At 41.8% G+C, this 72089-nt stretch overlaps 2 protein-coding genes across 2 annotated transcripts; one reads left to right on the top strand and one right to left on the bottom strand.

Annotated features, from left to right (window-relative positions):
* Window positions 1-15056: 15056 nt before the first annotated feature.
* On the bottom strand, window positions 15057-68313 carry LOC147886106 (histone-lysine N-methyltransferase ASHH3-like). The gene is made up of 15 exons (XM_087395695.1): window positions 67255-68313; window positions 66609-66941; window positions 65077-65224; window positions 36186-36297; window positions 35685-35784; window positions 35476-35554; window positions 35116-35287; window positions 23158-23238; window positions 19263-19455; window positions 18160-18217; window positions 17968-18052; window positions 16235-16286; window positions 16071-16148; window positions 15888-15943; window positions 15057-15597 (listed from the first exon to the last, which is right to left on the bottom strand). The coding sequence occupies exons 1-15, from the start codon at window positions 67471-67473 to the stop codon at window positions 15582-15584; spliced, it is 1782 nt and encodes a 593-aa protein (XP_087251821.1). The 5' UTR covers window positions 67474-68313; the 3' UTR covers window positions 15057-15581.
* LOC147886107 (uncharacterized) lies at window positions 55402-56469 on the top strand. The gene has a single exon (XM_087395037.1). The coding sequence runs from the start codon at window positions 55408-55410 to the stop codon at window positions 56467-56469; it is 1062 nt and encodes a 353-aa protein (XP_087251163.1). The 5' UTR covers window positions 55402-55407.
* Window positions 68314-72089: the final 3776 nt, after the last annotated feature.

Genomic DNA, 72089 nt, shown 5'->3' with positions numbered 1-72089 from the left:
TGCCTATCTAGTGCTGGTTTCCACATGGGCTGTTGATGCTTATTCGACCCTTTTGGTCTTCCTAGTGACACCGACTTGTTGCTAGACCTATGGAGTTGCTACTGGGTTCCACGTTGGGGTGTTGGAGCTTTCCCTACTCAAGCCCACCACATCTTATTTGTTTACCACATCGAATGTGTAGAGGCCAAGACCAAAATAGGGTGGCTTCTTCTCTTCTCCCTTCTCTTCTTACTTCGTGCTCCCACTCCTAGCTAGGCTGAACTCCATGGCCCATACTAGGGGGTTAGATTCTAGCTTGGAGTCACCGTCAAGCTGATCTTACTCAGGAAGGACTTTAAGAGCTCCTCCCTAGCCATTTCTCACCTTTAGGTGAAGCTCTGCCAGGCTATTACTCCAGACTGGTTTTTTTATAGACAAAGAATCAAGCATAACTTTTCGAGGTTTGCTCAGATTACTTTGAAGTAAATAGCAATTTTGTTCCTTAGAAGCTAAACTAAAATTTTTTCTTTTGGGTCAAAGTCAAATTCTGTTTCGTTTGCATGATATCAGCGTCACAAATAGAGGGGTCCTGGCACTCTGTCATTTTTCAATGAGTGACAGAAAAGCAGAAAAGCAGCCTTCCTATGCCACAAGAGTAGCATCATCTTTGCCCAATACTAGGTAGAATGAATTCGTCCTCCTTCTTCAACAGTAGGTTCTCCCTCTCAAGAAGGAGAATAGTGAGCTAAAAGACAGGTTCTAGAAGCTAGAAGATAGAGTGAAACTGTTGAGCTCAAACTCAACAATCCTATCCCTAATGTAGTTTTAGATGAGAAGCTAGTCTCTACTCAGATGGAAGAGTTAACTGCACAAGAAGCTTATGGGACAGATTCAAGAGAATTTCAAAGGAGAGATAAAGAGCTCTTTAGGTACACAGGTCCAGAAGGAAGTAAAGGAGTAAGCTGAACGGTAGCTCAACTCAAAGAAACTAAGGATTGGAGGACTACCAGACAACTGGAATGTAGCAGAAGATAGTGGGAGGGAGACCTTCGAAAAACTCAGCAAATCTCTACCAGGAATTGATTGGAGAGATGTAGAATGACATTGGACTGATGACACGTGGCACATCTAGTTATGTCTACTTTGTCATGAGGTAAATAGAAGTGATTTATCACAGAAGAAAGGAGTACAAACTCTAGAATCTCAAAACAGTGTTTGAAAACTAGTGATCCCAAAGCTGGACAAGTGGACCTAGCAATGGAGTCCTTCTAATTCACCCCTTCCATTGCTTATCATTCACAACACCTATTCATTCTAGAAAGGGACAATCCACATTTCAAAAAACTCCTTTAGGACAAATATTATGAGTAACGGATGTATTTGGTCCACACATATCAGTCTGTAGCTTGGTCCCTTCTAGTCATTGGTGAGACATTTGGCATTGGCAGTAGTTCAAATGCTATGTAATCCTGGTAGATTTAAGGAAACTCATTGACTTTATCAATTTAGAATATTGAGGATAGTGCAACATGTAGTGAAGTATTTTTGCATGTTTTCAATAAACAAAATAACACTGATCTCCTCAACATTTTGCAGGTCAATCAATGTGCCTCTATTTGGTATTACTTCCAATATGATAGAGGAGAGTTTTATCCATTGATTTTATAGCCCTTTCCACCCTACTTAAACTCCACCAAAGGAATTGTCATGAAAATATCACCAAATCAAATTTCTTGATGAAGAGATATGGCTACATCCAACAAACAAAGATGTCCCTTAACAAAAATTTCCAAAAAGGGTTGTCGTAAACAAATCATGAGATGGTCTAGTAGACATACTATGAACCATTTTCCTAAGCTCGGATTGCCCTACATTTGCTTGCAATTGTTGAGCTAGAATCTGTTGCAAGGCATACACTAATAATGTAATTCTACCAAACAATGTATGGCATGCTGCAAATTGCATTGAAATAAACCCAAGTTTTCAAAAAATCAATGGGGCAATACCCCTGGACCCCGTTGGATGTTGTCCTTGAACCCTACCCTGCTATGGTATAGGGAAGCCATAAGGGGTTGCCACCCTTCACTCGCATCGAAGCAGAATCAACCTAGAATTCAAGCCTCAAAGATGCCAACAAACACATGCACTTGATCAAGAAAAGTCATAGGAGCTGACCCTAAGCATGAGGATAATGTCTCAAACACCCTCTTATTGACCTACATACCTAGCTCTACATCCTTAGGGTCAGCAAGCTTGAAAGTCAGCTCTTATGCCTTGTATGAACCACCACAAAGTGACCTATCTAGCTTGGAGATTCCATGAGCCTAGATGGACATGGGAGAACCTACCAATGTTGTAACCCCAAACGCTCCAAATTCTAGCTTTAATGATCCCAGTCTCCTACCCCTTCTATAATAGCTATATTAAGGGAAACCTTTTTCAACATGATGGGAGGGATTGGACTAACTAAACCCACAAACATGTTAAATCTGTTTGCTAGGCAAACAAGGGTGTTGGTAGTACCTCAGGCGTTAACCCAATCATAGGTGTTAGAAGAAATATTTAGGGAATCAACCAATTTCCACTATATCTATTGGCAATTACCACTGTATCTATTGGCAATCAACCTGACATAGCAATTGCAGTAATTAAGCTCTCTCAATTCTTGCAAAACCCTAGCCATCAACATTGGATAGCAGCAGCCAAGTGCATACGCTATCTCAAAGGCACTTCCAACTATGGCATTTCCTTTTAAACACTTCACCAAATCTTTTGGGCTATGCTGACTCAAATTTAAGCAAAGTACTCACCAAGCTTCAATTTGTAAGTGACATATTTATCCAATTAATTAAGGAAGGGAAAAGTGGAATTATGGTTTGTCCTCCCTCAATACTTCCATAAAGATATTAACGGATCCTCAAAGCCAATGTTTGGGGATCAAAGCAAGGTGATGGCCATGTTAAAGTGTTGGCAAAGTATTTGTAGAGTTAAAAGTGTTAGCAACACAAGGATTGGGATGCGTCAATTTTACGAGCAAAAACCTATGAGCAGTTTATTCGAGTGTGTTTTTTAAGAGATTTAAAATTTGTATTTCTTTAGGAAACATAGTTTTTACACTTTTATTTTCACTAGAACTAGATCCCTTTGTCATAAAAATACACAAGCTAGTCAATCATTCATTTTTACATAACATAAATTTTTTAATTCATAGACATCCTTTAGTAACTCTCAATGTAATAATATCATACCTATATAATTGCTTATTAAACACATTAATACCAACATGACAAGAGCTTTCTAGAGTTTTTATAGCATAAATAACAAGATCTTTATGGATATGTTCCTAAAGAAGTTTAAAGTACTATAAATAAGTATTAACTTAGGCTTATATATCACTCATAAAATATATGTAATATTTAATACTATATATGCAAGATATAACCCCATAAATGTGCTCAAATGGGTTTTTTGGATCAATTTGAGTGGTTGCATGACTATATTTGGACGTTGGATGTGAAAGTTATGTCACTTTTAAAAGTGTTATCCAAGGTACTTTTGCTTGTGAAACTACCTTGGAAGACCTATTCAAAGGGGTTTCGTTGGTGAAACTATCTTGATAGCTTGCTTCAATGAGGTTTCTTTGGAGAAACCCTTCTATGAAGATAGGTTGAGAGAGAACCTGAGTAAGAGGATTGGCAATATAATTTTTCTTTATATTGAGTTTGCAAACTTAAGCAAAGAATTAGTACAAAATTGTCGAATCTATTAGGTAGTCCAGGCTCTGAGCTTAGGGTCCACTTATAGCTCCGAGGTTAGGGTCCACTTACCTACCACCATCCAAACCAACCAGTTGTTAGAACAATGAAGTTGAATTTGGATAAACATGTAATGCATGTATCCCCTGGCTTGTTATCACTTTCCCAAAGAACATGAACACACCTTTCGAAATTCTAAGATAAAAAGGAGATTTAAAGGAATGTAAGAAAATAGCGGGGGTTTTCATTGTAAAGAATTTTGAGAAAGTGAAAAAAAATAAGGGGTGTAATCCTCATCCTTGAGTGATAATTTAAGGGCCAAATAAATTAACTCGAATAAATCTAGGGAGAAATCCACTCCGAGGAAAGTTTAATTAAGAAAAATGTAAAAATTAAAGTAGAGAGTTTAAAAAATGGAAGCATTAATTACAAAGAGAATCCACATGGGGTACTCTTCATCAATACTAGGGGGTAATCCTCACCCATGGCAATTCACCAACAAAATTAAAACCCATGTTTAAAGAATCAAAGAAATAAGGGTGTTAGTAAGTGAAAGAAACCCATGGTAACTCCATGGCCTAAATAAGGTAGTTAACTTTATGCCCTAAACAAGGATCAATACCAAGGGTCGATAATCCATGCTATCAACCACATAAGATGAGTTACTAATCAATCATTTGCTTGTGTTTAGGGGGTAAATAATAAGGTTTAGGGGGGGTTAGGTAGTGTAGTACTTATAGGTTTGAAAGCATTTTTTGCCTATACAAACAAAATTCAATAAGGAGAACTTAAAAGTGAACCATCAAAAGAACATTTAATATAAGTATTTAAGTAAATGTGAAGAAACAAATGTTAAAATACTTTGATGCTAAAGGGGCTACGATCTAGCTCTTTACATATTAAGAGAATATCAATGTACTTCTTACATGATCTCATTCCAATGGTTTTGGTCCTTTCATACTAATCATGTGTGAAGCTAATATTAGTAAGATCTCATTTAGATCAAGGTGGTTGTGATTTTGTGTAGGTGCTTTGGTTTTGGTTCAAAGGAGCTTAATTTTCAATTGTCAAAGGTGTTCATGTCAAGCTTCACTAGAGCAGTATTGTTGTTCTGAAAAGTTCAAAGTAATGTTTAGTAGTAGATCTTGATAGATAGTTGTTGGTAATTACGTCTAGTCTATTGTTAGTTGAATATTTGGGTGCTCCTTTATTCTTCTAGTTGACTGAGAGATCGTATCATTTAAAATAGATTGTATAGGTTTAGACATCTGTTTAAGTCATTTTGCTTATTTGTGATCTGAGTAGCCTTCTTCTACAAAGCATGTTTAGGCTTTGTCTCAATGAGAGATTTTGCATTTGGTTAGTTGGCCTAGGCTTTCATGTCCAAGAAGTTGATCCAATTGGTCTACATTTTCTTGTTCTTTGCTTTGATGGTTGGACCTCTGGGCAGGTTCCAGTAGATAATCTGAGCGTTCCTATATAGTTGGTTTAGCTTTTTGGCCATCTTTTGGTTGTTGAATTGGGGATTTTATCAATGGAGTAAACAACTTTCTCCCCATAGGATGTGTGGGTTCCTTTGTTATTTCCATTCGTGTTTTACTGGTGGGGTATTGTGGGTTTCTTTGTTTTTCCATTAATTCAATGTCTTGTAATAGGCTTGTGAGTTGTTATTGAGACTTTAATTGTAATTTGAGCTCCTAAGTTCTTATTTGGGTGCCTTGATAAGCGAAGTAAACTTATTTATTTATTTTAGATAGTCATATATGCTTCCTTGTGCTGGCATTTTATTTTGGTAGCATAATGGTCGAGTCTCTCTTAAACTAATATCTTAATGCTATTCCAATGCCTATAATTTAAGGATGTTGGGAAAATTCTCTACTATTAAAACAGGTTCAAGAAGTATAGGTCTTGTTTTAAATATGGTTCTGTGTTTGCTTATGGGTCATTTCCAAACTCAGGCATTCAGTGGTAATTGGCTTAGTTTGAGACTTGCTTGTATAGGCTTCAACAGGGTCCGTCAGCTGTGGTGTCAAACTCGATTTGGATGGAAGATTTGTCTAGGAAAGGTAGCTTGTGGAATGAAACCACTCTTCTAAGGCTGATGGATATAGTTTAATGCCTTTTGTATTTTTATTCCCGATACTAAATTTCATTTGTAAACTTGGTAAGATAAGTTGCAACTCTAGTTTTCTTGGGTTTTTAACTTATCATTCATGAGAATGATCCCTATCCTTACTAACAGAAGGGAGTTCTTTGATTTTTGTAATTTTGGTCCATTTATCCTCTCTAGATTATATGATATTGAAAAGCTATTTGAATTTCAAAGATTTTTATCATTTTGAATAGCTTTTTTCCATCCTTGTAAATATCCTAGAATTCTGAAGAATAAGATCTTCTTTTCCATGCTACTATATGTGGCTTATATAATTTAGCTAAGATGAGTAGAAATTGATTTTCTCTATTAAGTTGTTCTTCATAAGCATGACATATAAGAATGCAAGAACAAATTTATGGTGTAGCTCAATATATAGTCATGAGAGCAAATACAAGCAAAATATCATAGCTCTAGCTCATATAAGGCATTGAGGCCTTTTTTTATTACATTCTAAACAATTTTTAGCAACTCGATTGTATTCTTTGAAAATAGAGTTGAATGATTGAGCTCAATCTTTGTTTGAAATTACTTTTTAAGTATTGGAAAAAAAGAGCAAAGTCTAACAACTTGAAGCTTCCTATGAAAACATTGATTCTAATGTGTTTTTCTTTTCATTTAGATCTAATCTTGGTTTTGAACTTGGCGATCTAGTTTGGCTTTCAATTTAAAATGGGCGTGAGACCCTAGTTCCAATTTTACTTTTGTGCTTTTGATGTAGATCTAATTATGAGGGCATTCATATTGGTCCAACATTGGATTCATTGGCCTTGAAATATGAGTATAATTTGGACTTATTTTAGGGTCCAATTTGATTCTAGTTTTAGATCTGATTGTGGGTTTTTTGTTTTGGATTTGTATTCAATTATGAGGGAATTGATATTGATTTAAGTTTGGATCAAATTTTTATTTGCTTTGGATCAAATCTTGGATTGGGTTTCCCATTTGAGATTGAGATTTGGTTTGGGTCTTGGTTTCAATCCTTCTAGACCCGATCTTAAGTCTTGGATCTAATTTGGATTTCTAATTTTGGATCCAAATCCGATTATGATGGTGTTGACACTCATCTACTTTTGGATTTACATTTGGCTATGAGAACATTGATACTGATTTAGTTTTACCCCTCTTTTGGGACAAAATGTAATCCCCCATTTTCCAAAAAAATGCCCCTTTATAAGTGCAAAACTTGCTTTCTCATCACTTCTTTTAGCTATATACTATATCTCCCAAATGATAAAGAAGCCCATATCTCCCAAATGGTAAAGAATTCAAAGAATAAAAAAATTGTCCATATCATGTATATCTTGTCCTTTTGGTGGCTAGTGTCTCCTTTTCTCATTCCATCATTCTCCCACACCTCTAAACACTTTTCTTAATAAGTATGGGCTTGTTTACATTTTAGTTAGTCACGGTGTTCAATTGCTCTAGAGATAGAGAATAAGAAATAATATCAATTTATATTTCTTGTTTAGTTTCCAAAAGTCCTTTAGACTTTATTTTAGTTTACTATCACTACTACTATTTATCTTGTTTGGAGCAGCTGCATACTTGAATTATTTGACCCTTGTTGCACTTCTACCCATAAAAATGGCATATCACATCCCACAACTTGGTTGACTATATGTTTTTTACCTTTAGTAATGGTTTGGGATTTTTGAGACATTGAATATCACGTACAAGCTCGCTTATACTTTCATAGATTTGTATTTAACCAAGGTTTTATTTTTGAGAGAGCACATGTCGTGGACATGGTCATGTATTTAATCAAGATTCCCATTTTAAGAGAGCACGTGTCATGGATATGACTAAACATATGAAATGGATTTAAATTATAATTTGAAAAAAGAAACGAAACATTTAGATGATGGATTTAAACAAAGAAGAGAAGCAATGAAGGAGATCCGTGAAGAACAAACACCTACAAATGTATCTCAAGGTTAGCCAAAACTAAAAACTCACCTATACGTCACCTAAACCATCACCAAAACCTCAAACCAATGGATTAGAAGACCTAACAGGAGAACCAAGATATATTATTAATAATTAAGGACAAGAAGCCTATCAACATCTCCATTGTGTCTTGTCAAATATTAAAGAACCTAAAAACTAGATTAGAATATTGGATTCAAGTAAGGGAGGAACAATGTGAGGGAATCATGAAGAAGAAGTCATGAGAACTTGTGGAACCTATTTCGAGCAAAACATTTATTGATTGCAAATGGCATATTAAAATATGTAAAGCAATATTTGTTGGAAAAGTGAAAAGGAGGAATAGATTTTTGAAAGCTAAAGAATGCACTTTAGGTGGTGTCTATCTAGCTCTTGCTATGGTCATCCTTTTTGTACCATTGTTTTGTCATTCCATTTTATGCACTCAAGAATTGGATTTTCTATGTATATCTCTTTCACTCCACCACTATAAGGATTCATAGTTCAATGCGGACAAGAAATCGTGTTGTTGTGGGGCATGTGTAGAGTGATTAGCAAGGCTACTACTCTATTTATAATCTTTATTTGGATATCATTTGGCTATGATCTAGTCAATCACATAGGGCGAAGAATTGGCTCTCCCTAGGTATAACCTCTCCCCATCCACCCTCAATACGAAGTTGGTGCAATGAGACATGAAACTACCCAACCAAAAAGCGAAGTGCTCCTCTAACTCGATCTTATAACAATCACATAGGGTGCAGATGCGGCTCTCCCTAGGTATTACCTCTCCCCATCCACCCTCAATATGAAGTCGATGCGATGAGACATGAAACTGCCCGATCAATATCCTCAATGAATGTGGGAGAAGGATCCATGTATAATCTTGGTGGATCAATGAATTCCTCCTTTGAAATCCGTAAATAATGGTCCTTATAGAAACTAAGCTTCACTGGAACCTCAGTGGTTGCCAACCAAGCCTATTATCAGTTCTTGTGGTTCTACAATGGGAGCCGCTTTATCTAACCTTTCAATATAAGTAGTCTTAGTAGGCTCTTCATCTTTTTCCTTCCTATGGTTGGCCCTGGCTGGAAAGTCCTTAATGAAATGGCCTCCCAATACACACAAGAAACAAGAATTGCATATGTTCTCAAAGAAAACTTTCTAGATCAGTTCAACACCATCACCATCCAACACATGCATGGCATTTGGAGGCTCAAATGATAAGTCCATCAAGACAGAGGCTTGAGGGTTGCCCCTTGGGCTAATGAACCTTTAGCTTCGAGCCATAGAAATTGGCCTAGAGGTGCACAGAGGGACTCTAGTTGAGGGAACAGGGACAGTGGAAGGTCAGGAAACTCCAACCAAATTGATCAGTTGGAGGTTGACCCCACGATCTCAAGGATAGCATCAAGTGTGAAAAAATAGCATCAGTGACAATCTTTTCATTAGAGAAAACTTTAGTGCACCTTTGATACCAGATGCTCCACAAAACAACAGTTCGAATATTATTCCAATTGGAGGCCTCCCTAGTTGCAGAATCACCGGGAAGTATATAAGCAAAATAAAGCGAAAAGGGAGGGATTTGTTTATGAACTATATCCTAGAGGGATCTAGAAGAGGGAAAATTAAGGAAGAGATGTGGAATATCTTCCTGTGCTTTGTGGCATCTTCTGCACCACCCATCACCTTGGCCAATTTGTCTAGCCCTGCTTGTTGCCCATAGCACCTTGTGTATAATGAGCCAAAGCATACAACATTGTTTCTCAGGGATGCTCTTGTCCCAAATTCTATCGAATCTTGTAGTCTAGATTTTTCAAAGTTGCGTCTATACCATTTTTGGTTGAAGTGTTCTACAAGAGATGCCTGGTCGTCTAAGAAGATTGGAATAGGAAAGATTTGTTTCCAATTTCCCATCTAAATTCTTTAAGAGAGGTTGCAATCATCCTTCCATCCATGGGAGGAGTCGCTCTCCCACAGGTTCGTTCATTCTTGGATTAGCAGGAGGTCAAACCTGTTTAGCCTGAAGTCTACTTGGAGGACATCATCTTCAATCCTCATCCAATCCTATTCATTCAACCATGCTACTCTTCCATGGCTTTTAACTCTACCACCACTAGCTCCCCTTATCTACAGGCCTACCCTTGTTGCCACCCCACTCCCCAATGATGATGGTGAAGAAGTCATGGATGGATGAAGCCTTTTGGGCTGATGGAAGGTGTTGCAAGGAGGTATTTGGCATTGGAGAAGTAGGATCAATCCACAGAGGATAGTTTGCTCCCAAGAGTTAGTGGTGCTTCCAACTAAGTTGATCATCAATAGTTTGTCTTGAGCAATCCATCTTCCCTGGCAATATGCATCCACATACACATGCAACGGTCATTTCTATGGTGGTCTTCAAAACATTAGACCCATTTGATGGCCAACTTTCTCTATGACCATAGTCAGTAAGTTCCTCCTTCATTTCCTCCATAACTTATTTCCCAACTTTTATGGAGGAAGTAGTTCCAAGTCACAACAGGCACTCAATTACATTAGGTGAATGATGAGCAATAAGAGCTTATACATAGTCAGGGTACAGATCCCACCAGCCTTCTTACCAACAAGGTGCTACAATCTCCAACATCTTCAACTCAATAATAGCATGGTTTGAGTCATTTTTTATGCATGCGAGTCATTATGGGTTCTTAGCCCTGGCATTTTATCCTAAACTAATGTATATAATAGAATACTTTGTGCACATCACTTTAAGGCATGTGACTTCTCATCCAGCCTTGTAGGAGCTTGAATATTTTCATCTTTCCGCCATGAGGGCCAACGTATTATAAGTCTAGCTCATGCAATTCCGGCATGTTCAATTCCAAATAGGTGTTGCTCAACCTCCTTTCATTGGCCACACATGACAAGCCTTTAAGGCCATATCACAATCAAATTTTAGCAAGGTAGTTATGTAACCATTTCTCCAGGCACGTGGATGTTATTCAAGTTTGAATGTCTAGCTAAGTTGAATGCCCAACATCATCATAGGACATGGATGACCATTGGCAAGGACATATACTTAAAGGGACGATTGGCCCATAGGTTACCAATGTTTATAGTTAATTGAATTTGTGCATTTCTATAGCTCAGTTATCCTTGGCATTGAGTAGAGAACTCCATTGTGGAATGAGCTTTGCATCCTTTCAATATACATCTAGCATTTCCATTTTGTCTTCTTTCTTTTTGTTCTTTGTCCATTCCAAGTTGCAACATTGTTTGTCTATGTACTTAGCTCGACTTGTGACCATCCATTTTAGTATAAACGCACTCTTAATACATTTAATAATTAACACGAGAAACTATAGTTAACATATAGCTACTACACAATGGCCTTAGGGGTCCAAGAAAAGGTCTAACCTAAGCTACCAAACTTAATAGTTGCATGTCTAGCTAGAAACATATGATTGTGAGACCAGATCCTGATAAAATTTAAAGCATTTCATTCACTAAGACTAATTAAGCTATAGGCATTGAACAAAAATATTTAAGGCCAAAAATTAATTAAGAGGGTGGAGAAAGTGGCTGTAGAAGGGATGATGGCCTTGGTAAGCAATGTGTTGCTAGCGATGGGGGTTTTACTAAGAAAATTAACAGTACCAAGGGAATGGTTGATAGTGATTGGAAACTGTGCATGTGGAGAAGATCTATGATAGATTTGCATCTTCGAAGGACACCCCACCTAAAGTTGCTGGACAAGACACTAGAGTGATGGGCGATGTCAACGTGTGTTTTGCGAGCGAAAACTGCACAGTTTCCAAGTTATGAAGCAACTAACAGCAAGAAGCTGCATATAACTCGTATGCATTCATTATAACATCAAGTTGTCGGTTTTGTGATTGGTTAAGGGTTAGTTTACAATTTGCTTTTGTTGGGTTCACAATTATCTTATCATTTCAAGTTTAACAACCCTTACCACAAAATGACATCCAAAGTGACATGTTGCAAGCCAAAACTTCACAGTTAACAAGTTATGAAGCAACTAACAGCGAGAAGCTGCGTATAACTCCCATGAATTCATTATAACATCAAGTTTCTAATTATATTGGTGAAATTAGGGTGTAAAAACACGAGTTGTGGGTTTTGTGATAAGTTTGATTTTACAATTTGCTTTTGTTGGGTTCACAATGATCTTATCATTTCAAGTTTAATAACCCTCATCACACAATGACATCCATAGTGGCATGTTTTGCAAGCCAAAATTGCAGAGTTTCCAAATTATGAAGCAACTAACAGCAAGAAGCTGCATATAACTCGTATGCATTCATTATAACATCAAGTTTCTAATTGTTTTGATGAATCTAATGAATTTAGAAATATGTGCTTTTGAGTCTTTCCAACCAAGATAGCGACGAAAATGAATTTTTACAGCTTGTTAAATGCAAGAGTAAAGACCACATGCTTGTTATGCTAGAATTCATATGGTGTCTATCACTAAAAGGTTAGAATATGTAAAATTGGACTCAAATAAATCAGTACTCCCACTTATTTTGGTGCTAATATGTTGTCATTAATTCAATTCTATTCTTGTTGTCACACTATTAATAGCTCAATTTGTTTTGTTATGAGCAATTCAAAGTGCCAACAGCAACAATGCAGACTATCATATGAACTATGGATGCTTATCCTACTGTTGGATCAAATCATGCCACATTAGCGAGTTTTCGAAATTGTTAAATTGATGAGGTTCATTGGTACTAAAGTGAGTTTTGTATCCTTTTCATAGTGTTCAAATATACAATTATACAAGCCTATGACCTATCTTCATAACCTATTCATATTGTTTAAATATATACATTCATATTGCCTATCATTTTTGTAAGGTACCTAAGTTTGATATACCTCTAAGGTATTCACATAAGGATGCAATGGTCGAGTTACAGACCTTGCTGGTTGGTGAGGTGATGGTCTTGAACTTAGGTACCATGGTGCCTTGTGTGGAGTAGGTACCCCTTGCTTGGACTTAACCTTGGGGTTGGGCTGAAACTTAGCTCAAAGGATACAGCTAAGGGCAAAAATGGGGGTTGGAATCGACGAGCGATTGAGGTGACGACGAGCATGCGGAGCTGACAGTTGATTGAACTCCCCACGTGATTGGTTGGTTGAGGCGAGGCTAGGGAGCTGTATCGAGAGAGAGAGAGAGAGAGAGAGAGAGAGAGAGAGAAAGTTTTAATGGTAGTAGAGTGGATGTAGTTGGTTTCTTTCGTTTCATTCATTGTGAAGGGCATCAATAAGTCTTAAGAGAATGCAATGTTGTGAGAGAAACGTGCTTGATATTGTTTCATTAATTTTGCTTTCAATCATTTAGACCTTATTGGCTTTTTTCTTACTTGCTAGGGTCCTCTCTACAATTGTGTTTTTTGTATGCCACTGTATGTTGCATGCTTGTTTATGAGCAATTTCCAAAGCATTTAAGTTTGACTATCTTGTAACAAGAATCAAGTTGGTTTCTTATGTGATTGGAAGCAGTTTTGAACCAATCCCTTTTGGACTTGATAGTAGTCCCTTAAGTATTGATGACACAACAATTAAGGGAGTCTTTTGATAATTGGGGTATCCCCTCCCCCGCCCCCTCTGTCCTTTCCACCTTCTTTCCATGTTCTAGTTGTGGATAGGGGACACCTTGAGCAAGCATATTGATTTGTAGTGAGAGAGAGAGAGAGAGAGAGAGAGAGAGAGAGAGAGAGAGAGAGTTCTTAAAGTAATCAAGCGCATGTAGTAGTTTCTTTTGATACCCACCTGGATGTCTCTGCAATAACCACTGCATGGTGGAGAGAGAGAGAGTTTTAAAAGTAATCAAGCGCATGTAGTAGTTGCTACATGCTACATGCGCTTGATTACTTTTAAAACTCTCTCTCCACCATGCAATCGACATTGCAGAGACATCCAGGTGGGTGGATGTTGTTTCATTCAGTAAACATGTGTGGACCTTGATAATAGAAATACTACCTAGAAAATATCCCCCATCTTGTTGAATAGTGCCTTCATTTGTCCCGTTGGCTTTAGCTCCTCTTTAGAACTTTCACTTGCTTGGGGAGCAAAGAAGATCTTTCATGCACCTACGTTAGAGAATTTGTGGCATGTAGGACCTTTGAATAATCTTTTGGAGCCTCCCTAGACTCCTACATAATATGTCTTTCTCAACAAGTGCGAATAGACTTTTCCCCTAGTCAATTGCTTGGCTTTTTCTACTGCATATCATCTTTTCTAGCTCTTGCATTCCCTTTTGGGAGGAGTCGCATTTAGAGTCTTGGTTTTGACCATCTTGGATTTTTCGTCCACTCTATACGAAGCATTTCCTTTAACCTAAGGCATAAAAAGTGGTGTTCCAGGACCACTGATCTCTACAAGGAAGTGTCTAGCTATGTCAACCTCCTTGGAGCCATTCATGAGGCCCTTTTCATCCAAATGTAGAATGAAGTTAGGGAACAAGACAAAGAATCTTGGGAGATTGTTCTGCATGTCTGCCTTGCTTCATAACTCAGAAACTGTGCAGTTTTGGCTTGCAAAACATGCCTCTATGGATGTCATTTTGTGATAAGGGTAAGATAATTGTGGAACCAACAAAAGCAAATTGTAAACTCAACCTTAACCTATCACAAAACCCACAACTTATGTTTTTACACCCTAATATCACCAATATAATTAGAAACTTGATGTTATAATGAATGCATGGGAGTTATATGCAGCTTCTTGCTGTTAGTTGCTTCATAACTTGTTAACTGTGCAGTTTTGGCTTGCAACATGCCACTATGGATGTCATTTTGTGATAAGGGTTGTTAAACTTGAAATTATAAGATAATTGTGAACCCAACAAAAGCAAATTGTAAACTAACCTTAACCTATCACAAATCCCACAACTTGTGTTTTTACAGCCTAAAATCATCAATATTCAACTTATGCACCGTAGCGTACTCTGATTGGCAACATCTGACTGACAGAAACCTCAGAGAAGCTACCATAACCAGATTATGATTAGCAAGAGTCCAGACTCCATCTTATGTCCCCCCTTGAGGAACCATTACTGGAGCCCAATTCAACACAAATTTTAAGATTGTTGCAACTTTCAACTTTTGAAAATTTTAGCAGAAACTGTACAGCACAAACTTAAACCGACAACAGATATCCTTCTTCGAAAGAGACCAAAGAATCACTCATAGATAACCACATTAATGGGAGACTACCATCACAAAATGGACCTTCATCATCCTTGCACAAATAATCTTGCAAAGCAGGCTCTTCACCCTGCTAAGAGCACATTGCATTCCAGTGCCGCTTGTAGCGCAAGGAAAGTGTAACTTTACTTGCCATGGCCTAGAAAATTCAGGACTTTTGAGTCCATACACAGAAAATTAATGTGTCGAAGAATCTTCTCATGTTACAAGAACCTGAAAACTGACAATCTTACAGAAAAAATCTTTAGGACAATTCATGTGTGCATTGGGACATTCAGCTTTCAAATACTCAATTCTTTGACTGTCCCGTTCTTCCATTTCACTAAAATTGCCTCCCAGCAGTCCTAAAAGTATAATTATGGGAAGCCTTCCAATGCTGATCTACTTTACAATGTTACACCATGATCTGTTCCTCCACATTAGCCAGAATCACAAATCTTTGTGCTTCTGACACAATCCTTACAGATCTGGCATGTCGTTTATATTTTCTTCAAAAGAAAACACTAAAATAGCCTTGAGCAGCCTATGATAACTAAAAAGTTCAGGTCTGTCCTTTTACATCAGAGCATACCTGTAAACAATTCAATACGCACCATTACCAAAAAATAGAAGTTTAAAATATTGGCAGGGGGTGGGGAGGGACATTGGCAGGACCTGATCTACCACTGCCCTTCCAAACTTACATCACCCTTCTTCTGTGTAGTTCCATTTAACTGACACCTAGACTTTCTTCATGTTATCTAGAGGATATCCTGATGTAAAAATACCACATCAAAACGCCAAGCACAATAGCAATAATTTTTCCAGCCTTCCAGTAGGATGGGCATTCAATAACGTGTGCAGTCCAAAGCAAGAGTGTACCTAGCCTCAGAGTGAAATCCAGCATCCATAATAGCTTCCAGAGGTCTTCTCTTCCGCTGGACAGATTTCCAAAATGAACAAGTTTCATCGATCGATTCAACTGAGTGTAATGATGGCATTTATACAAAACATAAAGTATTTACATTTTCTTGTTTCCAAACAGATGTGACCTATTTTGCATACCAGAGGCACAGGTCCCTCAAATTCCCATGTCTCCTTGTCCATACAAAGAGTCTCAAGCTCACCATCATCATATTCAATCTGCACAAGTACCATGGAACAAAGAAGTCAGTTGACATTGAATGTTCTCAAATATATACAAGATAATCTTCACAACAAGGACAAACCTTGTGTGTCCCGTAACTCTCATTGAATTCAACTATCTTCCCACTATAAAACCTGTCACAAGAAGTATTTATCACCAAATTGAGAATCAGTTTGTTGGGGCAAAAGCAACAGACAAAGTAGAACGTGGGTAACTGCCATTGAAAACTAAATCAGCATAGATCATGATAAGACCCCATACAAAAAAAAGGACACAAGGCATCCAGCCTTATACCTAGATGAATCCAGGAACATGCTCAAACTCATCCTCTAAAGATACAACACATAATGCAATTTCAATCTCATGCTAGTCACTCATCAGGTTGAAAACATATACGCCATCACGCATAGCAGGGACTAGCTACTATGACATCCCCACTGACATCAGTGCCCAACAGTGGGTGTCGACCATAGTATATACACACATATGCTCTCACAAATACAATCCACACACCCCATACTTGAGCATCCATTTATACAAAGTTCTTCGTACTGAGCCGTGACAAATGCTAGCACTAAAGGAGAAGGCTAACCAAAAGGTAGTCCACATTCAAGCTACAACTGCTTGAGAAGACTATATGATTCCATTTGAGTCTCCCCCAAATGAGCGTTGAAAACCATAAACTCCATCACGCATGCACATGTTAAAAATACTAGAGCACAAAATCGAAAAAGAAGAACGGAGAGGGGAAATTAGTGAAAAGACTCGTGCATGGAATTCAACAACCTTCCCACTGTAAAACCAATCACAAATGTGTGTTTATCTTAAAAATGAAGTTGGGCCCAAAATTGATGGACAAAATAAAGATCCTATAACCATGGGTAGTGCACTGCCTTTGAAAACTCAATTAGCATAGATTGTGCCAAAACCGGATACAACACATCGTCTTACATTTTGAAAATACAAGCACAAAAAAAACAGAGAGTAGGAGTAAGTACAAGTTTGCATTTACTTGTGCGAGAGAGAGAGAGAGAGAGAGACCTTTTGCATCATAACATTCCTTCCCAAACCTCAACATATGTTACACATGATCAGGAAGTCATTGACTACACACCCATGCAAACTTCTTTCACCACACCAAAGACAGAGAGAGAGGTCAAAACATTACATAGGACACAACAATCCTCCTTTACACACGAAAAGATAAAACTCCAAAACTTTTTAATTACAGCTCTTCCAAAGTAGCATTACGAGATGGCAAAATTATTGTACAAAGCACGAGAAGCTATAAAATTGGAGGGGCAATCACTCATTATGCTTAGCTGTTTATGGAATTATATCTACTCATTATGAGATCAAGTTGATGAAATCATTATGTCTGACTAGACTAACGTTTGTGGATAATGATAATGGCAAGTGTTTGAATGTCAATCAAGGTTTTGTTTGAAGAAGCTAAATTACTGCCCCTGAAAAGTCCACCTCATTGTTGGACCAAAGGGATGCTTTGTAACGCCGACACAGCATGGCCACAAAATTCCATTAGAACAATATTCGTCAGGCAGACCCACTGCAGACAATTTTGGCACAGTTTACTGAAGCTTTTTAAGGATAGCATGAGTTCAAATTGAGCCCATCTGTATCGCAGGTTGAACAGAAAATTCTAAACTATCTTGCCCACACTGGTAAGTTAACAATTATGAGAAGTATATGTCTACTACTACATAACACCACACAAGAACTTGGCATAAATATCAAAGATTGTGGCTGTCAGCATAACAAACATCCTGCCTAGCTCATACATTGACTTGTTCTTACTTTTGATCAAGAGGCCACCATATTCGCACCCGCAGACCCACACAATGCGTACTTGTTCTCTGCTCCTTCGCTGACTTAACAATGGCTTTTAGCAGCACATCGTCAGAAATAAATTAGTGCGACATGCAAATTAATTGTCCTCGTTTTTCACTTTTCTAAATTGGAAACCAAAACACAGATAAATTTAATTACCAGCAGAATCAGTGACTAATTGAAACTTCGCCTTTCTCTGGCGGAAAAAATGGTCTATCTGCAAAACCAAAGGAAGTATAATTGTTATTACATACTCGCTGCCATTTCTTCCACAATCACTGGATGAAAGCATTGGGGTATAAATTTTCTAAAGCAATCTCGATAACAGAAAATCAACTCCTACACACAAATCCTATCAGTAACATATCAACACCCACAGCAGCATTCGTTTGTGAACAGCAACAAATAAGCTTCATAAAACTATGTAGGATTCCAAACAGGACCACGTGCGTTTAAACATAGAATGGGACAAATAAAAAAGGTCCAGAGTGAACCGTTCAGACCTGCTGTATTATTAATGAACATGTTTCTACACTTCATATGGAAGCTTGGACACTGGAAAACAAAACAGATAGAAAGTTTATGGGCTTCTGCACACACAAACTGCCTCTATACTATCCACAAAAAGTATTTCCCGCTTTACACTATTATACAACACCATTTTACACATCGACCTTGTTATACCTGCTATGTTCAAAGTTAGCCTGCATACATACATACACATATATATCCGCGCGTGCATGCGAGCGATCGTGCATGCGTGTGTGCGTGCGTGTGTGTGTGTAGATACTTATACCAAGAAATTCTAATCCCCATATGTTTGCCTAAATAAATTACTTCAAATGTGTGTAGAAATTCTCTCTTCTAATCCCCATATGTTTGCCTAAATAAATTACTTCAAATGGTCCCTCCAACCTCTCTCCCTTTGCAACCAATGAAATTTTTACCTACATGCAAAATTTTGCCACCTTCCACATACTTCTCTTTCTACATTTATGAAAGAATTTCTAGGTATTCCCAATAAGACCAATCAGCAGAAGAATGCTTCAGAATATATTTCCAGAGCACACTTGAAAATATTCAATTGAACATGGAATAGGAAGCAAAATTTACAGCTTACACATCAAAGCAGATCATGACCTCAATTTCTTCAAAATCCAGCAAATCTGAATTGGTAATCTTGTAACAATTCATGACATCGGGCAAGAAAAGTTGCCGCATAGAAGGCAAGAAAAGAAACAAACAGCATGATGAAAACTTACAGGATTGTATCCACGTTCTACACTGAAGCCACGATAAAGCTTAGACTTTTTCATTGGCCTTGACATAAGAACTTCCCTCGCAACAATCTGGAGAGCTGCATCAGAAATCTTTTTACTTGGTTTGGCTCCTAGCTTGCCTCTACAGGAGGAAGCACCACAATGGCATTCTTGATCTGTGCCAAACTGGATGAATCTGTTAACATAGGGAAAACGACTTTTAGAAGGAAAGTGTAAACAATAATCCCACTGACCATAGTCTGCTGCTCAATTATGAATAATCAACACTATTTTGGTACTGTTACAATACATATAATTGTCCTCTTATTTTTATTTTTCTTACATTTTTCTCAAGAAGAAATCGGTATGATATGTCTATGCTCAATCTAGATGACGAAGACATCATGGAAAGTTATCAGATTGGAAGGAAAAAAAATCGTTAATAATGGTTCAGTATCCTGAATAGAGATTGGTAGAACATAAGGAAGTGTTCTTCTATGGATCAAAGTACAAATTAGGGTCGCCATCACTATCTTGGGAGTCACTTGACCATTGGATCTAACCATCCAAAATAATTACAGGAACTGGGGTGAATAGGATGTTTCCAATTATCTGGTATTTTAACCCGCTTTGGACCTGCAGCCAAGGATAGAATTCCCAGCCTGAATTTGGCATTGAATTGGACACCATGGAGGTCTCAATTGTGCTCGGAAGAATCTTCAGTTTCTTTATATGTGATGTTCATGAACCAAAAGACACCTTTGATGTGTGACAAAAACCCTATGAAGTTATTTGGTTCACAGACATAAAACTACCCTTTGGCGTTTTTATGTCCTAATAACAAACCAATGTCAAAATATGTAAACAAGAACGATAATTCAGTGATTCAAAAAGTACCAGATATCTACTCGTCTAAGAACCACAAAGTTCCCTCTTGGAAATGTAAGCTTTCCTAACTATGAACAAATGAACATAAAATTTTCCATACAAAGCAAGGCTAGATTTCACAAATTTTTAGCAATAGATGCAAATCTTCTTCAAACATATATCTAACAAAGTGTGGCATGACACCTCACCCAATGCTAGAATAGTTTTCTTTCCTGCAATGTGTGCTTGTGTGCGTGTCTCTATGTGCATGCGTGCGTGCGTGCGTGTGTGTGTGCGCGCGTGTGCGCATGTGTGTGTGTGTGTGTTCATCTGATGCAGGTGGATACAGCTAGGTCTCAATTTCTTATGCATGTTCAGCCCATTTTGTCTCGGGAACAGGCTTATGCATTGGAGCAGCCTTTTATGCTTAGTGAACTGGATGATGCTTTGAGTCATCTACGCAAAAGCAGCTCTCCTCGTTGGGATGGATTGACTGTCGAATTTTTCCGCGCATTTTGGGGTGACCTCAAAAACACTCTTCTTCTAATGATCAATCATGCTTGAGCAGAACAATCTCTTCCCCCATCCTGGAAACATGGCCTAGTCAAATTGATTCCCAAAAAAAGCTTGTGTGAGACGATATCTGATTGGAGGCCTATATCTCTCATGCCTGTTATTTACAAACTCATTGCTAAAATGATTGTCCTCAGAGTTCGATTCTTTTTGCAAGCAGGACTTCATCCTAGACAGTATGGGTTTGTCCCCAGAAGGCAGATCACTGACAATATCTCTAATGCTTTGCTTGCGATTGAGTATGCCAAATATTCTAAACAAGACGTTCTCATTCTGCAAGTAGACATTGCGAAAGCATTTGATACTGTCCACTGGGATTTTATCTCTCAGACTATGCATAAATTGGGATTTGGCCCTCGACTCGTCCATATCATATACTGGCTCTATTCTCGGGCCACAGCGCAGTGCTTGCTTGGTGGTGGGTTGTCAAGAACCTAAACTATGACCCGGTCAGTGAGACAGGGTTGCCCTCTTAGTTCTTTACTGTATGCCATTGCTACCCATCCGCTACTGTTGCATATGGACTATCTTGCAGATACAAGACAGCTTCATGGCTTGCAAATTCCAGGGGCACAGTCTTTTCTTGCACAGGCATATGCTGATGATTCATACTTTATGCCCAGGAATTCTCAAAGTGACCTTTCTCACTTGATGCATACACTGAATGACTTTGGCATAGCTGCTGGACTGCAAATCAATTTTCAGAAATCGAAACTTTTAGCTTTGAAAGAAGCTGATTGGCATGCACTTCTCTGGCTAGGTCACATTATCTCTTCCCACACTATTGTGAGGCATTTAGGCTACCCCATTGGCTGGAATATTACTCCGCAACAACAGCTCAAATGGGTGCTTCAAAAGATCAACAAGAAGCTGGAATACTGGCATTTGTCCACTTGGCCTTTACATGTTCGACTTCGGATAGTACAGTCCATCATTATGGCATATGTGCAATTTTATTTGCCTCTTCTTCCCTGGTCTTTCAAGCATTTGGCTTCCTATATGTCTCAGGCTATGGAGATATTTTGGAAAAGCAAATCTTTTATCTTGGTGGCAATCACGACTCAAGAAAATTTGGAAAGCCAAATTGCCATTGAAACAGAGGCTTTTCTTTTGGAGATGTATAGTGGGAGCTTTTTCCATTGGGGTGAAATTGGCAGCACGTCGCATTGTTTCCCCTTCCTGCCCCTGTTGCTCTCATCACCGTGAGACAGTTCCCTATTTGCTATGGTCTTGCCCGCACTCTCGGATATTGATCACTCATGTTTCTCATTTGCTGCGGCTTCGGTTTCCCTCTATCAGATTTGGGAAACTCTTCTGGATGTTTGGATGCTTCTCATCTCAGATGTCTCCATTCCTCCTTTTCTTTCACTAGACTCGTTTTTGGGTACTATGGACTATTTGGACACAGAGATTGCATTCTAGGATGGGACAACAGTTTCCTCAGGCATATGCTTTCTTCATAATGTACCTCAAGCAATCTTTATATGATAGTTATGCTGCGAGGGACTTGGATGCTACTAGCCTTGAAGTGTTTTCTGACTGTTTTTGAGTTCTTCCATTAGGCTCTCTTTTGGAGTCTAATGTCATGTACATTGATCTCATGTTGATAATATAGTTACTGGTTTCACAAAAAAAAGTCTGTGTGTGTGTGTGTGTGTGTGTGTGTGTGTGTGTGTGAGAGAGAGAGAGAGAGAGAGACATGTATTAACGTCCGCAAAAGGCCAAAAATCACTAAGGACAACACAAGCGGGAGCAAGCTGTATTGAGAATTCAGAAACACATAATGAGAAATTAAATTAGGGTAGTCATCAAGACAAAAACCCTACAATGGATCCTGACTAGGGTCAAGACACACCTAGTGACTAACTCAACCATAACTACAGTTTGGGAGAAAAAACCTTATAGGGATCTCACAAACATGTTGAAATCCAGCTTCGCTTGGTTAGTTCTTAAACAAGTTCCTCAATGGCCTTCTAGTGCAACATCATGCCAATATGTCCTTCCTTGCTTTTGTATATCCTCCTTTTAAAGTTACCATAACCAAAGGCTCCATTCCCTTACCAAGCCAAAGGCACATTATTCAAAGACACGAGGATTAACAGTCATAACAAGCAACACAAATACTTGTTCGTTAAGTGTCATTTTAGCAAAACTTTTTAGCCATTACCCAAATCCCAACAAAAGAAGAAGCAAAAAATTTAAGGTGACAATGGGCAAGACCTCAAAGGCCATCACAAAAAAATTGAATCGACGCTTATGTCTTCAATACATTGACTTAAATACACTAAATCTTTGAACTTAAAGGAACAATCAAACACATACCTCATCATTATTTTCTACAATGATGATAAGCAACTATCGCCACAATGGCGAACTGAATAAGGGAATAACTGAAAAATAAATTCAAGATGGCGCCACGTTTAAAAAATAGGCTTCATAGGAGAGGAGGTCTTCTTACTGATAATCATAAGAGATTGCTTCGCCTTTTTGTATATCTGAAATAGCAAACACTCCAATCCTAATTTCCTCATCAATCTGCCTGGGAAAAAAAATACATTTAACTTTGAGTAAAGATCAATAGAGGTAGATGGAAAGAGTTCTAGAATGTGAAAAGAAAAACTTCACAATCATGCAAATAGCCAACTACAACAATCAAGGTGAAGCTTGGAAGAAAAAGCTATCAAAAGTAGAAACATTAACGTACGAAAACCAAGACCACAAGATTACAAGGTCTTTAAATCTAGAGCAAGACACATTTATTGCATGGCAATTGAAAAATAGCAACATCAATTAATAATGCTAGCATGCGACACGTGTGTGTGTGTGTGTGTGTGTGTGTGTGTGTGTGCATACACCCCTCTAGAGCAGCGCATATTTATTACATGCCAATCGACAAAATATAAGCATCAATTTTGTGTGTGCGTGTACGCGCGCGCGTGTGTGTGTGTTCAATAGATTTATATATTCACTTGTCTTCTAATGAAATCTTTTGATATTGTTATTGCATATGGAGGCTCCACTTGGGGGATACACTTTATAATATAAACATACATGAATTTCACCCTACAAAAAATGTGTGAATGTGTGTGTGCGCCTGCATGTAAGCATGCATGTGTCCACTAGGTAAGGGGATGGTTGGGTGGGTGTGTGGGGGGGTGGATGCGTGCGTGCGCGTGTGTGCGTGCGTGCGTGCGTGTGTGTTGGGGACAAGGTTGTGTGTGAGAGTGTGTTTGTGTGATGGAAAGCCCATGATTGCGCAAGCTTGTGCTGATGATTCCTTCTTCATGCCTAAGAATATCGAGAAGGATTTTTCGCAACTCACGTGTGCTTTATCGTTGTACAGATGGCTTGGCTGCTGGTTTGCTAGTGAACTTTCAAAAATCCAAGCGTCTGCCTTTGCATGCCATGGATTGGAATCATCTTTTATGGCCTAAGGAATTTGTTTTGCCAAGTCAGATTGTTTATTATCTTGGCTATACATTGGGATGGATGGTTTCTCGCTGACAATAGACGGATTGGATGCTTACAAAGCTCAAAAAGAAATTGGAATACTAGAAATTAGCCACTTGGCCGCTGCATGTTCAACTCCATATTGTGCAACCAATTTCTGTTCTTAGCATTGATGATGTTTGGCAAGGAGACATTACATGTTTCATATGGAAACATTCATGCGCTCAAAGCATGGCCCTAAAAGAAATCAAATTACTCTCCATCAAGCATCTATGTTCGCCAAAGATGCATGGTGGTTTGAATATCCTAAATATCATATTCATATTATGGTTTGGCAAGCCGCAATCTTTTCCCTAAGGCTCATGATTTTCTACAGCTTCTTCAACAGCGTTTTTAGGCACGGTTTCTTACTGCTTGTTTTGATCTATCCAAGTCTTGGTTTTGATTCTTCTTTACATGGGTTCGTTATTGGGGACTCTAGACTCTATGGAAAGACAAGAATCATAGAGTCTTTGGTGATCTGTAACGTTTCCTAAAGGGAAGTAGACCATAACTATCATTGCATATTCGTTATTCACAGCCACATTGCATCATTTCCAACCATTTAACTTTAAACAATACCACTTAGAAAACAATTTGAGAAATAATTGTCCGGTATTTATTTATTTCTTTAGGAATGAAATTGGCACATACAATAAGGCCTCTTGTGCTCTGCCCCACGGGCAATTTCCACTGTCCAAGCCAAACTTTGGCTACAACTTGCATTCTATCCTAGTGCACACACTAGTACCCAAGTGCCAAGGCAAGGCTAAGGCATTCACCATTGTCCATGTAAAGGTGTCCAAGCATTCAACTTGCTCAACCAGGACTGGCAATCCAATAACCCACTGACCAGCCTGTCAGGGTGACCAAGCTTCAACACAGATCGCAGATTGAGCAAGTGACCACAATACAAGAAAATCCACACACAACCCCTTTGACTCCAATCTGGTTACACCCTTTGTGACTAGGTGCCCAATCACTGCCTGAATGGTCAAGAGGGACTTCCAACAACAAAGGAGTAACAACAAGTTTCCAAAATGACCAACTGCAATCAAAGTGAAAGGAATAGTGACAAGAAAACTCAAACCAGATTCGAATGACTTCAATCTAGCTCCAAAACACCTCCAGGAGCAGCAGATCCAATGTGGAGGCTAGCTGGAGGAACTGGTAGCTAGGACAGGGAAAGGAAGAGATAAAAGAAAATTGGGAGCTGAGAAATGTCAGAAGAGCAAGGCTCACTGGTGAGGAGGCCCGGGCAAGAGAGAAGGAGCTCATCTGCCATGGCAAAGTCCACCCGCAGCCCGCAGCCTATCATTGAAATGCGTGAACAAGCCTTTTAAGCAAGTGCCCAAGCAGTCCGTGCAGCAGCAACAGCACTAGTATCATACGTACAACAAAGGACTTGCCTCGAAAAAGGTGCCAAAAGTCCGTACAACAGCCTAGAGACCTTGGAATGCGTGTAGAATTGTCCACACCTGTACTGCATTTATGAGTGCCTTGGGAGACGTGCAACAGCAAGAAATACACCGAATTGAGCTCCAATCAGCCAGCAGACCTGCCTTGGGATATACCCCGTACAACAGCCTTGGGAAGCGAGCTTTAGAGAGAGGTGGAGAGATGACCTCAAGGTGCGTGAGAAAATGAGAGACAATTGCCAACGTCCAAAAATCCCGTACCTTTTGCCTTGGAAGGAGAGGAAGAGGATAGGTGTGCATGAGGGGCTGCCACGTGGCCCCCTCATTAACGCTCTAACCCACAAAAACAAATGAAACATTGGTTTGCCCCTCAACTTAAAATCCTAACCCTTCTAACCAATGAAACATTAGATTCTCTTAGGCATAACCTTTAGACCCCTCTAAACCTTGCCTTGCCCCTAGCATGTCGGCCTAGTGTGTGCACCTAGGACGTGACATGATCCAACCTTCTCCGAGTTTCACTTTTTTCGAAGGTCACTACAACAATAATTTTATTATTTATCTGTGCTTGTCCGTTACATGCTCTTGCTTCCTTGTCTTATAATGCCCATTTTTTATGTATTAGCATGTTCCTTTTCAAGGAACTACTCATTGTAATATAAAGTTACATGGATTTCGCCTACATAAAAAGCATGTGCATGGGTGAGTTTGTGAGTGCGCGTGCGTGTGTGCATGTGTGTAATGCATGAACATAACCTCTCACACATACTAACAATCACAACACCTTCCCACAACCAAGCGTTCTCTTCGTACTCATGGTACTTCAAAGTTGAAGGACAAAACTAGCCATAATGAAGACTACCACTAAAGGCGAAAACTAATAAAAAAGTAACCCACATTATCTTTATTCCATATACAATTGCATGTAGTTTGTAGGCGAAACATTTTAGTCTCTTCAGAACAAGAATTTTTCAAGTAAAAAAACTTATTAGGATAGATGATAGGGCAAAAGAGCCACAAATTGATCACAATCCTGTTCAAGTTGCAGTCTCAATAAAAACTTCACAAGTTGCATGTGTAAAATAGAGTTATTCATTTTAGTCTATTTCATAGGAGTTCTTGTTAGAATTATAGATATAATTCAGCAGTGACCAATGTAATATAATAAGCTAGTTAGGGGCACTTTTCCCTCTTTAAGAGGTTTTTTCCCCTAACCGCAGTTAGTTCACTAACTATGGTTAGTGACTACTAAGGTTTTGTCACTAGGACAAAACCTTATCTTTCTTTCATTGTGTTGTACTCTCACACTCTTCTATTGCAACTAAGCTTTCAGCTTCCAAGCTTCCAGCTCTCACTCTCTCTTGCTCTCTCTCACTCACTCTCTACTCACATTTGGTATCAGAGCAGGTTCAAGAGCTTCGGGCTCCCTGCTCCCTTCAGTTCCAGCCCTTTGCCTCAAGCTTCAGCCTGCTTCAACTCGTCCGTACAGTCCGTACGATTTTACGGAATCCCGATGTACAGTGCCGTACAACTCCCCGTACTACCTCCGTACAGCCTCCGTACGACCTCCGTACAACTTGCGTGCAGTCGCCGTACAACTCCCGTACAATTTTCGTACAAATCGCCGTACCTGCGCCACAACTTTCGTACAGTTTTCGTACAAATCGCCGTAGCTGCGCCGCAGTTCCCGTACAGATTCGCCGTACAGATTGCTCCCGTATCTGCGCTGTCATTTCCGTACCTGCCGTACAATCAGTACGCACCGTACCGTACAGTCCGTATGTACCGTACCGTACAGTCTGTACTTACCGTACCATACAGTCCATACTTACCGTACCAACTGTACCTTCCGTAGATCTGCGTGCAGTCCTTCAGTACCACACGTGTGGCAACAATCTGTTCATCCGTACAATCTGTACTTGCAGATCTGTATTTGCAGATTTGCACGGGTTTCCTTCAGCCACAGGTGTTCTTTGGCAGGCACATCTTGCAGAAAACCATAGTTTGGTTCAGTTGTTTGGGAGTACATTTGAGGCATTTTGTATATTGCAGACATTGCAATCATTGTGTAGTTTCGGAGCTACATCTGGAGCAAAAATTGCAGATTGTCTAAAATTTGGGGCTTTTACAGACAGATCTGCAGATCTAGTCTGAAATTTGGGGCTTTTGTTCAAAAATTGCAGATTTGGGGCTTTTAGTAATTTTGCCCCTTTTTGGTTGCAATTTCAGGCCACAAATTGGGGCTTTTGTGTTGGGAGAGCATTTTTTGGAGTATTCAGCTCATACTGCCTTTCTTGGAGTGTTTGAAGCACTTTTGGCAGATTTTGGAGAGTTTTTGATGCTTGGACAGACTTCTGACAGTGCAAGTACAGAAATCTAAGTTGCATTTACAGCCCGTGCTTGGCTGTGTTTTTTGGGAGTTGTGCATTTCATTCCCAGTAAGGGAATTCAGCTTTGTATCTGCTTCAATCTTTTTCTCAGAAATGGCCCATCAAAATCAGAATGAGTTCCAGTTCGGTGGTCTTTCACAAGAAGACAAGTTGGATGGTACCAACTACTCCCTCTGGAGTTTCATGGTACGTAATATTCTGATTTCTAGAAATTTATGGGATTATGTCAATGGGGATGAGATCCGACCAGCAAATATTGCACTTGCTACCCCTCCTCAGCAAGGAGGTGGAAGAGGTCGTGCACAGGGTGCAGCTGCAGGACAAGTTGTTGGTGCAGCTACAGTCACTACTCCAGAGCAGAAGAGATGGGATTCACGGGATGCCTTAGCTTTGTCATGCATCTCTCTTTCGGGCAGCGTGGGATATCTTGGAAAGCATGTATGCAGCTCGGAATGATGCAAGGGTATCTTTCTTAAAAAGAGAGTTGAGCAATACACATATGGAGGAGGGTGACTTCATGTCAGTCTACCTCACAAAGCTACAGGATCTAAGAGAGCATTTGTTAAACATAGATGGAATTATTCCTGATTCAGAGATGATTACAACCACTCTGAATTCTCTTCCTGAGTCTTATCTCAACTTTCACACTTCGCTGAACTTATCATTGAGGGGGGGTGCAAATCCCCTCACCTTGTCATGAGTTGATGTTGATAGGACTTCTGCTTCAGGAAGAGCAGACCAGGAAAAATTTGGCTTCACATGCAGGTGAACAAGCCATGCTCTCAAAATTTAAATCAAAAACAAAGGGACATGCAAAGACATCAGTAAATCAGCCTTCCAGTGGGTCAGGACAGCCTTCACAAAAGGCTAAAAATGATGCAAGTAAGCCCAAAAAGAAGGGTTTTTGTCACTACTGCAAAAAGCCAGGTCATCACATAGCAGAATGCAGGAAAAGGGCTTGCAAAAGAAAAGAAAAACAGCTCAGGTATGGCTGTTTCAGATTCAGCCCCTCATGCATCTGACAGTGGGGATGCTGCAGGAAAAGGGCTTGCAAAAGAAAAGAAAAACAGCTCAGGTATGGCTGTTTCAGATTCAGCCCCTCATGCATCTGACAGTGGGGATGCTGCAGCCAACTTAGTTGGACAGGATTATGCTTTTTATCTTGCATTTCAGATTCTAGGTTGGCTGTTCCAGATGCTCGGGATAGTACAGCCTCTTGCAGTGATGATACATATGCATTTTTGACTTGCAGCTATGACTCTTCTACAGATGCATCTGCTTTCAGTGTTAATGAAACACTGAACACATGGTATTTTGACAGCGGTGCATCCAAGCACATCACTTCTAGGAAGTATCTTTTTACTTCCTTGCATCCACCTCCCGTTGGTAAGAAAGTCACTTGTGCCAACAACTCATCATATTCAGTACGTGGCACAGGAGAGGTTGAGCTCACTACCATTGATGGCTCAATTTTCAGACTTTCAGATGTCTTATATGTGCCTGGCATAACCAAAAATCTCCTTTCCATGTCCACTCTTAACAGAGGAGGATTTCAGGTCATCTTTGAGGATGACAAATGTACTGTCCGAGACAGAGAAGCTGACTATGCCTTAAGGTTATCTGGTACTCTGCTGTGTGGGCTTTTTCAGCTTGATATTTTTTAGAAAAGAGCAGCCCATGCTCTGGCAGTTTCTACCCCTACAGCTGCCATGCAAAATGCAGAATTATGGCATGCCAGATATGGCCACATGCATTACAACAGCTTGATGACACTTCAGAAGTTTTCAATGGTTGATAAATTGCCACCTCTTGAGATACCTCCTCCACATGCCTGTGAAGGGTGCATTTTAGGTAAGATGCATAGATTCCCCTTCAAGAAGGATGGTTCAGTTAAAGCTGTCCGCAAATTGCAGCTTATACACTGTGATGTCTGTGGTCCCATGAGGACTCCGTCGTTGGGTGGTCATCTCTACTTCGTTACATTTATTGATGACTACTCCAATTTTACTTGGGTTTATGGGCTCAAAAAGAAATCTGAAGTGTTCACGGTGTTTAAACATTTTTCAGCCATGGTTGAAAATGAAACCGGACTCAAGATACAGACATTGCGCATGGATAGAGGTGGGGAATACCTTTCTGCAGAATTTTATGCTTTTCTCAAGGGCAAGGGTATTGTGCATCAGCTCACAGTCAGGCTGACCCCTCAGCAAAATGGCAAAGCTGAGAGGAAAAATAGAACCCTCATGGAGATGGACAGATGTATGCTGAAAAGCAAACACATGCCTCATAAATTTTGGCTAGAGGGTTTGATGTGTGCCAATTACATTTTGAACAGGGCTCCCACTAAGGCTTTAAAAACAAAAACTCCTTTTGAGGTCTGAAATGACAGGAAGCCTTCAGTGGATCACTTCCGAGTCTTTGGATGCCTTGCCTATGCACATGCGCCAGTTGAATTTAGGCACAAATTGTCAGATAAAGCCATCAAATGCTTTTTTGTTGGATACAGTGCAGAAAGCAAGGGGTACCGTCTCTACAATCCTGCTACACGCAAAATCATAGTAAGTAGAGATGTGATATTTTCTGAAAATTCAGCTCACACTCATGCTGAATTTCAAATGCTTTCGTCTTCAGAAGATGTCTTTGAGGGGTTGCTACCCATTGCTTTGGGTTCCCCTGCTGATTTTTCTGATCCAAATCAGAATTTACAGCAACCTCCAGATGCTTCAGTTCAGCCACAGGATGTCTTGCCCCCTCCACAGGCAGTGGAACAGGTGGTGCAGCAAGAAATTGCAGACATACATGCAGCAAAAACAGTCCCAAACTGGCTGTTACAGACTCTCAGGGAGAGTAAACTTGATGCTCCGTTCCCTGGCAGGACTCAGAGATATATGAGGCAACAGCCAAACTGTAAAGTGTGGCATCAACTGATTCTCCTGCATCATGCATTGTGAGTTTCAGCCCCGGCTCCATAGGAGTGGCTATGGGCTTACACTCTTGCATGTTAAATCTGTCCAAGAGTTCTAGGTCAACATTGCGACACAGCAATGTTCAAAAGGATAGACTATAGAGCAACGCACCACCTAATAAATCGGATTTCACAATATCAACAAGTTGCAGCTTGAACAAAGGCTTCACAAGGTGAAACTGCATGTCTAATAACACAACGAAAACATTTAAGATTTCTTTTTTTTAATCAACAAGAAGAGACTTGGAAAATCTGTATTGTGGATCAAAGGGAGAACAACCAATGTACGTTAAGGCCTACTCTTGCTTATTTATGCAAACGATGTAGCCTTCTTCACAAAGAGCAAGTAAAAATCGCAAACACTTTTGAATGCACTAGGGAGCTTCTGTAGACAGTCATGAATGCAAGTCAACATAGCAAACCAAAGGTCATGGTGATAGGAACTCGCAATACATCAAATTGATCTCACTTTCGAAGGAGAGCCTTTGGAAACAATCAACAACTAGGGCTGGAATTTCCTAATAACTACAAGTGGAATGCATGTGTAGAAAGAAGAATCATGGGAGGTTTAAAAGCATGTGTAGAAACAAGAATCATGGGAGGCGTTAAAATTGCAAGATATGTTCTACTCTTGCTTATTTATGCAGATGATGTAGCCTTCTTCACAAAGAGCAAGTATTCACAAAGAGCAAGTAAAAATTGCAAACACTTTGAATGCATTGGGGAGCTTCTGTAGAAAGTCATCATGAATGCAAGTCAACATAGCAAAAACAAAGGTCATGGTGATAGGAACTCGCAATACATCAAATTGATATCACTTTCAAAGGGGAGCCTTTGGAAACAATCAACTCAAATAAATAACTAGAGCTGGAATTTACTAATAACTACAAGTGGAATGCATGTGTAGAAATAAGAATCATGGGAGGTTTAAAAGCTTTGTACAGCTTTCAAAATAAGTGCAGGAAAGCACACCTATGGAATTGGGAAATAAGAACGTTTCTATACACCATGCTTGTACAAACAGTGATAATGTGTGCCCAGCATGGGGTCTCGGGCTCTCTAGGACCTATTGGAACAGAATCCTCATAGGAGAATTGGGGTTAAGGCTCAAACACCCTACCCCCTCCTACTGCCTGAGACGGACATGATACCTCTCGAGGGAAAGGCATTATGTTAGTTCATGGCTTATCTCAACAAAGTTCAAAAGGTGGATGCCGGCAAGGTAAGCTACAAAAACCACTGGATGGCATCGAGAAAGGATTGGTCAAGAGATACTTAATGGGGGCGTGGGGGGAGGGTTCCCAAGATACAAATAACGTCCGAATTCTTTCAAATCTAGCCAGCTTTTGGAATGACTAGTGAATTACCACTCTATTGCTATGCCACGTTGTTTAAATTCTTGCAAGATTAATGTTTTTTGCTAGTTGGTTCCATTACCACAAGGCTGCTCCAAAATTAATCGGCCTGGTTCCAAGATGTAGGCCTTTTGTGATTGGGTTCCTTGGCATGGGTGGGACACCAGGTACACGTCCCACTACCAATTAGCCAACTATTAGATGCGCGAGTCGATCCCAAAGAGAGACCTCTTCCTCATGAATCCATTTTGAATCGTAATCTTTTGGCACTCTTCCTCATAGATCCATTTTGAATCATATATTTTGGCCCGATTTCGCAAAGGGATTAACTCCATTCTTTACTCTCAATTTGTCAGAATATTTACACTTCTCAACCTTCCGTGGGGGATTGAATCCAACAACACAAGGATTGTGACGGACCGACACCGTACATCACCGTGGGGTAGTGGACATAGTGGTACCTTCACTCGTGAAGGTCACAAGGGTCTTTATCAGATTCTAACTAATTCGAGGCATGCTCCACTGGCTATCAATCTCGTTATGAGGAGGAGAATTGACACAGAAATGAGGCAATGGCAACTATATATACAGCAAGGGAATCACCCAAACAAGGAAAAGTAGAATGCTCCACAATATGCTCAGCAAAGGAGAGGGGCAGGGCCTTATATAGGCCTGCCATGCGGCCGTCCATGGTCAGCAAACCAACCAGGCCTGGTCGATTGACCTGACAAACTGATTAGTTGACACAACTAGGGTTAGGGCCTAAAATGGCCTCGCTAGGTAGCCCTACGTCTTGGGCCATTCAGCCCTATGTACAGTTTCGGAAGAGGCCTCCACTCAAAGATAAACCTAGCCTAAAACAAACCTCACTCACTATGAGATGCACACAAATCAACTCCTAGGGGGCATATAATCTAAAGAAGCAAGACGAAGAAGATGTAACCATGGACCCTCCGGCACCGGCATACTTAATTCACCTCGGTGAGGGCACCGAATGAGGAAGACTTAGATCTTTTGGATGTAATCTTGGGTTTGACAGCTAAGGATGGTTTAAGAAGTTGTTCTATGAGAGAGGCGAGAGGACTATAGCTAATTCGTTGAAGGTGGGGAAAGGATGGAGAACCAATAGAAAGGTTTTTAGAAGCTTCAAGGATTTGCCACCTTTGAACAAAGAAGAAGTCATCCCCAATTGTGATTCCCCAAGCAAGTCCCACTGAGTTCCCAAAGGGTAGAAAAATATGTGGTACCCACCACAACCTGTATCCACTAGTGAACACATCACAAACCACCTACGCCACCAAGCCATGAAACCTGGACTCATCTGATTCATAGCTCTACATTGTTACCTTGCTTGCCACAATTTCAAATGATCGAGGCCGTTATCAACTAGCACTCCCTCCCACCTGCCCTCTCTGGCTGTGACCCATACCCGTAGGGGGACCCGAACCAGTGCTAGAAGGTTGGAGTAATCTGAAGACTCTTGGCAACAACTACCTTGCACCACCAAATAGGGAATAAGAGTCAAACTTTGTGTCTGGGTCCTTAGATTTCTTCTTGGACTGACAATACCTGGCCACATGCACTCTCTTACCGCATTTATAATACTTGTTCCACATTTTATTATGCACTGAAGAAAGTGCTTCACCTCCACCAAAAGTGAACTTGAGGATTCCCTCGGAGACAAGGATTGATTCCTTCACAAGGACAAGGAAGCTTAGGCCATTAAGGTCCAGCTGACATGTGATATGACACCTCAATGCTCGGGCAACCATGTTGTAATCACGAGGGAGTTTCGCAAGAATTAGTGACGCCAAATGACTCATGGTAAGGGCAGCACGCATAGCATGTCACTGATCAGGAAAGGTTGCATCGAGCTCCGCCTAGGGAGCTCGAGATGTACAACTACCCCTACAAGGTAACGCACACATCGTCAAATCCCTAGCATAGAGATCCTCTAGCATAGATAGAGCCTAGAGAGTGCCAAAGAAGCCTCCTTTGTGATTGTCCTCACCAAAGCTGAATGTGCCTTTGAATCCTGATCCTCCCAATCCTTAACCTCCTCCTAAAACTCGTCCTCCCAGTCAACATCCGAGTTGATAGAGCTCTAGGGATGCTCAAGCTTCCATTCATAGCCCTGAACAAGCTCCCAAAAATCTTTATGGATAAGACAAACCAATCTTCATGTTGAGCCTCCAATAGGCATATTTCGTATTGTCGAGCTTGTCCTCCTCACTCGTACACAAGGGACCCATGAAGCTATTCCAAACCTCGTTCTCCTTCTATTTGATCCTAGCAAAGACAATCCACAAGCTAAAGAGAGAGACATACAAGACAAGACGGAGGTGTAAAGAAAACTGCCTCAATGACATCTCCAACGCATGCGCACGCAGACGTTGTGTGTGCGCGAGCGCGTGTGCTAAAGCAAATACACACACACACACACACAGTACACTACCGGATGCTCATTCCTTTAGAGACCTTCCTCAGGCCTAGTTGGAAGTTTTTTATAATTACTGTTTTTAGTTATGAGTCGCAGCTGTACCACTCTCGGACAGCTATGAACATAAATGCTTTCTTAATGCATATTTTCTTTTACCCAAAAAAATAAGTGTGTGCGTGCATTGTGCGTGCATGCGTGTGTGTGTGTGTGTGTGTGTGTGTGTGTGTGTGTGTGTGAGAGAGAGAGAGAGAGAGAGAGAGAGAGAGAGAGAGAGGCATAGAAATCTAGAGCCATTAATGCAACTCTGAATAATTAGTTTTCCAAACAAACAAAGAATTACAAAGAAGCTGAGTTATTACCACTTTTGAAGTTCACTGTTTGGACAGCAACTGTGGTTGATGAAACGTGATAAATTGCCCTTGAATGTCGCATCAATCACCATTTCACGACTAATTTCACACATGTAGAAGTTGCTCTCACCACGCTCTTTCATACCCCACAGTCGCTCCTCGCACGTTTTATCATCAATAACTTCATATGAACATCACAGGGAAGACCAGACCCCTTTGAAACATTAATATCCTCTATGACTGACATTTAAAACTTGAAAAAGAAAGGCCCTTTTATTCTTTCTCCAGGTTACTCCAAATCAAAGAAATAAGAAACTGGAATCTGCATTGACTGCCAAAAACTACGCGAAAAATGTATGTTTTAATCACCTTCGCCAACATATTCTATAAGGAAATCCCCTGCCTTGATTTCCTCAGCTGCTATAAGGCCCCATCCACATTTGTCTGTCTGAATACATGATAGTATTTGTTAGAATAGTATTAATGTTTCTTCCAGAAAGAAATAAATTACAAACCACAAATATCCAGACAGGAAATGTGTTATGATAGAAGATAATATTCATTGCATTTTTTCTCACCTTCATGAGCTGCAGCTTCCGTCCATGTCGTTTTTGGAATGGAAGATTCATACATGTATCTCCACAACCACAACTGGAGGAGCAGCTGTATTGCAGCATCCTGACCAGATTTTAAATATATCAGATATGCTGTACTGGCAACAATGCAGAGAACACACCAAGTCCTCGCATCCCACACCGAACATTGTCGTGCCCACGAAGGTGCTCTTAGTATCAGAGCTATGACCCTAACAAATCTAGATGCAGAAACTTAAGAAGTTTACTATGCAACTTAACTAGGATCTCTTACCTAAATCAAAAGGCAAAAAGGCTTATAAATTAGAATCAGAATGCCCTATAGTAATTCCTCAGCCAGTACAAAAGCTGAAAATTCCAATATATGAGAGATCCCAGAATCAGTGGATTGAGACCAATTCCAAGCTGCAAATATGAGCTGCTGTACATTTGAAAGTATAAATCAAAAACAGAGGCCCAACAACTGAGACACATCGAAATCATTACCCACAAATGCAATCTCTTCCACAAGACTCCTGCATGCCACCTGCTGGCGCACATGAACATTGCATGTATTCATCCTCCGGTCGCCTCTTAGGTTTCTTCACTAAATAGATATCTGATTCAGAATTAAGGAATTGTGACCCAAGGGTCAATTCTAAGCAGTCTAAAGCATGGCACATTTCATACAACCCCTTCATAAACCAGAAAAATACTGTGGCTACTTGATAAGAAGCTGAGGACCACCCATACGCTTTTTTTTGTGCATGTTGATAGTACTCAATTGCATGTTTGAACCGACATCAGGAAAGACCTTTCATCACTCGTACTCTAGTAGCCAAGCATCAACACATATCATTTGAATGCTCAGAGAAAAACAAACAGTGCATAGTTTTACTTGTTGACGTTTGACCAGTCATCATGTGAGCAACAATAGCCTATGCGTAGAAGCAGTATTGCATCTTAATCTGCTATAAATTGGATGTTTATAAATACGAGGTGTTAGCAGGCGTGGTGCTTTAGTAGTCTTTGCATTAGTCTTATAGCAGAAAATTTAATTTTATGGGACATGTTCTAGAATTTGATTGACATGCCAACCTTCCTGGGCTTCAACTATGTGATTCTTAGTGCATGTCGTGTTATGCTAATGATTTGAAAGTGATGATAGTTGTGCTGGCTCAGAATGTGCGCTTGTGACCTATGCACCTTAGAAATGGGATTTTTGTAACTTCATGGACCCTAATCACCTAATTGGACTTATACTGAACTGACCTCCATAGTGTGAACCACAGGTGGGTGAAAGGGTGCTATTTTCACCTAAGGATAGACTGGATAACTATCATAAACAAAGGCATATCTAGCTAGCTTGAGCGCCATGTTCAAGATCTTTCTTTGATGGTCAATCAATTCCTTTCACAAAAGTCAGGCTCGCTATCTCAAAAATCCATCAAAGTTTTTTGGCACTCCGACATGCATGCTTGACTCTCCCCCAATGTTCTAGCATATATCTCGATGAATCCAGGGACATGCCCAAACTCATTCTCTAAAAACACAACATAGTGCAGTTTCAATCTCATGATAGTCACTCATAAGGTTGAAACCATAAACTCCATCACGCATAGCAGGGACTAGCTACTATGACATCCTCATTGACGTAATCAATGCCCAACAGTGGGTATAGACCATAGTATAAACATATACACTCACACATACAAATCCACACACCCACACATTCTTGAGCATCCATTTATACAAAGTCTCCGCACTGAGTTTCTGTTGGCACTCCTGAGGTGAAGGGCAAACTCAGCCATGATGTTCCAGCATATTTGAAAATAGATGATAGTCTAGTCCGAGTCTTCTATTTCAGCCATTTCACATGTCTTACAAGAGAGAGTGGATAGAACCAGCTCCTTGAAATTGGCAACTGCCACTTGTCACAATCCCAGCTACTTTCCTAGATATATGCCATGGAATGGCATGTTCTGGAGCCCTCCAAGTCCCTTGGTCACACACAGGAGTAGGCTTCTACTAGGATGCACATGTGCTCCATAAAAATAGGGCAATAAACCCCTCTTGGTACCTACACTATCAATTAAAGGCACTCAACCATAACACCCCTTAATTGTTAGCACTTGCATGCAATAAAAAACAGTCTCTTTGGGCATCCCCACCAAGCAATCCGGTGCACACAAACAGAAATACTTAGGTTGATCTTTGACCCTAGTTTAGAACCTTAGCCAAGGTCAAACTACTAATCCCTAGTCAATCTTTCTGACCGTAACCAGCACAAATACTCTCATTGACCAAAGTCAACCCTCCTTGGCTGAAACCAAGACTCCTTGACCAAAGTCAAGCCTCATTGACACAGATTGATGATTACACAAAATACAGAAATTCTCAGACCATAATTAAAATAAATGAAAAACTCTTTAACTATGGTCAAATAAAAGATCAACTTGGAGTATTTACAACTTGGTGACATCCCCTTGACTTCTAATCAGTTGACCTCAACTAAAAAGCCTCTTTGTAAATATCAAAAACTTGTGGATAATCAAACAACATGTCTTCATCCATCACTTGGCATTCAATGCGGAATGATTCTAGAACTTGACAACGTACCTATTAAATACATTGCCCTGGGGTCTCTTGCATATTGTATGATATACAATATGCTCTAGCTGGAGGATCTCCTCTAACTCATCCACTTCTGGATGGATCTTCCCTTATGGATTTTGTAGGCTCCAACCTTGATATTTCTTAGAAGACTCACATGAAAAGCATTGTGAATCTTTCAATGCTCTGACAACTTCAATCTCTAAGCTACCTGATAAATTTCTTCTTTGACCTAGAAGATGCAATAGTACTTGGTAGACAGTTGGCATACACTTTCTCTTTGCCTTAACCTTGCAGAGCCTTCCAATGCTCTGGCAACTTTAATCCGTAAGCTACCTCATTGATTTCATCTGTGACCCAGAAGGGGCCATAGTACTTGGTAAACAGTTTCTCTTTGCCCTTAAGCTTGCAAAACCTAGCTTTCTCAAACTTTAAAAGTACCTAATCCCCTCACTTGAGGTCTTCAGCTGTCTCCTATGCTTATCTGGAGCTTTCTTATGTTTCTCATGAGATCTCTCTATTTTTTCCCGCACTTGGCTCCCTAACATATTGATCAGCTGCAAATATCTCATCTTTGGTCCTCAGGATTGGTAGCAAAATGACCTTTCCATATATGATCTCAAATGGGCTTTGCCCGTGGAGCTATGAGCAATATTACTTTATGCAACTTTAATCCGTAAGCTACCTCATTGATTTCATCTGTGACTAGGAAGGGGCCATAGTACTTGGTAGACAGTTTCTCTCTGCCCTTAAGCTTGCAAAACCTAGCTTTCTCAAACTTTAAAAGTACCCAATCCCCTCACTTGAGGTCTTCAACTGTCTCCTGTGCTTATCTACACAAGCTTTCTTATGTTTCTCATGAGATCTCTCTATTGCTGTCCGCACTTGGCTCCCTAACATACTGATTAGCTGCAAATATCTCATCTTTGGTCCTCAAGATTGGTGGCAAAATGACCTTTCCATATATGATCTCAAATGGGCTTTGCCCGTGGGGCTATGAGCCGTATTACTTTATGCAAACTCCACTAGCGGAAGGTACTTTTCCCAACCTGATTTTTGATCAGCCACGTAGCATTTCAAAAGTTCTAACACACTTGAATTTGCTACTTTACTCTGACCATCGGTATGAAAAAAAGAAGAAAAACTCATATTCATCCCCATATTATCGAATAAAGCTCTCCAGAATAGACTGGTCAGTCAAGGATCTCGGTGACTAACAATGGACTTTGGCATACCATGGTGCTTAAAGATCTGAGCCATGACAACTTGGCCATGTGGTCTACCTTGATGGTCTTACGCACCTGAATAAAATAGGTATGTTTGTTGAATCTGTCTCTAATTCCCATATCTCATCATTCCCTGCCTTTAATCATGGCAAATCAAAGAAAAAGTCTAGTGCTTTAGTCTCCCATTAACAAGAGACATCTGTAGACTACCTTCCTTTTGTCTCTTATACGTAACTTTGTGACAAGTGTGGCATTCTGTAATAACAAACTTATGTATATCCTTAGGCATGGCTCACCGGTAAAATATCTCTCCAAGACTTGTGTAGTAGCTGCAATACGTCTACGTCCAACATACGGAGGTGCATGACATTCTTCTAGAATTTTCCATCTCAGCTCTAGGAATGCACAGGCAGTCATCCTTCATTAGGTACCCATCTTTCATCTATTATTGACTTGTAGACTGCCCCTCCTGCATTTGCTAAGTCTAGGTCACTAGCATATTGCTCTCTCATCTCTTCAAGATCCCTGTGGTACGCAATGGTAACAATATTTACTTGAGGTCTTCGAGATAGGACATCCACCACTCTATTCTAAGCTCCAAGTATTTGAAAATGAAACATGGACAAAAAATTCATCCATTTCATGTGCTTTTCTGAGACCTTAGTCTGAGTTAGTCAAAGTACAGTTGACCATTTATCTGATCATAATTAAAGAGTTTTCATTTATGTTAATTATGGTCAAAGAGTTCTTTTAATGAACAAAGAATTGACTACGATCAAAGATACTTGACTCTGGTAAAGTAAGCCTGACTTCGGTCGAGGAGACTTGGTTTATTACCAAGAGAGTTAACTGCGGTTAACCAGAGAGCCACAGAGCTGACTACGATCAAAGAGTGTTGACTTCAATCAACGAGACTACGGTTAACCGAGTTGTGCCAACTTCGGTTGGAGAGACTTGATTATAATTAAGGCTCCTCAACCCTTGGTCAAAGCCCCTTAATTATAATCAAGAGTGTTGACTCAGGTCAACCAGAGAATAAATATATTTATATATATATTTGTTATATGTGCACATGTGTTCAATGGGGACGCCCACCGTGACTAGAATTAGTCCACAATGTGTTATTTGCATGCAAAGCGCTAATAATTAATAGATGCCATGGTGGGGCAGTTTAATTAATTGTTGTAGGTACTAGAAAGGCTTATTTTCCTAAGCGCTACGGAGCCTAGCAAGCATCTAGGAGACAGTTCGCGTGACCAAGTGCTTCGAAGACTCCAGAGTTGCCCTTAAAGGGATGTAATAGGACTTAGTCTAGATTTTAGACAAGTGCCATGTTGCCAATTCAAAATGAGCTTGAAGCTCTTGTAATTGATTTACGTTGGAATTTGTATCAGACAGCTCCACGCTAAACTCTTGTAACAGACTTCTCTCTTCATGAATAAAAACCTTCGGGGGGGTCTAGCCCTACGATTGTCCTCGGCCCAAGTGTAATTGTAGAGGGAGAGAAAGAGAACATAAGAGAAAATATTTGCAGCAATTATATCAACGAGATTCCATGGAGAGCTTGTGAAAGTGCATTTGCAGTCTTTTACGAAGGGGATTGCATTGGTATTATAGCCTTTTAAGACTGTGACGATTCTAACAAAGGAGAGGAATTAATTGGTAAGGCTTGGGATCTCCAACGCAACAATGAAAGAATGCCTAACGAAGAATAGGCTTAGAGGGAAGGTTGTCATCGACAGTTAGTACGCAAAAACCAAAGCGGCGTCTGTTCTTTCGGGAATATGAAAGGCTTCATGGGTAATTTGGCATTAACCTTCCAGAGATGCTAACGGATGAGCCACCAAATGACTAATGGAAAAGGTAGCGGACGGGTATGCACGGGTGGAGGTTTGCATCACCAGATTGACGCTCAAGCTATCATTGAGAGGTGCTTGCGTTGAACGGGTGCTTTCGTCATTCGTTGCTGAAAGAAATGGAAGGCGGATACATTGGAGAAGATGACCATATAGTTGGCCGGGCTGGCGACGCGGAGCGCAATTAGAAGAAGTGCTTCTGTCCTGTCGGGAGGCGTGACGCTCGATGCAGATCACTCAACCAAGGTTTGGAACCTTAAGCTGACGTGGCACAAGAGGACACATCGCAAAGGGGTTTTGACAAGTGACTGACATGACATCCAGCTCAGAGTTGTTGACGTGGCACATACGACACGTGACAGTGCACAAAACAATGCTGACGTGTCATTCTGACACGTGTCAGCTAATGTGGTAGACCCACATGCAAGGATGACGTGGCGTGCACGTGTAAGATGCCTCGCATTCTGACAAGTGACATGGATGCTAACACCTCTTGTTGAGGTACTTTCTTTTTAAAAAGCAAAGGCTGAGTGCATCAGTTGCTTACACAGTGTGTGAGAGAGAGTTGCAAATCTCAAACAAGTTGCAGAGATGGCTTCACAGCAGCATGCCCAATGAAACCGGCCTCTAATCACTCAAAGAGCAATGGACCCTTTAATCACTTCAACACTTATTTACAGCTCACAAAGCATATATCACAACCATTAACCATTGCATGATCACCATTTGACATTTACCCATTTGTTCACAAACAAAACCACTATAAAAGGAGTGGAGGCTAGAATGCCTCTGCTCAATCAACATAGACAAGTGCACCCGATTGGCCCCAAACACTGTGGCGCCCCTTTCGATATTTATTTATATTTCAGAGTGAAATGATTACAAGTTGCATCTGGGAGACCTTCCCTGCAACTGAGCACACAGCACCAATTCACTGAGCCTTCGCAAGGCTTTCAAGCATAGAACACCATCACATAAGTGCACTTAACCCATAGGCTCAATCCAAAGGCATTCTCTTTCTCGAGTGCAATTTCATTGGCTGTCCAGATGCAATCACACTGCACCCCATCTGCACTCTCTTTGAGTGGTTTCCAGATGGCATTCACAAAGATTTTCAAAGCTCTAAATTAAAATCAACAAAGTACCCAACCAAAGAATGACTCATGTAGCATTGCTTGGGCACCTGTGAACCAAGAAAGAGATGGCACGCGAGGCCAACCAATAGCTTATGGCAAAAAGTAATTGCAGCAACAAAATCATAACTCACCAAGCCCTGAAAACTCGAACCAAGTCCTCAATCGCCAAGAGGACATAGTAACCAATGCCCAATTGCATTCTCAACCAAAGAGAAGTCCAAAGGCATAAAGAAAGAGCATTTACAAGAGCCGACCAACAAGAATTCCACGGATAAATGCGAAAAGAAGCACTTCTATCGCGAAGAAGTGAAAGTTCTTGGGCTCAAAAGAAGCGTGCTTCAGAGAGGAATGCATTGAGAAGGTTTTGGAGTAGTTTAATTGTCGGAAAGTCCTCCAAAACTGAGAAAAGAAGCACTTCTGTCGCAAAGAAGTGAAAGTTCTTGGGCTCAAAAGAAGCGTGCTTCAGAGAAGAATGCATTGAGAAGGTTTTGGAGTAGTTTCATCGCCACAAAGTCCTCCAAAACTGAGAAAAATCGGTCAACCAACGCGTGGGACCACTCAAATTCAACAGAAAGCTATAGCTTTGCAAGAGGAGACCCAGGAGGCTGTAGAAGCAAAAAGGTCCCAAAAAAACCACTTTTGCACAAAAGAAGTGCTCAACTGTGCCCGGTCTGCCAAACGCACGAAGGGAAAAGCATATCACTACGAAGGGGAGGCAGAGGGGAAGCCATCACGCCAAACGAAAGTCGAGGAATCCAAACGGATAAGAAAAACCGATCAAGTAGCGCATGGGACCACTCGAAATTCAACAGAAAGCAATAGCTTTGCAAGAGGAGAGGCCCAAAAGGCTGTAGAAGCAAAGAAGCCACTTTTGTAAATTCGACCAGCAAAAGAAGTACTCAGCTCTACCCGTTCTACCAAACGCACGGAAGGAAAAGCATATCACTGCGAAGGGAAGAAAGCAATAGCTTTGCAAGAGGAGAGGCCCAAAAGGCTGTAGAAGCAAAGAAGCCACTTTTGTAAATTCGACCAGCAAAAGAAGTACTCAGCTCTACCCGTTCTACCAAACGCACGGAAGGAAAAGCATATCACTGCGAAGGGAAGGCAGAGGGGAAGCCATTGGGCCAAACGGAAGTCGAGGAATCCAAACGCGTGAGGAGTTATGAAGAAAAACAGGAGGAGGCTGAAAAACCAGTACAAAATCTCAACAAAGGTAGAACATGAAAGAGAAAACCACACATGTGAAGTTTTTTTGTGGCAAAAAATGAGACTTCTATTAAGTATTAAAGAAAACCGTTAGAGCAAGCTGCATACAGGAATACGGGATACACCATGCAATGCATGAAAAGCTCAAGAGCCAAAAAGAAAGGATTGGGGCTCATAGTGTCATCTCAATCTGGTAGCAACCTCCGAGAAAAAGGGAGAACCCCTCCAAACTCGAAGAAATACAGTCCTCCTAGAAGAGGTTGCCCGTGAAGGGCCCTGCATGCTAGCCTATATCGCTATCAAAGTGTGAACCGTGTCACTCCAAATACCCGTGAACACCTGTGATGGGTGTATCTAGGTGTCATCCAAGGCCTCTGTGCATCTGGCTCTCCAAATGTGCCAAGAGGAAATGCTAGCCAAAATCTCCCAAGAGGCTCAATCTGGTAGCAACCTCCGAGAAAAAGGGAGAACCCCTCCAAACTCGAAGAAATACAGTCCTCCTAGAAGAGGTTGCCCGTGAAGGGCCCTGCATGCTAGCCCATATCGCTATCAAAGTGTGAACCGTGTCACTCCAAATACCCGTGAACACCTGTGATGGGTGTATCTAGGTGTCATCCAAGGCCTCTGTGCATCTGGCTCTCCAAATGTGCCAAGAGGAAATGCTAGCCAAAATCTCCCAAGAGGTGTCCACTGAAACATGTGAAGCTCTGAAAGGAATATGTGGTACATCTTGAAGAGAGCAGAACTCTATCACCTGTCCGCGGATCGAGAGTGCCCAAGAAGAAGCCTCACCCTCATAAAACACCTAAGGCCCAATAAGGGATAACCATGCGACCGAGTCCCAAGTCATGAAGAAAGGGGAAGTATGAAAAATGCTGAGTATCCCAGCAACTCCTTTCCAAACAGTCCTCGCTTGATTGCAGTCCCAAAGGCAATGTCGCACTGACTCCTCTGTAGAATGACAGTGAGGGCAAGTGGGATCAGCCCCAAAACGTGATCTCCACAGGTTCACTGCAATCCCTCCATGAAAAGAAAGCCAAAAGAAAAGAGTGATCTTTCTAATTTTGAGGGATTTACAGAGCCTCCTTCAGAAATTCCTATGCAAATCTGCGGTGATGAAGAAGCTATCCCAATGGGGGGCTCTGGAGGGAATCCAACCTCTACTGCTCAGCTGAAATCTCCTGGCATTACCAACCGTGAAACGACAGTCGACTCTAACTGGAAAACATCAAGGTAAAGCTGCAATATCCCAGGTGAATCTGCCAGTTCACCTTCCTCTATCCATTTCGCATCGAGTGATGGGTCATTTTGAAATTTTACCAAGTAGCGACGTATAACTTTACCCTTGAGCTTTCTATCTCTGTGTGCCAAAATCTGCTCTAGGACCAAAAGTTCATCATGTTCTTCCACTTCAAGCTGTACCTCATTAGGTAAATCCTCGGGAACATCTCCATGACATTGCTTTAACAAGCTCAAATGAAAGGCATTATGTATCTTCTAATGCGGAGGCAACTTTACCCTTGAGCTTTCTATCTCTGTGTGCCAGATCTGCTCTAGGACCAAAAGTTCATCATGTTCTTCCACTTCAAGCTGTACCTCATTAGGTAAATCCTCGGGAACATCTCCATGACATTGCTTTAACAAGCTCAAATGAAAGGCATTATGTATCTTCTAATTCGGAGGCAACTTCAGCCTGTAAGCTACCTCGTTTATCTTTTCACAAACTTAGAAAGGACCATAGTAACGCATGTTCAGCTTTGTGTACAACCTTTCCTTGCCTTTCTTATTTTTCAGCCTTGCCTTCTCAAAACGCAGCAAAACCCGATCACCTTCTATGAATACCAATTCCCTACGGTGCTTATCTGTTGCTCTTGTATGCTTGTCCTAATCTTCTTATAAGCCTCTTCAAGGCTTTCCACAAAACGATCAGCTTCGAAGATTTTCTCTTTTGTATGCAAAATAGGAGGTATCTTCCTAGCACCTTCCACTATTTCAAAAGGTACTTTACCTGTGGATGTGTGCACCGTATTATTGTAAGCATATTCCAGCAAAGGCATAGCATTTAAACATATCCAAGGTGGTAGAGTTTTCCTGCTCCGATTGTCCATCAGATTAAGGATAAAAAGGTGACGAAAAATTCAGCGTAGTGCCCATATTTTCAAACAGCCCTCTCCAAAAGAGGCTGGTCATCCTCGGATCTCTATTAGGATTCAGGCATCCCATGATACTTAAAGACATGCTGCAGAAACAATTTGGCCATTTAATCTGCTATAATTTTCTTACAGGCACAAAGTGGGCTTGTTTGCTAAACCTACAAATTATTGTCCACAATCCATCATGTCCAGTAGGAGTATGTGGAAGATCAAACACTAAATCCATAGCTATGCTTTGCCATGGTCTATCCGAAATTGGCAAAGGGTGTAACAACCCAGGTGCCTTCTGCCTGTCAAACTTTGCTTTCTAACAAACCATGCATGTTCTCACATATTCTTCCACATCTTTCCTCAAAGATGGCCAATAAAAGTATTGCTCCACTGCTGTAATTGTTGCTGTAATTCCCCTATGTCCTCCATATAGAGGAGCATGACTTTCCATTATGACTTTCTGTCGCATCTGATCAGTGACACAAAGTCGTCCATGCATCAAAATGAAACCCCCTTTCAACATATAGTGATCATGCCTTTGACCATCAAAGATGGCCAATAAAAGTATTGCTCCACTGCTGTAATTCCCCTATGTCCTGCATATGGAGGAGCATGACTTTCCATTATGACTTTCTGTCGCATCTGATGAGTGACACAAAGTCATCCATGCATCAAAATGAAACCCTCTTTCAACATATAGTGATCATGCCTTTGACCATCAAAAATCTGATGATAAATAGTTGAAAAATCAGCATCATTAACATATTGATCTTTCATCACATCTAACACATTGTTGTAAGCAATGCTCACTGTTGAAACACTGGGTTTCTTGGAGACTACTTCAAGCTGTGGTTTCCTAGAAAGTGCATCAGCCACGACATTTTTGTTACCCGACACATGTATAATTTAAAAATGAAACATTGAGAGGAAGTTAGCCCATCTCATGTGCTTTTCAGATAATTTTCTCTGCGTGAGAAAATATCTAAGTGACTGATGATCTGTCTGCACATAAAAATCAGCTCCAAGAAGATAATGCTTCCATGTGGTCAAAGCATGTATCATTACTAACATTTCCTTCTCGAATGTCTGCAAGTACAATTCAGCATCTTTGAGAACTCTACTCTCATATGCAACCACTCTGTCATCCTACATCAAAGTGCCTCCTATGCTGTTCCCACATGCATCACAAGTTACAGCAAAGGGTTTTGCAAGATCTAGCAAGATAATAATTGGTTCAGAACACAACTTTTGCTTAGTGACTGATGATCTATCTGGACATAAAAATCAGCTCCAAGAAGGTAATGCTTCCATGTGGTCAAAGCATGTATCACTGCTAACATTTCCTTCTCGAATGTCTGCAAGTACAATTCAGCATCTTTGAGAACTCTACTCTCATATGCAACCACTATGTCATCCTGCATCAAAGTACCTCCTATGCTGTTCCCACATGCATCACAAGTTATAGCAAAGGGTTTTGCAAGATCTAGCAAGATAATCATTAGTTCAGAACACAACTTTTGCTTCAGCTCTTCAAAAGCTGCATTTTCCTTTGGTCCCTACCGAAACGGTACAGCTTTCTTCTGTAAAGCATGCAAGGGAGAAGAAATTTCTGCAAAGTACTTTATAAACCTCCAATAGTATGAACACGACCCAAGGAAGCTTCTGACTTCATGCAGATTTTTCAAAATTGGCCAACTCCTTATAGCCTCAACTTTTGTACGATCCATCCTTTAACACTATATGACCGAGAAAATGTATCTCATGCATAAAAAACTCACTTTTCTTGATGTTTATTAACAGCTTGTATCTTTTCAACTCTTGAAACACAATAGTGAGGTGCTCCTGCTTATTTTTAGAGAACACAATGATGTCATCGAAGAAAGTGCCCACAAACTTTCTGTGTGCTCTAAAAATTATGTCCATCATTCTATTGAAAGTGGTAGGTGCATTAAATTCATTAAATTTAATTTCCTGCTATTTGGGTCATATACCATTGTTAAATTGTGAAATTCAAAAATAAAAAGCAATATATTGTTATTTTTTTATGGTGAAATTCAGAAATGAAAAGCAATATACTTGTTATTGTCTAATATATGAAGTTAAGACCATCACTACAAGGCATATGTCCTTTTTTTATGAAAATACCCACCTTTTTTACACTAAAAATTTTTTTTTTGACGAGCGTAAAGATCGTTATTTACATCGCGATAAGCATCGGAAAAGAACAATCACTACATAAGCATCGCTATATAGTGACACTAATAAATGTTGCTATATAGTGACATTGGTAAATGTCGCTATATAGTGACACTGGTAAACGTTGCTATATAGCGACGATTAATAGAATCAAACCAAAAGGCATCACAAGGAACTCATATAAGCCAAATGAAGTGCGGAAGGCAGTCTTGTATACATCTTCATGCCGTTTCCTTATCTAATGGGATCCACTTTTAAGGTCAATACGACTGACGTGGAATTAGAAAACGGTTCTTAATTGTGACTTTATTCAAAGCCCTATAATCAATACACATTCTCCAACTGCCATCCTTCTTTTACACAAGCAACACAAGGGAACAGTAAGGAGAATCACCTGGCTGTATTAATCTCTTTTCCAAGAGTTCCTTCACTTGTGACATTATCTCTTCCTGTTGTGCCTTATTGACACAATAGGGAGGTATATTAAGCAGTGAGCTTCTTGGAATTATATCGATTTGATGATCCCCGGGCCTCTTAGGAGGTAATTCTTGAGGAAGTGCATCTGAGAAACAATCCTGAAAATCTGAAATAAAAACAGCCCTTTCTCTATCTAAAGCAGAAAGAATAGAGCCTTCCTGAATTGGTTGGCTGTCCTCTTTGACAAAAATCAAGTACGCTGAAATATGACGCTTTATTACATTGGAAATATAAGAAGCTGAAACTACAAGGATGGACTCTCCTTTCATTTTTACATCAAGTACATGATTTTTGTCCTTATGAGTTAAATAAAAAAATCTTCTTGTTTCTCATCTGCACATCAGCCCCCACCCTGTACATCCAAGGCATCCCAAGCAAAGCATCACACTCTAGCAAAGGCATAATGTAGAAGTCCTCTGCATCCTGATATCCCTGGATATGCATCCTCAACTTGCCAATGATAGGAGTGACAGGTGTGTTGAGTTCCAGGGTTGACCATATCACACATGCCAGATGGCCCCATTTCCTCAGGCTTAATGCCAAGCCTTCCTGCCATGTCAGGAGTTAAGAAATTTGCCTTTGTCCTCAAAGCATCACACTCTAGCAAAGGCATAATGTAGAAGTCCTCTGCATCCTGATATCCCTGGATATGCATCCTCAACTTGCCAATGATAAGAGTGACAGGTGCGTTGAGTTCAGGGTTGGCTATATCACACATGCCAGATGGCCCCATTTCCTTAGGCTTGATGCCAAGCCTTCTTGCCATGTCAAGAGTTATGAAATTTGCTTTTGCCCTAGAAAATCAAAGAAAAACAAACAATTCTTATTTCTGCTTTTTTCCCATGCTCTGCACATCTCAGTCTTTTTCGTTTCCTCTTCATCATGTGCACGTGACAAACTCCCAATCACATCTGGAAGAAGTCCTACGGAAGGTTTAGGCCTTTTGCCCTTCCAATCAGCCTGTCTCTCATCATTCTTATCATCATCTGACCTGTCTCTTTTCTTGAATGGGCAATCATAAGAGCAGTGTCCCTCTCCTTTGCATATAAAACATTTGTTTTGCTCCATGAGTGACTTTTTCTCTTCATCAGATAACTTGGTGCGGGGCTGTTTATTAGGCTGTCCACGCCTTTGACCAGCTTTGAATTGGGCTTTTCCTCCCTTTTGAAATAGTCGTTTGCCATAATTTTTATTTTCAAATTTGATGTCCTTCTTATCCTGGTGTTTGGCAGCCCGTTTGCTGTCTTCTTTCTTGCTGTCCACGCGTTTGACCAGCTTTGAATTGGGCTTTCCATAAATTTGATGTGCTTCTTATCCTGGTGTTTGGCAGCCCGTTGGCTGTCTGCTGTCTTCTTTCTTGCTGTCCACGCCTTCGACCAGCTTTGAATTGAGCTTTTCCTACCTTTTGAAACGATCGTTTGCCATAATTTTTATTTTCAAATTTGATGTCCTTCTTATCCTGGTGTTTGGCAGCCCGTTTGCTGTCTTCTTTCTTGCTGTCCATAAAGCCCAAATTCTTATCTTGCATCCATGCATATGATGTCCTTGCATTCTCAATTAATTGAGTCATAGAACCCACCTTGGTTTTGATGCAATAATCACGTAGCTCAGTAGTCAATCCACAACAGTACCTCTCTATTTGCTCTTTCAAAGAAACAGTAAGAGCTCAATGGGAACAAAACATCGGTGTAATCATCAAGTTTCTTGTAAAGTTTGTATGACAAGTCATGCCAGTGTGAAAGTACTTCAACTTCAAAAGTTGGAGTAAGCCAAGTAGAAGAGAACACTTGCTTAAATTCCAGCCAAGTAGCAGGTGCATATGAAGCATAAGGTTGGTGTATCACTTAAGTGCATTGCCTTTCAAAAATGTAGCAACCTTCCTCATCTTGGATGCTTCTGTAAACAAACCCCCAAGAAATGCAGCATCAAACTGTTGAAGGAATGTGAGGGCTTTGTACCTGTCCTGTACTCCATTATATGTCTCAAACTTGACATGAGAACCACCATCCTTAGATTCTTTATATGCATTTGATGTTGGCAGACCCAAGATGACTCACTGCTAGAACTAGTATCACCGTTGAGCTGAGTTGTAGCTTCATGTGTGGCCTGCTCAAAAGGCATTTGTTGTGCTCCCTGCAGCTGTACACTAGCTCGATCATTAAGGCTTTCATGCCTTCTCCTTTGAGGAGTTGTGGAGCTCTCTTGCTCATGGGTACTCACCATGTTTATGGCTATTATATTCAGCTGTCAAAAAGTGCAGCAAAGATATCCTTCCACCAAACTACCGAGGATCCAATCATCCCATGAGGGAGTGGCAAAGTCTAACCAGGTACAACAGGCTAAGACTATACAGATAAATAAAGAGAATGCCTATAGAGAGTTGAATGCAACAAGCAATCCCTTGTTTCGCAGGATGGTACAACCTCTTTTTAAGGGAAAGCTAGAGAAGCCTCCCTCTGGAGTAGATCAGGAAGAAGTGGTGGTGGGCAAAAAGAGAAAAAGAGTAGGTCCTCTTCCCAAGAAGAAGAAGGCGAAGCATCATCACAGTTCATCTAGTTCGTCTTCATCTTCTAGCTCTACCTCTTCATCCTCGACATCACCTCCTTCTTCGGGATCTTCAGAGTCAAAGAAGAAAAAGAAGAAGAAGAAGAAGAAGAAGAAGAAGTCCAGCAGGAAGGCAGAGACTAAAGAATTCAAGGACGGTGGAAAGCCAATAAGATTTGCCACTTACAATGGCCAGTATGGCCAAGCTAAAAAGGCTATGCAGTTCATAAGGCAATTTGATGCTGCCTTTAGCCTGGAAAATTTCAATGAGTCCTCAAAGCTTTGTATGGTTGGTTTACATTTGACTGGTACAGCCAGTGCATGGTGGATAGCTAAAACAGCCAACTATGTAGCCCCCAGGGAATGGAAGGACTTCAAGAAAGCTTTCTATAAACAGTTTATTCCCAAACAGTTTCGAGATCATGTCCTTCTGGGTTGGGAGAGCATTCATATGGAAGCACCAGATATAGTTGAGTCTTACAACCAGAAATTTTGGGACGCATACTTGCAGGTTTCACCTTTCGAGAAAATTTCTAACAAGACTCAACTCAGGAAGTACACGGCCGAACTCGCTCCAAAGATACACGCCCAAGTGAACACCAAAGATATCAAAGAAATATCAGGTCTCATGCATTCAGTCAATGTGGCTAGTCTCATGTACATGCAGGATCCTACTAGTGTGCCTTCACTACACGCAGTATGATAAAAAGCCAGCAACCCCCAAGTTTGAAACAAGGGAGTTTCCCAAGGCTCAGAGGAGGGGATTTCAGCCTCATAAGCCATGGGGAAACCAAGTGCAAAAGCCCTATAAGGGAAGACCACAGTTCACCCCTGAACAGATTGAAACTTTCAAGAAAGAGGGTAAATGCTTCAAGTGTGGCAAAGAGGGGCGGTAAATGCTTCAAATGCGGCAAAGAGGGGCATGTGGCTGCGCACTGCCCAGAAAAGCCTTCAACTTCGAAGGGAAAAGAGGCAGAGAAACCACGGGGACCGCAAAAGCCAATGGCAGGAGGAATTCCTGACATACTAGGTCATGTTTCAAACCATCTACCATAATCTTGGCCATTTTTTGCAAAAGCTTTTAGGAAGCTTTGGCCATCAACATGGTCTATTCTGGAGAGCTTTATTTGATAATATGGGGACAAATCTAAATTTTTCTTCTTCTTTTCATCCCCAGACAGATGGTCAAAGTGAAGTAGCATATTCTACAACACCAATTGGATATGTTGAAATGCTAAGTGGGTGACCAAGGTTCAGACTGGGAAAAGTACCTACCATTAGTAGAGTTCGCTTACAATAATATAGTACACAGCTCTACAAGGAAAGCCCCCTTTGAGGTCATCTATGGGAAGGTGATTATGCCACCTATCCTAAGGACCAAAGATGAAATATTTGCAGCTGATCAGTTTGTGAGAGACCTCCAAACAGCTTTCAGCCAAGTCCGGACAGCAATTGAAAGGTCTCAAGAGAAACATAAAAGAGCTGCAGATAAGCATAGGAGACAGTTAAATCTCAAGGAAGGGGATCGGGTACTTTTGAAGTTTGAAAAAGCTAGGCTCCGCAAGTTTAAAGGATAATAGAAAGTGTATGCAAAGATACTATGGTCCTTTCACGGTTACAGAAAAGATTAATGAGGTTGCATACAGGTTAGTATTGCCAGAGCATTGGAGGATTCACAACGCATTCCATGTGAGTCTTCTAAAGAAATTCCAGGGGCCAGAGCCTACAGAGCGAATATCAGAGGATCCACCAGAAGTGGATGAGCTGGAGGAGGTCCTTCAGCCAGAGCAGATTGTGTACCATACTATACGCAAAGGCCCTCAGGGCAAGGAGTTTTACACGTGTCTTGTAAAATTCAAGAATTATACGGCGTACAGGTTAGCATTGCCAGAGCATTGGAGGATTCACAATGCATTCCATGTGAGTCTTCGCGGGTGCGCGACAGGACGGGGCATCGGGCGTCGGGACGCTAGGGGTGCTTGAGGGCATTCTAGGGCCAGAGCCTACAGAGCCAATATCAGAGGATCCACCAGAAGTGGATGAGCTGGAGGAGGTCCTTCAACCAGAGCAGATTGTGTACCATACTATATGCAAAGGCCCTCAGGGCAAGGAGTTTTACACGTATCTTGTAAAATTCAAGAATTATACGGCATTGGATGCCAAGTGGATGGATGAAAACATGTTGTCTGATCATCCACAGCTTTTGGATGTTTACAAGGAAGCTTATCAGTTGAGGTCAACTAAATAGAAGCCAAGAGGATGTAAATATCCTAAGTCAAAGTATAGTTGACCATTTATCTGATCATAATTAAAAAGTTTTCATTTATGTTAATTATGGTCAAAGACCTTTTAATGGTCAAAGAATTGACTACGGTCAAAGATACTTGACTCTAGTCAAGTAAGCCTGACTTCGATCACTGTTGCATCCGTACGCGTACGGTCATTTTTTCTGTACAGATTCCGTACGGCCGTACGTACGGACGTCCGTACGGATTTCCGTACGTGACCTTTTTTGGGGGGGGAAAAAATCGGGATGCGTACCTTATATTATTGCTTGGCTGCTATGTTCGAATCCGTACAACATCCTTGTGAAGGCTCCCGAATCCCAAGAAAGGCCGTACGTACGAATTTCCAATCACGATTCACTGTTCACCGTCGACCGACTCTCTGCCTGCAGGCTGCACACCGACCTTGCTGCCTCAAGAGCCTATTTAGGCAGACGTTTGCCCTCTATTTAGGCAGGCTGCAGCCCTTTGCCCTCTTCTTCAGCACCTTGCTGCCCTCTATTTAGGCAGCCCTTTGCCCTCTTCTCAAGAGCCTATTTAGGCAGCCCTTTGCCCTCTTCTTCAGTCCCGACTCCCGAGTCCCCTCAGCCCTTCACTCTTCTTCAGTTTGCCCTCTTCTTCAGCACCTTGCTGCCCTCTATTTAGACAGCCCTTTGCCCTCTTCTACTTGCTTTGGAGGTGAGTGGTCACCGTACAGTTGCAGCCCGCAGCTTGCCTCTACGCTCTACCTGCTCCAAGTGTCAAGGTAAATGCAATGGCTGCTTTTTTTCCCTGTTTTGCAGCAAGTGCTCTCTCTTTAGTTGATGCCATCTAACAGGGCAGCCTGCAAGGACTTCAAGCCCTCTTTGGAAATTGTTCCTTTGCCCAATGCCTTATTTGCCCTCTTTTGCAAATTTGCAGCTTGCAGATCTACAAATGGGAAGACAAAAAGGACCAGAATGGGAATTTATAGAGGCCTTAAAGCCTTTGGGGAAGGGCCAATTCACTTGTAAATGTAACTATTGCCCTCATTCACGGGATGGAGGACCGACCCGTATAAGGGCACATTTTCTTGGGCTCACAGGCTTGGGGGTTGACAAGTGTACCGCTCCTCCTAAAAATGTGAAAGATACTTGTCGAAGATTGCAGGCAAAGGTGGCCCTAAAAACTGCTGCAAAACAGCTTGTTGAAGATGTGGCTGATTTGGGAGATGCCTCACTGAGTGGTACTGCAAGTGGAAATGCATATGAGCCAAAGCAAAAGAAGTTGAAGATGTCAGAGAAGTGGCGGGGACGAATCTTTCATCTGTACTATGGAGTATAGTAATCCAAATTGTAGGTGGGTTTAGTAAAGGGAACCTTGGAAAAGGCATGGGAGTCACAAGCACGGAAGGATGCATACATTGCTCTCCGTCGTTTTTTCTTTGCAGAGGATATTTCTCATTGGAAGGTGAGGAGCCCTTATTTTTTGGAGATGGTTCGTGCCATTGGCCAAGTTGGGCCTACCTTCAAGCCTCCATCCTACAATGTTTTGCGCACAACGGAGCTAACTAATGAAGCAGTATGCATAGATCAAGAGATGCTACAGTTTCGGGATAAGTGGAAAAAATATGGCTGCACCATAACTTGTGATGGTTGGTCTGACACTCGACGCCGGCCTATAATCAATATTATGGTCTCATGAATATTTGGTTCAGCCTTCTTGAAGTCCGTGGACACAAGTGGGCAGTATAAATCAGGGGAGTACATCTTTGGGATACTGAAAGATGCCATTCTTGATGTTGGGGCTGAAAATGTGGTGCAGGTGTGTATGGACAATGCATCTAGCTGTGTGCGGGCAGGAGAATTGGTGGAGGAAGAGTGGCCTCACATTTTCTATACTAGATGCACATGCCAATGCCTTGACCTCTTGTTTGAGGACATTGGAAAGCTTCCATGGGTGAAGCCAGTGTTGGTACATGCTAACATGATTGTGACATTTGTTACCCGGAAAGACACCGTGTTAGCAATGTATAGAAAATTCAGCAAGAAGGAATTGGTGAAGCCAGCACAAACACGGTTTGCTTACATGTTTATCATGTTAGCAAACTTGTTGGATGAGAGGGTATACAATGGATTGCGTCGCATGGTTGTCAGTGATGAGTATTGCAAGAAGAAGGTGTCACGCACTGTGAAAGCACAACAGGTGTCTTCTATTATATTGGGTGCTTCATTTTGGCAAGATGCAAGACTCATTGTGAAGCTTTGTGCACCTATTTTGAAGATCCTTCGCCTGGCTGATAGGGAAGGGGCTACCATGGGACTTGTATATGAACTCACTGATCGGATGGTCGAGAAGATGGCAACTATTGATGGGATAGAATCCTCAAAGCTGGCTGATGTTAGAGCCTTATGTGTTGACAGGTGGAATATGATGCATTCTCCATTGCATGCGACAGCGTTTGTTCTCCATCCTATTTGGAGAGAGAAAAATCCAGATAGTGACAAGGAGGTGCACGATGGGTGGATGGATGCCATAGAGCGGTACACCAAGTACGATGTTGACAACCAAGGCACCTTATGTGATGAGTTGGATATTTACAAACCCATGTCAGGCACATTTGCTCGTGCGATTGCAAAGGATGAAAAGAGAATGCACCAAGGGGTGAAATGGTGGGAGACATTTGGGGCTCAGTGGTTAGCTCTTCGAGTGCTCTCGCAAGGCACATGTGCTTCTCCTTGTGAGAGGAATTGGAGCACATTCTCTCTTATCCATACTAAAAGAAGGAATAGGCTGCTTCCAAAGAATACCGAGAAATTAGTATACATCCATACTAATTTGCGTCTCATTTCCAAAATCAAGGAAAGGGGATTTGAGAAGATAGAAGTGACCCTAGAAATGATCAACAAGGAGAAGGATGATGATAGGCTGCTAGCGAGGCAAGCAGATACAGAGGGAGAAGACATTACAGCCCCTATTGTTACACTTACAGGAACGATGGATGTTGCTGCAGCTTCAAGCAGCTCTAGTCTTTTGGAATTCCATGGCGAGGCAAATGAGGATGATAGTGATGAGGGAGAGGAGGAGGATGAGGAGGGTGCAAGCATTGATGCAGATGATGATGAGGATGAGAATGAAGATGCAGCTTGAGGCTGTGGCACACTGGCAGCCTTTTCTTTATGATGTTTTGCCTTTCATGTTTTGGTGTAGTTACTAATACGGTGTACCTACTTCCTTTGAAGTTTGATCATGATGTTTTGGACCTTTTGGTGTAGTATTGATTATTGATCTATGATCTATGATTCCGTCTATGATGTATCAAAATCTAGAATCCAGATGACTACGGTCTCTGGAGGCTGGAGTCTTTCATGAATCTTCATCACGATTCACAACTCATGACTCATGAGTGACGACTTTAAAATTAATACAATTATACAAGTTTCAAGTTTCAGTTTAATACCTCTATGTCAATTTAATGTGTACAATGATCAATGATCAATCTATATTTTTCTGAAATTTTTTGGATAAAACTAGGGTCACGTATGTTTCAGCCCCAAGGGCTGAACCATACTGCAATCATACTTCCGTACTCGTATGACGTATGCGTATGGTAACGTATGGAAAAAACTATGACTTCGATTGGGGAGACTTGGTTTATTACCAAGAGGATTAACTGCGGTTAACCAGAGAACCACAGAGGTCACTACGGTCAAAGAGTGTTGAATTCGGTCAACGAGACGTGATATGCGCCAAGAGGGTTAACTACGGTTAACCAAGATGTGCCAACTTCCGTTAAAGAGTTGTGCCAACTTCAGTTGGAGAGACTTGATTATAATTAAGGCTCCTCGACCCTTGGTCAAAGCCCCTTAATCTCCTGAGCTATGGCAGCTTAATGACACTTCAGATGCATGATATGGTTGATGCATTGCCTCCCTCAACCTCTCTCTTCTCTTCCTTGGGATACTCCCTCTTTTCAAACCCTAGGTTTCTTCTTTTTTGCTGTCCCTTGCTTGAATTATTGACAGCACAGCAGCAAGGTCCTGCATATGCATGAGACTAGTCACAGAGGCTAGTCACAGCTGCGAGGGATGTGGTCTCTCAATTTCTTAGGAATAAACTGCTTGTAAAAGGCTTTCTTAAAGCCTTCCAATCTTTTGGAGCTGAGCCATCTATGGTCTGTGCACTCCACCATGCATAGCTGTCCCCGTCAAATGCAAGCTAACCATGCGCAACTTGGATGATTCAAAGAAGTTCTCAGAGGCAAAGGCTGCGCCAAATTGCCAGATGAGCTGCATGGCCTTTTCTGTGTGACCATACTGGCTGTATACGTGGAAAACTTCATTGATCCGCCTCCTTCCAGAAGTCTTTGCGGCAGCTTGCTTTTTCTTCTCAGTCATCGTCTTCCCTGCTTTGGAGCGTATAGACTCAGAGGAAGAAGAGGAGTTTGAAATAGTAAAGGAACAAAAGGAGGAAGAAGACTTCATACAACTCTTCTTCTACCTTTTCTTGCTCTCCTGATGGGATTTCTTACTCTTTTTAGAGGCATATCCAAAGGAACAAGAAGGGGATAAACTGTGAGATCTTTTTTTGCCTACCTCCTTCCAGGCTGCTCCATAAGGAGCCTTCTCCTACTCTTCCTCTCCACGGGAATTCTTGCCTGTACAAGTTGTGCAAGCAACTCCTTATATTAGCCTTCATCCTTGAACTGTGCGCCCTCTTCCTGTCTGGTCTGGACAGTTCTTGCAATCCCTTCATGTTGTGACGAGGAATAATCTTGGGAGGCCATCTTTAGAACTGCTTTTCTACATGTAACAATCCTCACAAGAAAATAGCAGAACTGCAATTTATCATTATGATATCTTGTTTTGAAAGAAATGTGTTAGCTTGGATTTCCTTATCTGGACCTAGTTCATAAAAAATAGGGAGGTATCGAATCTCACAGATGGGACTCCTATGAACAAGCTGCCATCCTTTATATAGATCAACACCAGGCCTAGATTCGTGATGATTTCGGACTATTCTATTGAACTTCTTCTTTCTCCATTACACAGGTATACTATCTGCACCCGTCCATCGTTTTTAGTGTACTGCATTGGCTGTTAAATCTTCTCTCCCTCTTTTGTAGTTGGGTGTACACAATCTTCTGGTCCGGCAAGCAATCAACGTTAATAGTTTTCACAGCTTGAAGGGCTATTGAGGGCTGTTTCCAGATTCGTTGTGAACAAGTTTGGGTTGGAACAATTCGCACTGGTCTCTCTCTCGCACAACCCATCCATCCTTAATTACGATTTACGTGCACCCTGACAAAAGCAAATTCCATTTGAGATGAAGACCACCAGCCAGAAAAAGGAGTGCATTCCCAAACACTTTGCCTCATGAATTCCTTCTTTGCGCCATCGTTCAGGCATTATATACCTTTGTAAGACTAGAATAAGTCCAATCATACAAATTTAGATTTTTTCTAAATTTGTGCCATCGTTCAGCCATTACTTTTTTTCTCCCAAGAAGAAAAGAACTTCTATTAATGCTTGATAAAAAACCACCTTACAAATCAGCAAAACCAAGGGTGCTAATCAAGGGAAAAGAAGAAAAAACAAAAGCATTTGGGAGCGTGGAACTTAAGGATCTACAGGGACCACCGTTGGGAGTGTGCATTTTGCAAGGCATGGCCTACAGGGTCCTTTTATGTTTTCATGGAGAGAGGTTGGCTAGCATCATTGCTTAGCATATCTGGGTCGCTTGTTGCAGTGAGGCGAGCAGACCACTCCAGCAGCCACCTTGGTCGCCATCTGCAAGGACATCATATACACTCTGTGTGCTATTTGGGAGCGAGGAACTTCGGGATCTACAAGGACCACCGCAGGGAGTGTGCGCTTTTGCAAGGCATGGCCTGCAGGGTCCTTTTATGTTTTCAGGGAGAGAGGTATCCGTTGGTTTTATAGCCCGCCATTGTGGTTGTTAGCCTTTGTTCTAGAGACTCTATAGGTAATATGCTGGGAGCTCAGGAAACACGAAGGACCCTTTAGGCGGCTTTTGTTTTGCTTCTTTTCCCTTGATTAGCACCCTTGGTTTTGCTGATTTGTAAGGTGGTTTTTTATCAAGCATTAATATAAGTTCTTTTCTTCTTGGGAGAAAAAAAGTAATGGCTGAACGATGGCACAAATTTAGAAAAATTCTAGAGACTCTATAGGCAGTATGCTGGGAGCTTAGGAAACAGGAAGGCCCCTTTAGGCGTATGATGTCTTGCCAGATGGCGACCAAGGTGGCTGCTGGAGTGGTCTACTCGCCTCACTGCAACGAGCGACGCAGATATGCCAAGCAATGATGCTAGCCACTGTCTCCCACACACTATCCTCTAGCAAAGGCATCGGGCGCGCTCATATGGGAGGAGCTGCCTTCTGTGCCTCTATCCTGGTCAACGTCTATCCATGTATCCGGAACAACTGAGAGGTGGGGTCAACCAAGAATGCATGCGCCCCCACGTGAGCCACGCCACCATCCCCAAGTGAAGTCCTTCTCCAAGCAATGGGTCTAGCCACTATCCTGAGACCTGCTCACCAAACCCTCTGCGTTGTTAGGCATCCCCAAAGGCTGGTCTAAAGAACTAGCTCAAGATCAAAAATCTTGGAGCTGATCTCAGACAAGATAATCACGAAATAGGATTTTGGCTAGTCTCCTAAGATCGCTTCACCCCCTCCCTCCCTCGCTTCCTTCCCCCTCTATCTCCTCTCAAGCCCCCTCTTCGACCACTTCTTCTCCTTTCTTCACGCACCCTCTGGCTGCTCCCATCTCTAGTGCCCGCGAGCAATTCGCATCCCCGCTCGAGCTTGGTAGCTTCCCTAGTTGGTCTCGAGCAACGCCTGTGTCCATGGAACAGCCACTAGGGCTTGGCGGCTCCCCCGCCTAGCTTGTGGTGGCCAAGGAGGCCCCAGCCTCCCCTCATACACTCAGGGAACTGGTTTGCAGCCCCCCCTCCGCCATCTTGGGCAACCCACTTGTTCTCAGGCAACCCTTGTGCAGCCCCCTGTGCAGCCTGTGGAGAAGCCAAGGCTTGGTGGCTCCCCTGTACAACATGTGTAGGCCAAGGGGGTTCTAGCCTCCCCTCATACACTCGGGGAGACCCCCCCGCCATCTCGTGTTGCCTCTAGGCACTTGGGTAGCGGGTTGGACCTTTCAAGGAGGAGCGCCTTCCAGCGCTCCAAACTGCCGCTTAGGTGTTTTGCAGAAGACTTCATCATCTAGTCAGTGTTGACACCCCTTTTGGCAGTTTTTCTTAAGAGGTGGTTGTCTTCTCGCTCTCCAAAGACCCCTTTTGAAGGCGCTTCGAGGTAATTTTTTCAAGCTGTCCCTGTTGGAGCAACCCGCATCTGGCCCTTGGCTGGTTGCATTTTTTGTTTTTTTTGGCAATGGTTGGTGCCCTGGTACCCCTTGCTTGGAGCTCTTTTGGTTCAGCCCTTTTTTTTTGGGAGTCCTTTGAGAGGGCTTGTCTTCTTGTGGCATCCCCTTGTCCTTTCCCTTTCCTTCTTGCAACGCAGCATTGTGTTTTTCCGGTGGGGTCGAATCTTGGTGGCAACCATTGGTCTGGCCAAAGGGGCTCACACGGCAACACCCTCGATTTCCCAAGCCATTGAGGTTCTTCTCTCTCTAGAGGTTTAACCCACGTGAAGAAAGCCGTACAGTACTACAAGAAGGGTAGTGGTAGGCCAGATAGTTGGCCTCACACCAACCAAGAACCAGGTGCGAGATTGGATAAGGCAAGCTTAGCATTGGATGGGGACCACATTTACGAGGTTACCATCCATGGCAAAAGGGTGGCTGAGTTGCCCCGACACTACTCGGTCAATGGTGGAGCAATCTTATCCTTTAGGGCCCTCATCTTGTTTTACCTTATCCCTTGATACCAAGGGTTCAAGGGTTGATAATATGGAGTCGACCCATCACGTCCCTCGTTTCCCTGTGACACTCCAATTCTCGAGGCTCCCCAAGGAATACAAATCCATTCTTCACTCCATTCAGGGAGCCTTTGGCACGGTATTGGAGCCGCCCCAATAGATGGCTGCTACAGTGGTTGGAGACGCTGGGGTCCCCAAGCTCAAATTGATTGTTGAATGTCCGAAGACTCTACCAGAAGAGATCTTTCTGGAGATACTGGATGGAGGAGAGTTTAGACAGAGGATGGAAATTTCAGGCCTACCAGGACAGTATTTACGCTATAGGCAGATGGGACACCTAGCCAGGAACTGCAGAGAGGGTAGTCCAAGGACGGTCCGCAATTGTGTCCCGAGCAGCGGCCTACTTGGCTATAGAGAGCACAACACAGGACAGGTCAATGGATGGAGTCCCAAACACCCTAGGTAGACCCTTTTGGAGGGGTTTGGACTAGAAGAAACTAGCAAAAATGCCCTAAAGCAAGGACGGCGAAGTGCCAAGAAGAGAGAGCGAAAGAGGATAGAGAGTGAGGCCACTCCTCGGTCAAAAGAGATGCGGCACTTATGATTTTGCAGCCCCACAGAGGGAGCTCGATTGAAGTGGTTGCTTCCCACACTCGACCTTTATGGGTTTCGACTATGCGGCAACTGGTAAAGAAAGATGGACCCCTACTTTGTTCGATCGGTGGATGCAGGAGCACATTTGAAGCACCATGGAGGCACGAGTGGGTGGGGTCCGCAAGGGATGGACAGTTGGCTCAACCATGGCAGCACAGGCACTTCACCTTCGTTTCTCACCTGAGAGACCTAGCATTGGGTACGCCAGTCGTTATCCGTCTTGGACCAGAGACTCACTACTCACAGGTAACGCATTGGCCATTCCACCAATGCGCAACCAAACTTGGGATTGCGGATTACTCCCCATCCAAACCTCCTTCAAAGTCTCAGAAGACAAATATAGCCACGCAGGCTCCTTCGAACAAGAGAGCTCTGTTTCCCCAAGCCTCTTCTCCACCATGAGCTGGACATTAGTGAGTTGGAACGTGCAAGGACTTCAAGATCGGGCAACCTGATCCTTTGCCAGGAGCTCCAAAGAGCAATGGTGGGAAGGTCAGTGGACCTTTTGATACAAGACCATATGATTTCAACAACAGACAATGGCACCATCTTCAGCAAGGGAGGGGCCCAGAGGTGTGGTCCCTCGTAGTAGGCAAGAGCAGGGGGGTTTGCATTTCAATGTCACAAGCATTGTCAGCTGATGTTTTGGCCATGTAGAGATGTTCACATGTAGGGCAGTGTGGATGGGGATCACGGTTGGGGACACCAAGATAGGCATCTTGAATGTCTACGCTCCGGCGTGTTCGCAGCAGCATCCAACTTTTTGGAGACGTTTGACAAAGTTGCTTCCAGATGTAGGCTCTTGGATTGTTGGAGGGGACTTCAACCATCTAAAGCATGCGGAAGACAAGCTAGAAGGAGCGTCCTATGCAGAGATGATTGTTGGAGGGGACTTCAACAATCTAGAGCATGCAGAAGACAAGCTAGGAGGAGCGTCCTATGCAGAGATGCTGGCAGCAGAGAGGAGCACCTTGGAGCAGTTTATCTTCACAGTGTGCAGGACAAACCTCTTGGAGGGAGGCATGTTCTCCAGACTTCTAGGCAATCTCAACTTTTCATTAAGTCAGCGTAGGTATGAATGATGGTCTATTATAGAGGCTTGACCATTTTTACCTGGGGGATTGGGCTTTGCCTAGGGACGGAGCCACAGGTGGATATCCTAGTAGGTACTACGATGTTAGATCATTCCCCTACGATTTTGCAGCTTGAGCAGCCCAGACGAGGGCTCCCCCAGAAGAGGGTACGCATTCCTCGCTTACTTTTGCAAAGGCAGGAATTGCAAGAGATAAGTCACAAAGATCTAGAGACAGATCGATTGACAGCCCATAGAGCAGATGAGCTGCGTGGGCAGCAGAGGCCATCCACAGGAGCAATGAGGAGCAGAGTCCTAAGCCCTATGCCACCGGAGACTTCTACAGGCACGGGAGAAAGCCTTGAGACAGGACGTAGCCTCCATTGAGTGGCTAGAAAGCAAGACCTGGGATCGCAGTGGTTGGCACATAGGTATGAGTGCGCATGCTTGGACCTTCAAGATACAAAGATATGCCGGGCTGAATTTTCGTATCACTCCTCCAAATCATGCTGGGTACAACATGGTTATGCACTCGGATCCCCAAGGTCCTCAAGACAACTACTAAGTTCTACCAGAGTGTATTCCAAATAGAAGAGTCCCCCCATGTGATTGCTTTAAATTCCATCGGTGGTGTCACAGAGCATGAGCAAGCATGAGGAGCCGTCCCCCTAGGTGATCGCTATACGTTCTGTTGGTGGTGTCACAGAGCATGAGAAGGCAACTAGAGGCACCGTTTACCAATCCAGAGCTGTCGGAGACTTTGCAGGCGCTCCCCTTGCAGAAGTGCCCAAAAGAGGATGGTTTGACGTCAACTTTCTTCAGGTGCTTCTGGGAGATCTTCGACACCAAGCTTCTTCCTCAGTCTCCCTGAGTAGGCGATGGATTTGTTTGATCCCAAAAGGGAGCGATAAAGCAAACCTACACCAGTGGAGGCCGATCACCTTGCTGGACACAGGCTACAAGATCCTCGCCAAGGTCTTGAGTCTGTGGTTGCGGCCTCATCTCATAGACATCATTCACAACACTCAGACAACCTCTCGCTATCCTACTCTTGGATCTCTCTCTCTCTCTCTCTCTCTCTCTCTCTCTCTCTCTCTCATCATGCACTCTATTGAAGGTTTCATGGCCATGCTCCCCCTGAGCTTCCACCTTGGCCATAGGCCAAGGTTTTTCTCATTTGTTAGATCTAATATGATATGGTTATGTTGTATTAATCGTGGGTGATGTTGCCCAGTTAGAGGCTCTGCCCTTTCAGCTCATTGTAGCAGGTTTCTTTTAATGACTAGTCTCAAACCCTTCCGTCTTTTGAAGACATTAAATCAATATCTATATCTACATATCGATATACGTGGGCATGCATGTGCATATGTAGGTACATGTGCATGTAAGACATACAGAAACACACACATACATAATAACCCCCCCCCCCCCAACTATGCCTATATGCATATCAATATCTATATCTACATATCAATATATGTGGGCATGCATGTGCATATGTAGGTACATGTGTATGTACGACATACATAAACATCCGCACACGCACACACAAGCATATCTTTATCACAAAGACTTCAGTCATGAGGAATGGCATATTGTTATTTTAGAGGCTGCTGCTTTGAGAGAAGGCTCATCCAACAGTAGTTTATGTTATGAAGCCGCGCACACGACACGTTAGCACAAAATTATGACGGTCAGACTGAGTCGTGATGAACTTTGAAAAGGCCAGCACCTAGGGCATATGGAACAGTCAACTTCCTCTCACGCAGAGTGTTTTTGTGGTGTCGTTTAGTGGACTGCACTACCTGAGGGTACAAAGATGGCTGCGAGGAGTACTGATTCCTCACTTTAATGTACTTTGTTCATGGCCTCCTTTTAAACTCACCTTCTTTGCCTAGTCGCTCATTCACGACACCTTTCACAAGATTTCTTTTGTAGGCAAAACTAGAGGTGATGAATCGAAACAGCAGTTCACCCACTTTAATATGAAGCCTAAATGAATGTGACCTATATTCCATGAAGTCTTCCAGTTCAATGCCATACAAGCTACTGTAAAGCTACTTAAAGGCAACACCATTCAGATACAGTCTTCTGCCATATTCACCCATTAGAAGAAATATAAAGACCAGTCAAGGATACTGCGCCGTATATGAATGAATGGTGGAGGCCTCTTTTTTAGCTTCCTGACGAAATCATGAAACGAGCGAGGAATTTCAAAATTGCAAAAAGGATCAGGCACTGGTAATGCTTGGAAAAGGCAGGACGCATCTTGAATCTGTTCTGCACCCTGCAAACAATGAGCCCATCCACATTTCAAACAATGAGCAGGATGGACAACAGGCATGATATAAAGCTGTGGTTTCAAGAGCTTATATAGCTTGAATCTCCCTAGCTGTTGCAAGATGTCAAATATCAAGGACATCCAAAGAATTCTGCGACCTTAAAAAAAACACTTCATGACAACTAGACTACTTTCCATCAGACACTTCATTATGCTAAGTAAAGGGCATCTCATTTCCATTACTTGATCATGTGTGAAGACTTCTTTACAGAGAATCGGTGTAATGTCCCACACAAGGACAATCAGTCATAACAATAAACGTTCACCCCCCCTTTTGAACAGTAGAGTCTGTGGCAGCAAAGCAACTTTTGTAGCTCTCCAAACTCTTGATATGCTTTTATTCACTCTGTTATTGTAGCAATCCGCTAAAATATTAACCTCTTTCTCTGAAATTTTAAAAGCAGCTGCCAAGTGCCTTGTGCCTTTCCACTGCATATGCCTCTCGTTTATCCTTGGCACAAATCTGCTTGATTTAAACAGAACCACCAATATAAATGCAGGTCGCATGTGAACAAGTCATGTTCAATCAGCCACTGGCATTTCTACGCAAGGGTTAAGTGCGTAACTTAACTTCACCTGATACCAATCATAATCCTTCAAAACATTCCTTTATATACAAAATACGTTTGATCCAATAGGGACTTTGTCTTGCAATCAGGTACACAAGTGTGGCCTTCATGAGATGGAATGACTTTGGCAAGATCCAAACAATACTATTTCACACATTTGCAATAAGCTCAAGTTGAGCAGTGAATAGTAATGTCATATAAGGAGCCAAAAACCAAACCTTCCATCTTAACGTGCTCTGAATGGCTGTGTTGCATGAGGACAAAGAAATCAAACCATTCATAAAGGTTTTTGACAAAGAAACATTGCAAACAATGTAAAGCATGCACAAGAGGCCACTGACGTAATCCACCCACACCAGTGGATTCTTCACGAAAACCCTATCAGCAGTGATCCTCAAAGAAAGTCCTGGGTTGCATTGCAGTGTGAAACAGCAAATTCCAGACCAGAGCAGAGCAGAGCAAGTATAGCAGCTGTACAAATTTCAAAAATGTTGCACACGAATATGTTGATAATGCTAACCCTTTGTTGCCAACTTTAAAGTGGTTGTCATGTCATTGGTGGTGTAGACTTAAACCCAGAAAATCCTAAATGGCAAACTTCCTTGCAGAAACTTTGGTGCTCTGTTTTCCTGCTGCCTACTTTCAACAACAACCATGGCAAATACAGCAGACTGCATTCCCTTAATAATGCAAACGTGTTATTAAATTTTTCCATAAAATGTCTGTTGATTATGATCTTAAAAAATGAGGCAGCTACGTACTTGTTGAAGCTCGCAATTCCAGTAGTCCTCGTGTTTCCAGCAAAGCAAGAAGCCTGGAATATCTTCCAGTAACCTTGAGCCATCTGGACAGCAATTTTCGTGGTACGCCACAGGGCAGTCGAGACATCGAAACAGCTTCCAAAGCCCATTACTTTTTTTGCTTCCGCAGGCATTACACATGTGATGAGGACAAACCAGACCTGACTTAAGGCGGCACACTCTTCCCCAAATCTCTGTACATTTTTTATGGTAGAATTTATTGCAGGCTTTCTGCGAGCACTTGAACGTGTCCTCCTTAACGATGCCGTATTGTTTGCACTCGAAACACCTAGCCTATGGACAAGAAAAAAAGTAGAGACAGCAAGGTCAGTTGATTATGATGGGCACACAAGTACAGATTCAAATTTAAAGTTCAATTCCAAGTGCATTCTAATGTGAGCAAGGCGGTAAGCGTGACTGAGACGGTGGTTGGGTACTTGATAAAACTTTCGCCTTCCTTCTTCTGGTGAAAGGACCCGGGAGTGGTCTTTCAAGAAAGGTTTTGCATGCAGTAGGTGTTCAGGGCAGGCGAGAAATTACCACCTTTTTCACATCATTTTACAAAAATAATAATAATTAGATGAAAACAGGGCCAAAAGCTCCAAACCTTATTGTGCTTGCAGTCGTCGCAGAACCATGGATCCTCATCTGGCACACTGCAGAGATTCAAACAGCTTAGATGGAAGCCCTGTCCGCACTGCTCGCAGCATAGCAGTTCTCCAAAGTCTCGGCAGACTGCACACATGTACGCAAAACCATCGTCACCGATAACTTGCTTGCGCTCTTTCGAAACCATGCTGCTCGATGATCGTCGGTCGCCTACCATAGCTGTCGAGCACCTTTACGCTCCTTGGTGCCCACAAGAATCTCTGGATAAATCCATACCCTGGAACTGTCTGCTATAATTTCGTGTGTCGTGAAGGATAGAGTGTTGAGAATCTAGGAAAACATCCCCTCGCTTCCTTGCGGACAAAATCGGAGTTTATTTTCCGTTGAAAACCGGGCCATCCTGGATGAGAGGTGTAAACACTCAGAATTGCATTTCAAGGAGAAGACTATAGAAGCATGTTCCTGTCGGAAAGAGGCAGCCAATACACTCCGGAATGCAGCCCCTGATTGCAGTAGGGCTGACTACATTATCTCGTGTCCAAGACTCATGAATCTCCTCACGCAGCCCGCCCCTCGGGAGCAGATCCTATGAAATCTTCGAAATAAAGCCTGGATTTTGAAGGAGAAGGGCGAGCTGTAAAAACGTACCCTTCTTGAACGAAAACCAGAGAATCTATACCGATATCCTCTCCAAGCTGGAGATATAAACGATAGACGGAAGAATTGGGTCGCCCGTATCCCCTCGCTTTGTCTTGATTTTCTTTGGCTCTTGAGCAGTACTTCGAGTGGGCAAGAAAAAGCACGCACGATAAGAGTTAGACACAGAAAAAGAGAGAGGGTTCGTTTGTAAGCAAGCGAGAGGGAGAGAGAGCGAGAGAGAGGGGGGTGTTGGAGGATGCAGAGGACGACGACGAGACAGAGGAGGAGGGTTGGGAGGATCCGAACGTTGGAAGGCCACTTTCACCCCCTCTCGGACCCTTTTACACCCAACTAGCACCTCTCCGTTTGACTAACACACTTCTTGCGAATTCAAAGGATGTCTTAAAGAAAGGGCGGGGTTCTTCGGAGAGAGAGAGAGAGAGAGAGAGAGAGAGAGAGGAGTTTTTTACTTTGTAGCAACAATGCCAAGAAGCCTTAACAGGCTTATCCGAAGCGATCCGCAGGGATCGAACACACACACACCACGACATGAACTAGAGAGAGAGAGGAGGAGAAATTATTAGTTGTTTTATAGAGATACTAACAAGTGGTTGGAGCCCACCATGACTTTTATTCATTGGCGCGATGCTAAGGTTTGAGAAGGGTGCCCATTTAACCTAAGCACTAATAGGTGCCGACCATGACTTTTATGCATGGACTCTACTCTAAGGTTTGTCAAGGGTGCCCAATTAACCTAAGCACGATCAAAAATTCATGGAGAAATCTAGAATGCTCAACACCTAGAAAGTTCGGTTGATGCCGCCTCGAGAAAGTATATGAGGGGAGGAGGGGGAGGGAGATTTAAGGGAGGGGAAGGGAGAGGGAGAGCCGAGAGGAAGGGGCTGAGTCCAAGGTGTGGAAAGCTTAGTCAATGAAAGGAAAGGTACGAAAGGGGACCCTGAGTCGAGGGAGGGAGGGGAGGAAGATTGGGGAAAGGGGGGGGGGGGCAGGGGTTTGAGTGGAGGGAGAAGAGAGGGAGCGGGAGAGGCAAAGCTACAAGTGTAGCGCAGGAGGGAGGGAGAGGCAAGAGGTTGAGAGAAGGGAGAGAGGGGGTTGAGCGATTAGCTTAGGTTAATTAAGTTAATAGGGGGCGATAGGCGATTAATTGCCCATAGTTGCCTCAAACCAAATCACTCAAAATTAAAACAAAAAGGGTGTACTAATCATTTTTTTTCAAAACAACCTCCTATATGTTTGTAATTTCTAATTCCTCTTTACAAAACAAGCACAACATGACTGCCATGAAAATTTGAAGGGGGCAAGCAAAATCACTAAGGAGAATCAAGTGATGAGTAACATGAAGTCCATATGTTATGTCAATAGCAAGGTAGGCTGCTAAGGGTAATTCATCTTAGGGCTAAAGAATAATCGATTTGCAAAGTATCGAGCCTTGAAATCAAAGGGATGAAAGAGTAAATGATATCAAAAGAGGGAGTGCATCAACATGTTTATGCTTTGAAGCTTCATCTATTGGTCACATATCCACCCAATAATTGGGTTATCGGATGATAAGAGAGCAATGTGTGATGACAAGTTGATATATAGTTGAGTATGAAAGTACTTGATTGCACTATGTGAAGCATAGGTATCCTACTAGTTTATGTAATAAGATAGAGGTACCTACTATAAATCATTAATCTGCCTCAAATTTTTGGGTTAAAGGCCACTTGACAATAATGACCCTACCTCAAAATGCCCCCTCACCTGACTTTTTATTAAACGAGTTGCATTACCCATCTACGACGGGTTAGAGACCCGCTCTGCTGGGTCTCAAGGTGGGATCTTAGGTTGCTTAGGAATAAAATAGTATGTTTTTTTTATAAATCTCAATATTTCAAGGATGTTTAGGTGATTTTCAAAGTTCATCTAGGTTAAGCCTTAGCATTTCTCATTTCTCCTAGCATTGAATACATCTCTCTCTCTCTCTCTCTCTCTCTCTCTCTCTCTCTCTCTCTCTCTCTCAAACTTGGTGCCACCTGGCGCATTGATGTGGTGATGTGACCAGTCTACAATCTGTGCATTTCCAAGCTTCTAAATTAGCCTCTCTTATTACATGTGGAGTAGTTTGAGCTTACCTTTTAGAGCCCTCACAGTGCACCACATACTTCATTGTGATAGTTCACATTAAAAAAACATCGATAAATAAAAAATAAAACCACCTTATCGCAACCGCCTTTGTATCCCCATCACTGGTACGCTTGGTCGCTCATCTACAACGTAGCTGCCACCACAGCACCAGGTTATTCGTTTCATCTCGCCTCCAAGGTTTCACCTTCAAGTTTTCATCTCTAAGGTCCTAAGGTTCCTCTACAGGTCATCACCACTCTAATTTATATTTCAGTTCAATATAGGTCACTTCAGTTGGGTTCAGTTTGGCTCAGCCCAACAGTCCGATTCAATTGAGTTTGAGTAGTGCAGTCATTTCTTAGTTGTATTGTTGGTCCAGTTCAATTGAGTTTCAATAGTGCAGTCATTTCTTAACCGAGTTCAGTTTCAACTCAGTCCATTGATCCCAGGTTGGAGCTAAACCCTTGGCCCAACCTAGAGGTTAGGACTAGTATTGGGGTAGGCAATTTTATACAAGCTAGCATGGAGCCTACCAAGAAGTCATTTGCTGCCTCAATCTTGACCTCAACTAGCAAGATCTCTTACTTGACTATTGCAGTTTCTACCCCGACTCCTAGTGCAAAGACATACCACCCAATGAAGACCATCTCAAATCCACAAGAGTGCATCTATTACCTAGAGCTTGAAGTTCAAGAGCTCAAGCTTCGGCTTGAAACTCTAGAAAGGAGTGTTCATGATATGGAGGGTAATGGAAAGCAAGAAGTCATCCATGAGGCAATACAAAAATGTAATGCATCTCCACCGACACGACAATTGGTTTCTAAAGTGCAAGACATCGTCACCACTCAAGTGAAATCAGTGAAGCAAGAGACGATTGCTTATGTGAATAGCAAAGTGAACAAAGCTGATCTTTACAACAAGGAAGTGAAAGAGCAAGAATCTAGGGTGAATAATAGAATGATCTTACGTGTTGGGGGTTTGAAATATGGATGCCTTCATGATGATGAAGAGAAAGAAGTATAATCATCTATACTGTATCTTAAGAAGGGAGGAGGACTTACCTTGCCATGTGTCACGAGTGGAGGAGAGCTTACCTTGCCATGTGTTGCGAGGGGAGGGGGGAGGGAATTTTGAAAATGCTATGAGAGAGAGGGACTAAGGGAGTCTGCATGCAATGAACACGCCACCAACCACCACCCTCCACACTCACTACTCTTAGGCTGCAAGGGGAGGGGGGAGGGAATTTCGAAAATGCTATGAGAGAGAGGGACTAAGGGAGTCTGCACGCAATGAACACGTCGCCAACCGCCACCCTCCACACTCACTACTCTTAGGCTGTGCACCCTCCACCCTCACTGCTCCCTCCTCGTAGATCGCACACCCTCCAGTCTAGTGTCCTCGTAGCCTTATCTTCTCCTAGAATCTCTCAATCATGCCTACTATTTCTCTCTACCTTGCCCATGCAACTTTAATTTCCTCACGATGCCAACTTCCGAATTCTCACCGCTCACTCACTAGAGTATTTTTAATTTGGATATTGTTTTCTTATTCTTTGGACGTTTAGATTCTTGAGAGGGGAAAACTGAACTAAGAATTGTTTTGCAAAAGATAATGGAGGAGAGAGAGAGAGAGAGAGAGAGAGAGAGAGAGAGAGAGAGAGAGAGAGAGAGAGAAGCAATGGATTTTCTATCTATATTATGAAGCTACATTTGCATTCGTTAAGACAAGCTACATGTTTCAAAATAATTAAAACCATTCATATCTTATAATTCATGGATGCTTAGATTATTGGGAGGGAAAATTGAACTAAGAACCATTAAAAAAAAAAGATAATGGAGGCGAGAGGAGAGAGAGAGAGCTGGAAAAATATAATGGTGGCTTGAATTGAAATACGTTTTCAAAATGATCGAAACCATTCCGATCCTATTAGAGAGAGAGAGAGAGAGAGAGGGAAAAATATAATGGTGGCTTGAATTGAAATACGTTTTCAAAATCATCGAAACCATTCTGATCCTATAATCCATGGACACTTAGATTCTTGGGAGGGGGAAACTAAACTAAGAACCC

This window comes from Dipteris shenzhenensis, chromosome 24, assembly GCF_047967505.1.
Source record: "Dipteris shenzhenensis isolate YYH24624 ecotype China chromosome 24, Dip_SZ_1.0, whole genome shotgun sequence".
NCBI classification, from domain to species: Eukaryota; Viridiplantae; Streptophyta; class Polypodiopsida; order Gleicheniales; family Dipteridaceae; genus Dipteris; species Dipteris shenzhenensis.
This window is presented reverse-complemented; position numbering and strand designations above follow the sequence as displayed.

Excerpts from the sequence above, each read along its gene's own strand:
- LOC147886106 (XM_087395695.1), bottom strand. The coding sequence starts at position 67,473 with ATGGTAGGCGACCGACGATCATCGAGCAGCATGGTTTCGAAAGAGCGC. Across the intron at positions 36,298-65,076 it reads ATTCATTCATATACGGCGCA|ATATCTATTTAGTGAAGAAA; the intron begins GTATCCTTGACT and ends ATTCTGAATCAG. Across the intron at positions 19,456-23,157 it reads GCAATCTCTTATGATTATCA|ATTCATCCAGTTTGGCACAG; the intron begins GTAAGAAGACCT and ends CTATGTTAACAG.
- LOC147886107 (XM_087395037.1), top strand. The coding sequence starts at position 55,408 with ATGTTTATCATGTTAGCAAACTTGTTGGATGAGAGGGTATACAATGGA.